General features: G+C 37.8%; 2 protein-coding genes across 2 annotated transcripts; one reads left to right on the top strand and one right to left on the bottom strand.

Annotated features, from left to right (window-relative positions):
- Positions 1-43509: 43509 nt before the first annotated feature.
- On the top strand, positions 43510-46012 carry ARO4 (armadillo repeat only 4). Its single transcript, XM_016346929.3, has one exon. It carries the CDS (start codon positions 43795-43797, stop codon positions 45697-45699), a length of 1905 nt encoding a protein of 634 aa, XP_016202415.1. The 5' UTR covers positions 43510-43794; the 3' UTR covers positions 45700-46012.
- Positions 46013-47358: 1346 nt separating this feature from the next.
- On the bottom strand, positions 47359-50430 carry LOC107643315 (F-box family protein). The gene is made up of 4 exons (XM_016346930.3): positions 49712-50430; positions 48900-49033; positions 48563-48745; positions 47359-47775 (listed from the first exon to the last, which is right to left on the bottom strand). Exons 1-4 carry the CDS (start codon positions 50250-50252, stop codon positions 47611-47613), a joined length of 1023 nt encoding a protein of 340 aa, XP_016202416.1. The 5' UTR covers positions 50253-50430; the 3' UTR covers positions 47359-47610.
- Between the last annotated feature and the right edge of the window lie 5799 nt (positions 50431-56229).

Genomic DNA, 56229 nt, shown 5'->3' on the forward strand with positions numbered 1-56229 from the left:
AAGCGTGTTTGAATGGAAAACAGAAACACTTGTATTAATTCACCGAGACACAGCAGAGCTCCTCACCCCCAACAATGGGGTTTAGAGACTCATGCCGTCAGAGAATACAAAGTTTAGATCTGAAATGTCATGAGATACAAAATAAGTCTCTAAAAGTTGTTTAAATACTAAACTAGTAGCCTAGGTTTACAAAAATTGGATAAACTATGATGGATGATGCAGAGATCCACTTCTGGGGCCCACTTGGTGTGTGCTGGGGCTGAGACTTAAGCAATTCACGTGCAGAGGCCATTTGTGGAGTTGAACGCCAGTTTTTATGCCAGTTTGGGCGTTCAACTCCAGCTTTTGATCCTTTTCTGGCGCTGGACGCCAGAATTGGGCAGAGGACTGGCGTTGAACGCCAGTTTACGTCATCTATTCTTGTGCAAAGTATGGACTATTATATATTTCTGGAAAGCCCTGGATGTCTACTTTCCAACACAATTGGAAGCATGCCATTTCGAGTTCTGTAGCTCCAGAAAATCCACTTTGAGTGCAGGGAGGTCAGAATCCAACAGCATCAGCAGTCCTTTTTCAGCCTGAATCAGATTTTTGCTCAGCTCCTTCAATTTCAGCCAGAAAAATACCTGAAATTACAGAAAAACACACAACTCATAGTAAAGTCCAGAAATATGAATTTTTTCTAAAAACTAATAGAAATAGACTAACAACTAACTAAAACATACTCAAAACTATATGAAATTATCCCCAAAAAGCGTATAAAATATCCGCTCATCACAACACCAAACTTAAACTGTTGCTTGTCCTCAAGCAACTAGACAAATAAAATAGAAGACTAATAGGTTGAGAAGCAATAATATCTCAGAGTTTTTGATTGAAGCTCAGATCCTAATTAGATGAGCGGGACTAGTAGCTTTTTGCTTCTGAACAGTTTTGGCATCTCACTTTATCCATTGAAGCTCAGAGTGATTGGCATCTATAGGAACTCAGAATTCAGATAGTGTTATTGATTCTCTTAGTTTAGTGTGATGATTCTTGAACACAGCTTCTTTATGAGTCTTGGCCGTGGCCCTAAGCACTTTGTTTTCCAGTATTACTACCGGATACATAAATGCCACAGACACATAACTGGGTGAACCTTTTCAGATTGTGACTCAGCTTTGCTAAAGTCCCCAATTAGAGGTGTCCAGAGTTCTTAAGCACACTCTTCTTTTTGTTTTGGACCTTGACTTTAACCGCTCAGTCTCAAGTTTTCACTTGACACCTGCACGCCACAAGCACATGGTTAGGGACAGCTTGGTTTAGCCGCTTAGACCAGGATTTTAGTCCTTTAGGCCCTCCTATCCACTGATGCTCAAAGCCTTGGGATCCTTTTTATTTGCCCTTGCCTTTTGGTTTTAAGAGCTTTTGGCTTTTTCTGCTTGCTTTTTTTTTTTTTGCAAGCTTTGTTCTTTGCTGCTTTTTCTTGCTTCAAGAATCATTTTTATGATTTTCAGATTATCAATAACATGTCTCATGTTCATCATTCTTTCAAGAGCCAACATATTTAACAGTCTTAAACAACAAATTCAAAAGACATATGCACTGTTCAAGCATTCATTCAGAAGACAGAAAGTATTGCCACCACATTTAACCAATTAGAATTTCTTTTATTAAACTCGAAATTTTATTGCTTCTTATTCAAAAGATCTACTATTTTATTCATGTTTAATGATGATGAGAAAAATAAACTATAGCTTAATTGGAGATAAAATCAAATAGATACTAATTACTATTATATGACTTCTAAGGTAAACTTTTATAAGGACACTGTCACAGAGTTAAGGCAGAAATTGGAAATTAACAACCTTTATTCTGGGGGTATGGGGGTTCCTCTGATCCTTGGGAGGCTTGGTATTACAGAAGACTTTTGGCACTTCAGTTCCCTTAAGTCACGTCCCTGCTCCTCTTGTTCTTTAAACATATGGGTCAGCATTTGACTGTGTTCCTTCTGTTGTTTTATTATTTGCTCCATAGCTTCCTGTATCTTGGTGACAGACGTCTCAAGATATTCCCAATATTCCGCTTGAGGAATCTCTGGGAGGAATTCCTGTGCTCTCTTCTTGATATGATCCTCCTGTGCTTGTTGTCTCTCCATTGATGCTTTGGTGATTGACTTTTCAATTAGGATATATTCAGTTATTCCCATCTTGACTCCAGCGTCCTTGCAGAGCAGAGAAATCACGCTTGGATAAGCCAACCTGGCCTCTCTTGAATTTTTATTAGCTATCTTGTAGAGTTCAGTGGAAATCAGCTGATGAACCTCCACTTCCTTCCCCGTCATGATGCAATGAATCATCACTGCTCTTTTAACTTGTGACTTCAGAACGGTTGCTAGTGGGCAACAGAGAACGCCCAATGAAGTCCAGCCATCCTCTGGCAACTGGTTTGAGATCCTCTCTCTTGAGTTGATTTGGGACGCCCTTTGTGTTGGTGGTCCACCTGGCTCCAGGGATACATATGTCCTCTAGGATCTTATCCAGGCCAATGTCTACTCTCATCATCCTCCTGTTGAAGGAGTCTGGATCATCCTTTAGCTGAGGTAGCTTTAATATCTCTCTGATCTTGTCAGGGGTGGTATGAACAATCTTTCCCCTGACCATGGTCCGAAATTCGTAGCAGGCTGTTCCAGATAGTCTTTGCTTGTCAGTCTGCCACATATTAGCATAGAACTCCTGGACCATGTTCCTTCCTACTTTCGTTTCAGGATTAGCTAGGACTTCCCAGTTCCTGATTCGAATTTGCTCCTGGATCTCCGGATATTCGTCTTCTTTCAGATCGAATCTAACTTCCGGGATCACTGATCTCAGACCCATTACTTTAAGATAATGGTCTGAATGTTCTTTAGATAAGAACTTCCCTTGATTCCAAAGTGGTTTTGGAACGCTCTCTTTCTTGCCTCTTGGAGTGGATTGTTTTCCTTTGGGAGCCATGATCTTAGTGATCTCGGATAATCACACCAAACTTAGAGGTTTGCTTGTCCTCAAGCAAAAGAAAAGAAAGGAGAGGGATAGAAGGAGATCGAGGTGCACTTGTTGATGGAGGAGGGGGGAGGCCGAACCCAATTTTAAAGGGGTGGGGGTGGGTTTTCGAAAAATTGGAAGAGATAAGATAAAAAGATTGAGTTGAAAAAGATAAGATAGAAGATAGAGTTTAATTTTGAAAAGATATGATAGATTTTTGAAAAAGATAACTCTGAATTTTGAAAAAGATAATATGGATATTTGAAAAAGATATGGATTAGTTGAAAAGATTTTTGAGTGAAAAAGATAGATTTGTTTTCAGAAAAGATTTTGAAAAGAGTTGGATTGAATTTGGAAAGATGGATTTTTAGAAATTAAGGATTTTAGAAATCAGGGTTCTTGATATGTTTATGTAAAAATCATGCATTGAAGCATAAAATTTGAAATTAAAATGGAAATACGTGTGGGATAACTGGATTTGGCTCCTCCCTGTCTTCCTGGCGTTTGAACGCCCAAACACTGCTTGTTTTGGGCGTTCAGCACCCAAATGCTGATCTCCTGGGCGTTCAGTGCCCAGTTGCTGCCATTACTGGCGTTCAACGCCCAGTAGGTGGCCATTTCTGGCGTTGAACGCCCAGATTGCTACCATTACTGGCGTTCAGCGCCCAGTGGATGCCCATTTTGGGCGCTGAACGCCCAAAATGCCCCTTTACTGGCGTTTTCTTGCCATTGAGCTCTTTTACTCTATTTTGTGTGCCGAGGTCTTCTGTAAATGATTATTTACCTTGTTGTCAATGAACTCTATATAAACAAATAGAAATAACAATAGAAATAGGGCAAAATGCTTAGAGGATTGTTGCCCCATGGCTGGGTTGCCTCCCAGCAAGCGCTTCTTTATTGTCTTTAGCTGGACCTTGCTGAGCTTTTAATCTAGCTTCAGCCTTGAGCATTCTTGCTCGATGTTGCCTTCAAGATAATGCTTGATTCTCTGTCCATTGACAATGAACTTCTTATCAGAATCAATATCTTGAAGCTCCACATAACCATATGGTGATACACTTGTAATCACGTATGGTCCCCTCCACCGGGATTTCAGTTTTCCGGGGAATAGCCTGAGTCTAGAGTTAAATAACAGAACCTTCTGTCTTGGTTCAAAGATTCTAGATGACAGCTTTCTGTCATGCCATTTTTTTATTTTTCTTTATAAAGTTTGGCATTTTCGAAAGCTGTGAATCTGAATTCCTCTAGCTCATTTAGCTGGAGCAATCGTTTTTCTCCTGCTAATTTGGCATCAAAGTTTAGGAATCTGGTTGCCCAGTAGGCCTTATGTTCCAGTTCCACGGGCAGGTGACATGCCTTACCATACACGAGTTGGTATGGAGAGGTCCCTATAGGGATCTTGAATGCTGTTCTGTAAGCCCACAGAGCATCATCCAAGCTCCGTGCCCAATCCTTTCTACGGGTATTTACTGTCCGTTCCAGGATTCTCTTTAATTCTCTGTTAGAGACTTCAGCTTGCCCATTGGTTTGTGGATGATATGGAGTGGCCACCTTGTGGCGAATTCCATACCGAACCATAGCAGAGTAAAGCTGTTTATTGCAGAAGTGAGTGCCCCCATCACTGATTAGCACTCTAGGGACACCAAACCTGCTAAAGATATGTTTCTGGAGGAACTTCAGCACTGTTTTAGTATCATTGGTGGGTGTGGCAATAGCCTCAACCCATTTTGATACATAGTCAACTGCCACCAGAATATAAGTGTTTGAATATGATGGTGGGAAAGGTCCCATGAAGTCAATTCCCCATACGTCAAACAACTCAATCTCTAAGATTCCTTGTTGAGGCATGGCGTAACCATGAGGCAGATTACCAGCTCTTTGGCAACTGTCGCAATTACGTACAAACTCTCGGGAATCTTTATAGAGTGTGGGCTAATAGAAGCCACATTGGAGGACCTTGGTGGCGGTTCGCTCACCTCCGAAATGGCCTCCATATTGTGATCCATGGCAATGCCATAGGATCCTCTGTGCTTCTTCTCTAGGCACACACCTACGGATAATTCCGTCTGCACATCTCTTAAAGAGATAAGGTTCATCCCACAAGTAGTACTTTGCATCAGTAATTAATTTCTTCTTTTGTATCCTGTTGTACTCCTTGGGTATGAACCTTGCAGCTTTATAGTTTGCAATATCGGCAAACCATGGTGCTTCCTGAATGGCGAATAAATGCTCATCAGGAAACGTTTCAGAGATCTCAAGAGAAGGGAGGGGCGTCCCTTCCACTGGCTCTATCCGGGACAGATGATCAGCCACTTGGTTCTCTGTCCCTTTTCTGTCTCTTATTTCTATATCAAACTCTTGCAGAAGCAATACCCATCTGATGAGCCTGGGTTTTGAATCCTGCTTTGTGAGTAGATATTTAAGAGCAGCATGGTCAGTATACACAATCACTTTTGATCCTACTAAGTATGATCTGAACTTGTCAATGGCGTAAACCACTGCAAGCAGTTCTTTTTCTGTGGTTGTGTAATTTTTCTGGGCATCATTTAGAACGCGACTGGCATAATAAATGACATGCAGAAGCTTGTCATGCCTCTGTCCCAATACTGCACCAATGGCATGATCACTGGCATCACACATTAGCTCAAATGGTAATGTCCAGTCTGGTGCAGAAATGACTGGTGCTGTGACCAGCTTAGCTTTCAGCGTTTCAAACGCCTGCAGGCACTTTGTGTCAAACACAAATGGCGTGTCAGCAGCTAGCAGATTGCTTAGAGGTTTTGCGATTTTTGAAAAATCCTTTATAAACCTCCTATAGAATCCTGCATGCCCCAGAAAGCTTCTGATTGCCTTAACATTGGCAGGTGGTGGTAATTTTTCAATTACCTCTATTTTTGCTTGATCCACCTCTATTCAATTGTTTGAGATTTTATGCCCAAGAACAATTCCTTCAGTCACCATGAAGTGACACTTTTCCCAGTTTAAAACTAGGTTGGTTTCTTGGCATCTTTTCAAAACAAGTTTCAGGTGATCAAGACAGGAGCTGAATGACTCTCCATATACTGAGAAGTCATCCATGAAGACTTCCAGAAATTTTTCCACCATATCAGAGAAAATAGAGAGCATGCATCTCTGAAAGGTTGCATGCGCATTACATAGCCCAAATGGCATCCTTCTATAAGCAAACACTCCAGATGGACATGTGAATGCTGTTTTCTCTTGATCCTGGGGATCTACTGCAATCTGGTTATAGCCTGAGTAGCCATCCAAAAAGCAGTAATAATCATGACCTGCTAGTCTTTCTAGCATCTGGTCTATGAATGGTAAAGGAAAATGATCCTTTCTGGTGGCTGTATTGAGCCTTCTATAATCAATACACATGCGCCACCCTATAACTGTTCTTGTAGGAACCAGTTCATTTTTTTCATTATGAATCACTGTCATGCCTCCCTTTTTTGGGACGACTTGAACAGGGCTCACCCAGGGGCTATCAGAAATAGGATAAATAATCCCAGCCTCCAGTAATTTGGTGACCTCTTTCTGCACCACTTCTTTCATGGCTGGATTTAGCCGCCTCTGTGGTTGAACCACTGGTTTGGCATTATCCTCCAATAAGATTTTGTGCATGCATCTAGCTGGGCTTATGCCCTTAAGGTCACCTATGGACCACCCAAGAGCTGTCTTGTGTGTCCTTAGCACTTGAATAAGTGCTTCCTCTTCCTGTGAATTTAAAGCAGAGCTTATGATCACTGGAAAAGTGTCACCTTCTCCCAGAAATGCATATTTCAAGGATGGTGGTAGTGGCTTGAGCTCGGGTTTAGGAGGTTTTTCCTCTTTCAGAAGAAAGTTCAGAGGCTCTTTCATGTCCTCTGAATCCTCCAAATCAGGCTGAACATCTTTAAAGATGTCTTCCAACTCTGATTCGAGACTCTCAGCCATGTTGATCTCTTCTACCAAAGAGTCAATGAGATCAACTTTCATGCAGTCTGTTGATGTGTCTGGATGCTGCATGGCTTTGACAGCGTTCAACTTAAACTCATCATCATTGACTCTCAGGGTTATTTCCCCCTGTTGGACGTCAATGAGGGATCGTCCAGTTGCTAGGAAGGGTCTTCCTAGAATGAGAGTAGCACTCTTGTGCTCCTCCATTTCCAGCAAAACAAAGTCAGTGGGAAAGGCGAATGGCCCAACTCTGACAATCATGTCCTCAATCACGCCTGATGGGTATTTAGTGGAACCATCAGCAAGTTGGAGACATATCCGGGTTGGTTTAACTTCTTCAGTTAAGCCAAGCTTCCTGATAGTGGATGCAGGTATCAGGTTGATGCTTGCCCCAAGATCGCATAAAGCTGTCTTGGTGCAATCACCTTCTAATATGGATGGTATCAGAAAACTCCCAGGGTCTTTAAGCTTTTCAGGAAAGCTTTTCAGAATGACTGCACTGCATTCTTCAGTGAGGAGAACTCTTTCTGTTTCTCTCCACTCCTTTTTATGACTCAAGATCTCTTTCATGAACTTGGCATAAGAAGGTATTTGCTCAAGTGCTTCTGCAAATGGAATCTTTATTTCCAGAGTCCTTAGATAATCTGCAAAGCGAGCAAATTGCTTATCCTGCTCCTCTTTCCGGTGTTTTTGAGGATAAGGTATCTTGGCTTTATATTCCTCAACCTTAGTGGTTAAAGAAGCCTTTTTAGAGGGGTTGTTATCAGCACTTGTGTGTGTCTGATCCCTCACTGGCAATTGAGTGCCAGAGTCAGAAGCTGGAGTGACGTTAGACGCCAGCTCACTGTCTGTTCCTGGCGCCTGAACGCCAGAAATGTACCCATTTTGGGCGTTCAACGCTGGACTCTGCCCCATTTGGGCGTTCAACGCCAGATTCTTGCCCATTTCTGGCATTGAACGCCAATCCTGCCTTGTTTCTGGCGCTGAACGCCAGTTTTGGGCATGGTCTGGGCGTTCAGCGCCAGCCTTCCACCCAATTTCTGGCGTTTTAGTGCCAGAATTATTTTTCCCTGGGCTCTTACTGTTCTCAGGTGAATCTTTGGTGGGTCGCTCATTTCTTGAATTTCTGATGCCTTGAGGTGGGGTATTTAATGTTTTCCCACTTCTTAATTGAACTGCTTGGCATTCTTCTGCTATTTGCCTTGATAGCTGCTGCTTTGTTTGCTTAAACTGTTCGTCCATATGTATATTAGCTATCCTTGTCTCCTGTAGCCTGTCCTTGAATTCAGCTAGCTGCTTTGTTAGAAAATCCAATTGCTGATTGAATTCAGCAGCTTGTTTTACAGTACTGAATTCAGCAGTTACTGTTTTAACCTCTTCATTCATGGAAGGGTTGCTGCTTAGATACAGATGCTGATTCCTGGCAACTGTATCAATGAGCTCTTGAGCCTCTTCAATTGTCTTTCTCATATGGATAGATCCACCAGCTGAGTAATCTAGAGACATCTGAGCTCCTTCTGCAAGCCCATAGTAGAAGATGTCTAACTGAACCCACTCTGAAAACATTTCAGAGGGGCATTTTCGTAGCATCTCTCTGTATCTCTCCCAGGCATCATAAAGAGATTCATTATCTCCTTGTTTAAAGCCTTGGATGTCCAGCCTTAGCTGTGTCATCCTTTTTGGAGGAAAATACTGATTCAGAAATTTTTCTGTCAGCTGTTTCCATGTTCTTATGCTGGCCTTAGGTTGGTTATTTAACCACCTCTTAGCTTGATCTTTTACAGCAAATGGAAACAGTAATAGTCTGTAGACATCCTGATCTATTTCCTTATCATGTACTGTGTCAGCAATTTGTAAAAATTGTGCCAGAAACTCTGTAGGTTCTTCCTGTGGAAGACCGGAATACTGGCAACTTTGCTGCACCATGATAATGAGCTGAGGATTCAACTCAAAGCTACTAACTCCAATGGAGGGTATGCATATGCTACTCCCATATGAAGCAGTAGAGGGGTTAGAATATGACTCCAGAGTCCTCCTCGACTGTTCATTTTCACTTATGTCCATGATAGATATACGGATATAACTTGGACTGATTTATCTTTTTATTTATTTTATTTTATAAGAAGTAAATACTTAAATAAAATAAAATAACTAAAAAGAATTTGAATTTTTAAATTTTTTTTTTTATAAAAAGAAAATAAAAATTAATTAGTTAATAAAAAAGAAATTTTTGAAAAAGAGGGAAGAAATTTTCGAAAATTAGAGAGAGAGAGAGTTAGTTAGGTAGTTTTGAAAAAGTTAAGAAACAAACAAAAAGTTAGTTAGTTAGTTGAAACAAATTTTGAAAAGATAAGAAGTTAGGAAGTTAGAAGAGATATTTTGAAAAGATATTTTTGAATTTAGTGAGGAGAGAGAAAAACAATAAGATAGTACAAGATTTAAAATTTTTAGATCTAATGCTCCTTGTTTTTGAAAATTTTGGAGGGAAAACACCAAGGAACACCAAACTTAAAAATTTTAAGATCAAGACACAAGGAAAACTTCAAGAATACTTTGAAGACTCACAAGAACACAAGAACATGAAGAAAGAACACCAAACTTAAAATTTTTAGAAAACCAAACCAAAATTTTCGAAAACCAAAGGGAAATCAACAAGAAAACACCAAACTTAAAGTTTGGCACAAGATTTAATAGAAAAAATATTATTTATGAAAAAGAAGGTTTTGAAAAGAATATAAAAGACTCTAACCCAATTACCAAGAACACAGATTAACGCTCTAGCCAAATGAGTTATGAAAATTTTCGAAAATTTTAAGAAAGATTATTTTTGAAAACACCAAACTTAAAGTTTGGCACAGGATTTAACAGAAAAATTATTTTTGAAAAAGGTTTTAAAAAAATATGATAGCCAATTACCATGAACATAAACACCACGTTCTAATTAACTGAGCTATAAATTTAAAGTGTTTTAACAAGGGATAAATAATAAAAGACTCTAAACCAAAAAGAGAAAATTTTTCCTAATCTAAGCAACAAAATAAACCGTTAGTTGTCCAAACACGAACAATCCCCGGCAACGGCGCCAAAAACTTGGTGCACGAATTGTGAATCACACTTTTCACAACGCGTACCACTAACCAGCAAGTGCATTGGGTCGTCCAAGTAATACCTCACGTGAGTAAGGGTCGACTCCCACGGAGATTGTTGGTTTGAAGCAATCTATGGTTATCTTGTAAATCTTAGTCAGGAAGTCAATTATGTTTTTCAGTTGAATTGTGAATAACCAAGAAAGCATAAATTAAAGATTACTTGTTGTGCAGTAATGGAGAATATGTTGGGGTTTTGGAGATGCTTTGTCTTCTGAATCTCTGCTTTCCTCTGTCTTCTGATTCACGCACGCATGCCCTCCTATGGCAAGCTGTGTGTTGGTGGATCACCGTTGTCAATGGCTACCTTCCGTCCTCCCAGTGAAAACTACGCTCACGCGCTCTGTCACAGCACGGCTAATCACCGGTTGGTTCTCGATCCGGTTGGAATAGGATTTACTATCCTTTTGCGTCTGTCACTAACGCCCAGCCTTCAAGAGTTTGAAGCTCGTCACAGTCATTCAATCCTTGAATCCTACTCGGAATACCACAGACAAGGTTTAGACTTTCCGGATTCTCATGAATGCTGCCATCAGTTCTAGCTTACACCACGGAGATTCTGATTAAGGAATCTAAGAGATATTCATTCAATCGTATATAGAACGGAGGTGGTTGTCAGGCACACGTTCATGATTTGAGGAAGGTGATGAGTGTCACAGCTCATCACCTCCATCACAGTTAAGCGCGAATGAACATCTTAGATAGGAGCAAGCGTGTTTGAATGGAAAACAGAAACACTTGCATTAATTCATCGAGACACAGCAGAGCTCCTCACCCCCAACAATGGGGTTTAGAGACTCATGCCGTCAGAGAATACAAAGTTTAGATCTGAAATGTCATGAGATACAAAAATTGGATAAACTATGATGGATGATGCAGAGATCCACTTCTGGGGCCCACTTGGTGTGTGCTGGGGCCCACTTGGTGTGTGCTGGGGCTGAGACTTAAGCAATTCACGTGCAGAGGCCATTTGTGGAGTTGAACGCCAGTTTTTATGCCAGTTTGGGCGTTCAACTCCAGCTTTTGATCCTTTTCTGGCGCTGGACGCCAGAATTGGGCAGAGGACTGGCGTTGAACGCCAGTTTACGTCGTCTATTCTTGTGCAAAGTATGGACTATTATATATTGCTGGAAAGCCCTAGATGTCTACTTTCCAACGCAATTGGAAGCATGCCATTTCGAGTTCTGTAGCTCCAGAAAATCTACTTTGAGTGCAGGGAGGTCAGAATCCAACAGCATCAGCAGTCCTTTTTCAGCCTGAATCAGATTTTTGCTCAGCTCCTTCAATTTCAGCCAGAAAAATACCTGAAATTACAGAAAAACACACAACTCATAGTAAAGTCCAGAAATATGAATTTTTTCTAAAAACTAATAGAAATAGACTAACAACTAACTAAAACATACTCAAAACTATATGAAATTATCCCCAAAAAGCGTATAAAATATCCGCTCATCAACCAGCTCAACGTTATAACGGCTGACCGGCCATTCGGAACATGGCGCGTCGACCTCGTCGGCCCTTTTCCCACGGCACCCGAACAACTTCGGTATCTCGTTGTCGCTATAGACTACTAGACCAAATGGATCGAGGCCGAACCCCTGGCCTCTATCACGGCAACCCAATGCCAGAAAGTTTTTCTGGAGACATATAATAACCCGGTTCGAGATTCCCGAGATCGTAATCTCGGACAACGAAACCCATTCATCGACAAAAAATTCAAAGAATTCTTAGAGGGGATGCACATATCCCACCGTTTCAGCTAGGTGGAACATCCCCAGACAAACAGGCAGGTGGAATCCGTGAACAAGATAATAGTCAAGAGACTTAAAAAATGGCTCGACGGGGCTAAAGGTCTGTGGGCCGACGAACTCGGATCAGTCCTCTGGTCATACCGAACCACACCCCAGACCTCCACAGTGGAAACCCCTTTCCGCTTAACATACGGCGTAGAAGCTATTATCCCGGTAGAAGTAGGTGACCCGAGCCCAGAAGAACAATCGGAGGCAATGACGAAGAGGCAGAATGGGACCTCACAAACGAAGTAAGAAGCATAGCCCATATGCGAGAGCTAGCCTTAAAACAAAGAATCAGCCTAAGGTATAACCGTGGCGTAGTTCGACGGAATTCACACCCAAAGACCTCGTCCTACGACGGAATGACATCGGCGCCTCCACACCCGGAGAAGGGAAATTGACCCCCAATTGGGAAGGCCCATAGAGAATCAAGGCGGCAATGGGAAAGGGAGCATACAAGCTCGAACGACTCAACGGCGCCGAGATCCCGAGGACCTGGAATGCCGCCAACCTACGACGATATTACGCGTAGGCCCATACCCTACTTTCAAGTTCATCTTTTACTTATTCATTAGCTTTATCTTCATTTTCCTTATTTTCATTTTCATATAAGTGTTATTTTCGAGTACTCTTTCCCGCTACATCGGAAGGTTTTAACGAGGCCCAACTTAATAAAATTTTATTTAAAACTTGCCTTACTTCTCCCTATACTTCCGTAACGGAAAAAGAACAAATGGCCAACATCGAGGACCGATCACACTCGAGGCCTACAAACGGATATCCATAAACATACGACTAAACGGCCTACCGAACACACCAAGTCATGACGACTCAGGAACGCATACAAACAGCTTGAAAACAAGAAGCCCGAACGGCCAAAATACACTCACACCCAAGTCATCGAAAAACGAGTTAAAAACGGCCACAATGGCCCAAAAGGTACAAATAAACCAAAGTAAAAAAACATCCAGAGTCACAAACACGGCCACACGGCCAGCAAAACATAAAAAAAAAGTCACAAGTTATGAAAGCGGCAAATACAGAAGAACATGAGAAGTCCTACTCAAAGATCCACGATGCGACCATCCTGCACAACCTTGAATGCTCCCATGACGGACACGTCGGCATCGGGGGCAAGAATCTGAGCTTGAGCCCTCATCGTCTCTTCAGCCGCCGTCACTGCCTCCTTCACATCAGCAAGAAGCTTCGTCTTCTCTTTCCTCAACGCTTCTACCTCGGCCTTCGACCCGACAACCTCAGCCTTTAGGGTGTCCACCTCGGCAAGGAGAACAGCAGTCTGAGACTTAGCATCAGAGGCCCTCTTCCGCTCGCCGCCCAACTGAGACAAAAGTGAAGTCTCAACCTCGAAGAGACGGAGGATTTCGGCCCCGGCCTCCTCAGAGGAGGAAACGATACACTGACTTGGCTTGAAAGGCCACGTCGCAATCATCAAAAAACCCCTCAGTACCAGGCATCAGATGCTGGTCGATGAAAGCAGAAGCATCGGAGCGCCGATCCATCATAGAAGGCACATCACCCTCCTCTTCCAGGTTCTCGCTGTTGATCTCCTCGGGCCTCTTCCGCTTCCGAGAAGCCTCTGCAGCCAAAACCACAATTACCTCCTCCTCAGGCGAAATCACTAGACCCGTGGAAATGTGAACATCGACCCTGGCCCCAGCTGAGACCACCTCATGAGAAACAACCCGGGAATCCGCGGCAGGACAGGACGAAGGAGTGGAAGGAGTAGCCGACGACGCCTCCTCATGATCCATAGCAGCCTTCAGTCTTACCAAAGAAGTCAAACCGCCAGCCATCTCAACTGAAAGAAAGAAAGGGAAAAAACATAAGTCCCAAACTCAACAGGTAAAAAAAAACACACCAATAAAAAGTCCGGCAAGCAACCGGGTCCCCATCACATCCCTAGGACTCAGGGGATGCTCCCCAAACAAATACCAAAGGATGCCAGCGACATCTCGATCCTCTAAAGACAGAAACTATTGAGACACTCAAGTCAAAACGGAAGGCCCCGCACCGAAATTCCAATACGTCGAAAATCGGCGCTCCCCTTCCAACATTAGCCAAAAGGGATGATGACCCCTAGCAGGACGAACCTTGAAGTATCCAATTTTAAAGCCATGGAATGAGTCCTCATATAAACCAAAGACACGACGATGAGGCTGGGCCCTAAAAGACATATACCCCTTCTTATGCTTCCCCTCCTTGGTTGATAAGGTGCATAAGAAGAGGAAAAGGAAAACATTCACCGAATTCGGGAGCTCCAGGTACTCGCACACGAGCTCGAAAGTCTGTATCGCTGCCCAACTATTTGGATGTAGCTGAGACGGCACCACGGAACATCGGCTGAATAGCTGCTGCACGAAAGGAGAAAACGGAAGCTGCACGGCGAGCCGGGGGAACATCGCCTCATAAACCCACATCTAATCTGGAACGATCGGCGAGTCGAGATTAGTGTAACTAACCCTCTCGTCGACCCTCGGAAGGGCAAGCTCGTACTGAAGCTCGGCATCGCCCCCTCCGTAAATAGCCCCCTGATCGCGGAGCCGCTGAAGGTCCGACTCTGTCACCCGGAACGGCATCCCCGAAACATCACTGGTCACCCAGGAATAAAGGGAGGGAACGCCACCGGCGGGAACCACCGGAACACCTGTACCCTCAGTCCTCCGCTGAGCCATACCTAAAACAGAGGTGAGCACCACCATCAGCCTAAAACTGCGCAGCAAAAACCAATGGAGAATATCAAAATAGACGCCACAACCTACTGCCAATGACACAGTGGTGCTCATCCCCTCAAAAACCCACTACCCCAAAAAACAAAGACCATCATACAAAAACAGGATACATCCCCAATCCACACTAAACCAAAAAACACCAAAGAGAGGCAAGCAAAAATAAAACAGAAACACAAGAAGCAGGCAATGCAGATTACAAGGATAAAAAGAACATCAACCTGAAAATGCGAGCACAAACTTGAAGAGCAGGAAGCAGAAGCACGACAGTAAAGAAGCAGAAAAAACACCAAAACAAGAGAGAAGAAAGAGAGGTTCACAGAGAAGAAGCAAAAGCAACTAGGAAATGAAACGAACGAGAGAAGAAAGGTAAAAAATCAAAACGGTTTCAAAACGGAAAAAAGACGTAAATAACCCCAAGTACAAACATGATGCGGAGGGGTGAAATTGGAAAGCAACCCAAACGTCCCCTCGCAATAAATGCTCCCTTGGAAAAATAAAACTGACAGCACGCCTCAAAAAATGAAACGGATGCAAGAATACGAAAAGTTTGCGTCAATCAAACGACACGAACTCCAAAGAAGACGAACCTCAGCTGAACCACAAAACTCAGGTCCGACGCGCCGACCACCCACGATAAACTCCGTCAACCAAGAACTCCGCTCCGACAAACAGAAGAAGGCCACCAACGGCCAAAACCATATCCTCCAACGACAGAGACCAACCTCGTTCGCTCTCCCACTGCGGGGACAACTGTTACGAATCTGACCCACGGATCCCACACCCATAACGGTCTCTGAACCCGGTTACCCGAGTCCGACCCGCTTCGCCCTTCTAAAAAGTCTGGAACCGGCTTGCTAAAACTTCTAAGTAACAATCAAATTCAAATACCTCCCTTATCTTAACCAAATAAGATAAGATAATCACCATCACCTATATAAAGGGGATCCCCTGACCCCCTCAGATATGACATTCACTCTACACACCTTATACCTCTCAGATCCATTCTGACTTGAGCGTCGGAGTGTCTTTGCAGGTACGACCCCCCATTGCTCAAGTCAAATAATCCAGCATCCGCGTCGACCCGCAAATTTCCGATCCATCTCTCAACCCGTACCGGAGGCATCCAGTACAACTACCAATATATTATCACTAATTAGCCTTCTCCGAATAAAAGAGTTTTGGTTATCACTTATGATTTTGTTTATCAAGAATTATAATCTGTGCACTAGGATTTTTTATACTTCCTTATAGAACATTGTGCTAAGGTTAATAGATAGAATCTGATTCATAGTTTCTGCATTCAGTACTTTTTGTATTAAGCATGTCTCCGTATGGTTAAAGCTCTTTAGAATGTGTTCACCTTCAAAAATACTCTTAACCACCCGACAAACATATTTTTTAATGGCTTTCTAATATAGAACTAAAAATTTTAGCTATAAATCCATTGTTCCCGAGTGCAACTCCTAGATTAATGAAAAAATATCTTTCTAATTTTCTTTTCTCCAATTGGTTTTGTAAAATTTCACTTAAGATCAGAAGAAAATTTCCTTCTAATGTCCTCCAACATCAATGATGGGTCTCAAGAGTGGTTGATGGTGAATAATTTTTCAAAAAAATTTTAGGCTCAACCACCAATTCACATTTTCATCTTCAAGCTTCCAAATCTTATTCCTCTTATTCCTGACTTGATTCTTTGGGTGGAAGTATCTTGAATTTTGATTTTTCTATTTTAGCCAATTTATTCTTGACTTTTCTCTCTAGAATCTTTTTTCTATCATGCAAGCATTGCTGAGTTCTTCTTCCAACTGTATAATTTTAATTTTATCTGTTTCTGCTAGTTTTTATTTTCAATTTTTTTCCATATTTTTTTGAGTTTCTAGTCCTCGTTGACTGTCTTATCACTATTTTAGATTTATATATTTCTAACTTTTGAAATAATTGAAACATAGGTGAGCTATTGATATTGTCTACCACACCTCTCGAACAATATTACCCACTTCCTCCTCCTCACACAATCTCTCTTGAAACTTGAATCGCATTTTACTTTTTTGAGTTGTTGAATTAGTTTTCAAAAGAGCTGATCTATGATCTAAGCTAATATTTTCAAATGGTAGCCAAAGGATACTCCTCCTATAATTTTAGAGAAAGAATGACTCTATCAATTTTCTCTCTAATTGCTTTCTCCTAACAACTCTTATTCCACCAAGTGAACTTCTCTCATATGTATTCCATATCCAACTGCCTTCTTGTATTGACGAAATCATGAAAAAATTCTACATCGATTGAGCCAACTTCTCTCTAGCTCTCTCCTTCTCATGCCTGCCATAATTACATTAAAATCTCATACAACCAAATATCGATCACCCATCTATCCAATCACTTTTAGTAAGTTAGCATATTACGTTATATGAGTATTATCAATGCTGTAGAGGTGCACTCCTAACACTTCTCAATTGATAATCCTTTTCGAATCATCAATAGTGAAGTGTATGAGAAACTCAGCACTTTGCTTGACTTTCAGCCATACTCCTTCCTTTTAAAATAGTGTTAATCATCTTGCATTGCCATTTGGATTAACACAAAAAATTTTTGAATAGCCACAATTTTTTGTTTGTCTCTCAACAAACGAGATTTGGTGTTTAGTTTTGCATAAAAATAATATCTTAGGATAATGAGAAGTTTTAATCCCTTTAATGTTGTGAATTACTAAAATTTTTTTCAAGTCCCAATAGTTCCACGTGAGCATCTTCACGGGTTTTCGGGTACCTCTTGCAGGATGGCACCCAAAAGTTTTTCAGCATTGCTTTCCTTCTACATCTACCTTTTTCTCTCTTTACTATGTGCTTCTTTTAGCTTCAACAATTTAACTTATGTTCCTCTTTGTCTCTTTCGTTTTTATTAGATATTTTATTTTTTATTTTTTTACTACTCCTTATAACTCCCATCTTATTACTAATCTGAAAAATTTTTCAGGTCTCCCAATTTCAGCATTCTTTTTTCTCTTCCATTGTCTCTTACTTCTGGATCATTACTTGTAAGATTTAATAGGTTTTGGTCATAATAGGTTAGATTGTTTGATTAGGCGTGTGTTAGAAATGTGTTTGTTGGATATGAGTGTAATTATTGTTGGTATTATGTAGAGTTTTGGGTTGATGTATTCATGGATATGTTAGGTTTAGGTGATGATGTATGTTGCTAGTTGTTTGTGAATGTATGTTATAGTTGGGGTGTGTGTATTTATTTGGGGTGGTTAATTTTATTTATTGTGAATTTAGATCCGTTATGTTGTGGTAATTTGAAGTGCAGGTTATTTTAGTAAATGAGAGTTGAGAGAAACTCTTTGTTAATAGAGCACAACTTATCCTAATAGAAACAATCTTAAAATTGGACTATCTCCCTAAAAGAGCTTAATACTTAATTACATACTTATTTTAGGACTAATTTAATTGACTTAATAGATGAGTGAGTAAGGTGAAGAGCACGTTCTTTGATAGAGGTGGAGATAGATGAAATATTAGAGAAGAATCAAAAATATTTACACAATAAAATAAGAATAAAATAAAATTTTAAAAAAGACTAAATTAAAATTTACATATAATTTATATGTAAAAAATTAAATTTAGGAGGACCATTACTCCCTTTTTCTACTACATAGCTCCATCCGTGCTCCTTGAGAACAAGTATGTGTTTAACATAAAGACAAGCATAGTAAAGTAGTAAACTAATTTTCATTTTAAGTTACCTACGACTGTATGAGTCAAACTAACTCAAACTCCTCCTTCTCCAATAGCTTATTAATAACAAAATATTATTTACACATTAAAATTAATCATTAAAATTAAAATTTGTGTATAAATATATGTGTACTTTAACTTATTTTTAATGTGTATTTTATATTCAAATATATATATTCTACTTTGATGACTAATTTTAATGATTGATTTTACTGTACACCTAACATAATTGTATTAATAATTTGATTTAGTTAATACGTATGGATAAATTTATTAAGAGAAAATTACACTCTCCTCTCCTGCGAGATGCTAAAATGACACTTCCCTCCCTTCTATTTTATAAATGTACATTTCCCTCCCTTCTAACTTTTAAAAAACCTCATCTTTAATCCATTTTAAAATTTTTGTGTTAACTAATGTTAACTTTATCTATTTTTTAAGAAAAAATAAATTATTTTTTTAAAAAATACCCATTAGTAAAAATTTTATTTTTTATCATTAAATTTTGCTTACCAAAATATCTTTTAATAAATTATTCTTTTATTGATTAAATTCTATTTTTTTTTTAAAATTTAATAATTATATAATTTTTTTTCTAAAATACCCTTTAATAATTTTTTAATTATTAAATTATAATTTTACCAAAATTTTTGTTAGCAATTTTTTTATATTTTACTATTAATTTTTCGATAGTTATATATATTATTTTAACATTAAATAAAAAGTTTTAGTAAGATTATTTTTCAATATCAATATATATTAATTGTTATATATATTAACAGCGGTAAGATTTTTTTATTTAATGTTACAATAATATATATTGATATAAAAAATTAATAGTAAAATATAAAAATAATTGTTAACAAAAATTTTGGTAAAATCACAATTAATAATTAAAAAATTATTGAAGGGTAGGTATCTTAAAAAAAATAATTTAATTATTAATTTTTTTAAAAGTATTTAATAAAAATATAATTTAATCAATAAAAAAATAATTTATTAAAAAAGTATTTTGGTAAGTAAAATTTAATAATAAAAAATAAAATTTTTGCTAATAGGTATTTTTTTAAAAATAATTTATTTTTTTTTAAAAAATGGATAAAGTTAATATTAGTTAACACAAAAATTTTAAATGGATTAAAGAGGAGGTTTTTTAAAAGTTAGAAGGAATGAGAATGTATATTTATAAAATAGAGGGAAGAAGAATGTCATTTTAGCATCTCACAGAGTAGGGGAGTGGAATTTTCTCATTTATTAATTAAAAATAATTATAAAAATATATAAAATTTATTTATTGAAACAAATAAAAATTATATTAATAATAGTTTTAACGGTTAAACCCTTAATAATTATTCAATCCAACTTCGATCTTATTTATCGTTAATGAAACTCACACAAAATTTCCAACAGTTCTTTCAAAAATGATTTTGGCTCCTAAATGATTATTCATTTTAAAATAAAAATTAATTTTATTATCAATAATTATATCATCTATTTAATCTGATATATTTGATTAAAAAGATTGATTTATGATCTTAACATTTAACAAAATAAAATTCTATTATTATTTTAATAGTTTATTTGAAAAGTAATCATTTAATTTGATTTTTGTCCATTTTTTTAAAGATGAGACTTGAGGCAAAAAAAAAGACAAATTAATTTTTGACCCAATTCTTTTGTAAAATTCTAATAAAGTAAATAAATAAAATTAATTATTAAATTAATTATTTATATAAAATATATGTTAAAATATAATATATTAAAAATAAATTAAATAATATATATATATAATAACTATTTTAATAAATAATTTTTTGTATAGACATAATATTTTTGGTAAATTCACTTTTAAAACATAATAAACTTGTTTTAGTGTCATGTTAAAGTGACGATATAATCGTTAAAATACCATACTTAAGATAAATGGATCACAGGCCAATTTATCTCTATTATCCTAATGCAAAACGATATTATTTAGTCTATAATTAATATTTTTAAATTCTTCAAGAATAAATAGTCAAAAATAAAAATATTAAGAATTTAAGTATCAAAGATACATTTTTACTTTTTTTTTTGTGTGTGTGTGAAAATGGGGCCAAAAGACCCAAAACAGAGAGAAAAGAAAAAGACAAATAATTAACTATTCTTTGCTTGGTTTGTGCTAGTAGGAAGGGTAAATACGAAGGAGAGGCTGAGCAGACTTGGAATTATTAATCATCATGACAACATTTGTGTTTTGTGTAAAAAGAATATAGAATTTGTACATCATTTATTTTTTGCATGTGAGTTCACGTGGCAGGTATGGTGTGCTTGGCTGACATTTTCTGATAGAGCTTGGGCCATCCCGGGAACCACTAAAGAGTTCTATGAGAGCTGGATTGAAGCAACAGGTGGGAAGTCAGAGCAAAGAAAATGGGTGATAGGATTTTGTGCGGTTATTTGGAACATCTGGTTGGAGCGAAATAGCAGAGTCTTCCAGCAGGTAGAGACAAGTGTTGAAGGAATTAAGATCATGTCCTTCTTGAGTTACAAGGAGTGGTGTGGAGTTGATCCGTTTGGTTGTTGATGGCAATGCCGGAGATGACAACGGATACCAGCTTTTCAGTTATGTCTGTGTTTATCTGGTTATCTTAGTTCCTTTGCTCCACTTTACTGTGTTGAGCTTCTTTTGTTCAAAAAAAAAAAGAACTATTGCCTCTCATCCTTATGCCACTCGAACTATCCATGAGCAGGGCATGATTAACGTTACTAGGAGAAACTTTAAATATATAAATACCTAAGGGAAGCTCTTGACCCTTCTTGGCAAATATATCAGCAACAGAGTACTGGTGTGGAATTTAAAGTCCACAAACTAATTGACAAGTGTACCGAATTGTACCAAGTAATATCTCAAGTGAGTGAAGGTCGATCCCACGAAAATTAATGATAAAGCAATAATAATTGAGTGATTGACTTAATCAGACAAACAGAAAAGAGTGTTTGGGTTTCAATTGCATTAAACAGTAAATTCAGAGAATTAATAAAGCAAGCAGTAAACTAGTGAAAAATATATGAGTAAAACAGTTAAGGATTCAGAGATATTTATCTTTCGGATTGACTTTTTTTACCAACTATTTTAATCATGCAAGATTCAATTCATAGCAAACTATATGTGACTAAACCCTAATTCCTTAGACCTTTTTAGTCTCCTCTAACCTTTATCAACTGCCAATTTCTTGGTCACTTAATTTCGATTAGAGAGTTAAGTTCAAAACTAGTTTATGTGCCACAAAACCCTAATTATCCAAATATAAGAGGATTATATGTCACATATACCGTTAAGTCCAGATAATTAGAAATTTAGGAGAAATTATTTTCAAGCTGTTGTTCAAGTGAGACTCTCTAGAGAACCACAATCGAGCATGTTATTCAAGCGAGACGATCCTCTAGAGATAACTCTCCCGAGATTCACAAGAACTCAAATAAAATAAGGGTCATACTTCTATTCCACCCAAATTCATAAGATGAAGAATGAAAACAAATTCTTGAAATTGAAATCAACACATGAATTAAAATAGAAAAGTAATAGTGTCAATCCATACAATAGACAGAGCTCCTAACCTTAACAGTGGAGGTTTAGTTGCTCATGACTCAGAGAGAAAACAAGGATTCTGAAAAACTGTAAATTGCGGAATGAGGTAAGAAAGAAAAGAGAGTCCGAAGGGCTGAGTCTTTTTCCTTTTATATCTAATCCTAATTAATGTAAAATATATTTCCTAAAACTAAATAATATCTTTTCCTATTTGTAAATAAAATAAAAGTTTTAATCAAAATAAAATAAAATCTTCGTTGCTTGCTTTGATGAACGCTGGGACCACTTCTTTAATTTGGGTTGGCACCTAACTTGGAAAATCCCAAGTTAGGCACCACTATTACAGCATGTCTTAGAGGCGTTGATCATCACTGGCTCCTAACTTCAGAATCCACCCTGGCAGCAAGCAATTAGGGTGTAAGTTCTCCTTTGGCGCCTAACTTGGAGAATCCCAAGTTAGGCGCCACCAAGGCCGTACAGTGTGAGAGAAAAATGTATACTATTATACATCGTTAGAAAGCTCTGAAAGTCAGCTTTCCAATGCCACTGAAATCACATCAATTGGACCTCTGTAGCTCAAGTTATGTTTATTAGAGTGCAAGAAGGTCATGGTTGACAGCATCATTCATTTTCTGCTCTTTTTCTACAAAACTCCGTCAAATCCATCCGAATGCTATCCGAAATAAACAGAATTGCACACAACTCAAGGTAGCATTCATGGTGACTAAAAATTATTTAAATCTTGATTAAAATTACAAATTCGAATGCAAATTCACTAGGAAAAGATAGAAAAGATGCTCACGCATCACAACACCAAACTTGAATTGTTGCTTGTCCTCAAGCAACCAAAACTAATATAGGCATAGGATGTGAATTTGCATGAGAAGTGAGTGTTCAATTAAGCTCCTGTCCCTTCTTAAAGTGGGGTTTATACACTACAATCCTAAATAGTTTTGGCATTTCACTATCCTTTGAATAAGAGGAATGTCACTGTTATTTGGAATTAGAATCCCGATAATATTATGAATTCTCTGACTTTTTTACCTTGGGTTAGTCCTTGAACACAGCAAACTTTTTTTTCATTCTCTTTTCTTTGGTGCTTTGCACCTTGAGCCTAGCCGTGACTTTAAATTCTTTGTCTCAAGTTGCACTTGACACAAAAATACCACAAGCACTTAACTGGAGAACTCTCTTTTGTTCTAATTTTTCCTTCAGTTACTCCCAGACAGTGGTACTCAAAGCCTTTGGCATACTCTGTTAAATGCACTTGATCTCGACTCTTAGTGCTCTGTCTCAAGGATTACTTGACACATTACACCACAAGCATATGACTAGGAAAAATAACTCTTTGAGCTTTTAATAATGTTTGACCTCCTTAGTCATTGATGCTCGGAGCCTTGGACCTTGTTTTTATTTTATTTTTTTTGCTGTTTCTTTTACTTCAAGGATTAAGCTTTTGTTTACTTCAGAGAATTCATAATAGTTCTCTAAATTCTTGTTCCTCATGCATCAACATCCTTTTATTCAAATTCAAATATGCACTGTTCATATCATAAATTCAGAATCACAGATAATGCCACCACATTTAAGTAAATAAGACTACTCTTTAATATAAACTCAATTTCTCATGCACTACACCACTTCTTTTCTTTTTTTTTAGATTCAAGATCAGTGAATGGTACACGAGACATCTCTTCAATTAAAAGATAAATAACTGAAATTTTAAAATAATAGAATTAAACTAGAACCTAGGACTCAAAATTACTAAAGATCATGCATACATTCAAGTAAAATAGCAGAAAATAGGAATATAAAATAATAAGAGTGGAAGGAAATATAGAATGAAAGGAACTCAACCGCCTCAGTTATCCTAGTGGTCATCTCATTCCTTAGGCTGTGCTTCTTCGTGAAGATGATCCGCCTCCCTTTGGTGTCATTAAAATAAACAGAGAAGCCACAAGCGAAGCGACAATACCAAACTTAAAACTTTGCTCATCCTCGAGCAAAATAGAAAATAACCAAGAGGAATATGGAATCTAAAATAATGAAAGAAAATTAAATTTAAAAGTTCCTTTTTCTCTTTTTTAAAGGAAGAAAAGGTTTACAGAGGGGGGAACGTGGGAAGGGGGAAGGGGTTGATGTGGGGGATATGTTGTGGGTTAGGAGGAGTGGGGGTGGGGTAGGGTTTTGAATTTGTGTATAGAAGAGGGTTGGGGACAAGGGACAAAGATTGTGGTCAAGGGGCTTAGAGAAGGAATAAATTGGGAAGGTAAAAAGGGTGATTCAAAGATATGGGGGAGATATGTGTGAGGGTGGGAACCAGGGATGATGGGATTCGGTTTAGGCAATCACAGATTGTGTTTTGGAATAAGACAATAAAGGGGAATATGGGTTAGCGCCTAACTTGATGTATGGGAAGTTAGCCGTGAGGTGTCCCGTAATGCATGCTATCTCCTGTGCCTAACTTGATGGAGATGGCACCTAACTTGGAGTGAGAGCTCTCCCCTGGTGCCTAACTTGATGAGTATGGCGCCTAACTTCACGCTGGACTTCTCTCCTGGCGCCTAACTTGAAAAGAGTAGAGTTAGGCGCCAGGCTTCCCGTATCTCCTCTAATTTGTACGCATGGTTGGCGCCTAACTTCAAAAAGTGAAGTTAGGCGCCACCCCTCCCGAAAGCTCTTCCCAAAATTGGCTTAGATGTGGCACCTAACTTCAGAAAGTGAAGTTAGGCGGCACCCAATCCGAACTTAGCTTCTCCAGGGTGTCTAAAACTCTTTCTTAATGCACCTGTTTCTATTCTAATCACTCTGCATGATCAAAATATACGTAAAATAAAGAAAAATAATAGAAATTCAAACAAAACTAGATAAAGAAAAATCAAAGTAAAAAAGCAAACTTAAGGATACAAAAACATTGGGTTGCCTCCCAATAACTGCTTCTTTACCATCACTAGCTTGACGATTAGCTCCTCTAAGGAAGAGGATCATAGGAGCTCAGCTCTTCACCCCTCGCTGTGAACTTTTTTCCTGTGCTCTCATGGATCAACTCTATATGCTCAAGAGACAGGATCTTGTTCACTGTATGAGGCAGGATTGGGGATGCAGTGAATACCACCTTCGTTCCTTTTTATTTCTCCATCCCCTGGGTGCTTTCTTCTTTTTGAGAACCTCTTCCTTGGTGAATAATGCATTCCCGACAACAAACTTAGGTTTGATGTCAGGGAGAATTTTGTTGATTGTGACCAAAGGAGGTTTGAGCTGCAGATCTTGTGGTGTATCATCAGGGGGTTCTTAAAGGTTTGAATCAATAAGCTCAGTCTACATGCACCTCTCTTCTTCACCTGCTGAATGCATATCTTTGAAGACATGAAATACCAGTTGCTCATCATGCACTCTAAGCACTAATTCACCCACTTCTACATTAATTAGAGCTCTCCCAGTCGCTAGGAATGACCTTCCTAGAATTATAGAGGCATTCTCATCCTCCCTCGTGTCAAGAATCACAAAATCTGCTAGGAAGAAGAACTTACCCACTTTGACCAAGATATCCTCCACTGATCCATATGCAGGCTTTAGAGATTTGTCTGCCATCTGTAATGCTATCCTTGTGGGTTGTACCTCTTGGATTTGCAACTTCTTCATCACAGACAAGGGTATTAGATTTATGCTTGCACCCAAATCACATAGGGCTTTCTCAAAGGTGGTGCTCCCAATTGTACATGAAATTTGAAATCTCCCTGAATTTGGCATCTTCCTTGAAAAGTTATTCTGAATTATGGCACTACATTCCTTAGTCAAGACCACTGTCTCATCTCCCTTTAAAGGCTTCGATCTTCTTTCACAACAACTCCTTCATAAATTTAACATAGAGAGGCATTTGCTCCAAAACCTCAGCAAAAGGAATATTGATTTGCAACTTTCTGAATACTTCCAAGAACTTTGAAAACTGCTTGTCCTTAGTCTCCTTTTGAAGTCTCTAAGGATATGGCATCTTAGGCTTGTATTCAAGAGCCTTAGGTAAGGTTGGATGTGTGTCAAGAGTGATTGGGAAAGGATTGTCTGCACACCTAGGTGGGGCGTGTTCAACCTCCTCCTTTTTCTCCTCCGAAACTTCTTTTTCAACTGGCCCCTTAGTAACTTGTGCTTCCATACTTGCCACTTGTCTACTTATCACGGTGATGGCCTTGCACTCCTCTCTTGGATTTGGAATTGTGTTACCAGGAAGGCTATTAGTGGTCCTCTGATCAATTTCATTAACTTTTGTGGTAAATTAACCCATCTGAACCTCCAGGTTCTTGATTGATGCTTTGGTTTTCTGTATAAAGCTTATTACCAGAGATTCTAAATCAGTAGTCTTCTGAGCCTGAAAAGTTGCTTGCTGAGATGACTAAAATTGGTGGTTATTGAAATTATTCAGATGGAAACTGCTCTGAGAATTATTGAAATTCTATTACCTCTGAGGTTGCTCTCTCCACCCAAGATTTGGGTGATTTCTCCATCCCAGATTAAAGGTTTTGGCATGTGGATCATTATTGGGATTTCTAGGAGCATTTCCCATATAGCTGACTTGTTTAGGAGGAAATTGGGCATCATAATTCTCACCTTGATTAAAGCCGCCATTCATGTCATATGGAGCCTCTTGAGGGGCATTCTAAGCATTAACAGCAGAAACTTGCATCTCACTCAAGTGTTGAGTAAGCATATTAATCTATTGAGACATGGCTTTGTTCTGAGCAAGAATAGCATCCAAGGTCTCCACTTCTAAAATGCCTTTCTTCTGAGGAGTCTCAGAGTTCACAAGATTCCTGTTAGAAGAGTAAAGATATTGGTTGTTAGCAACCAATTCAATAAGCTCAGTAGTCTCTTCAGGCATTTTCTTTACTCTTGCAGAGTTGTCTAAACACATTTTGGCCATTTCATAGAGGCTCTCATAAAAGATCTCCAGCTGGGTCCATTTTGAAAACATGTTAGGGGGGCATTGCCTGGTTAGCAGCTTGTACCTCTCCCAGGCTTCATAGAGGGTCACACCATCTTTCTGCCTGAAGGTCTGAACATCCAACCTTAGCTTAGTCAGCTTCTGTGGTGGAAGGAATTTGGACAAAAATTCATTGACTACCTTATCCCAAGTGTTCAGGCTCTCCTTGGGTTGAGAATCTAACCACAGTTTTGCTCTATCCCTCACAGCAAATGGAAAGAGCATGAGCTTGTAAATCTCAGGATTCACTCTATTTGTTTACATAGTGTCACAAATCTACAGGAAGTTAGAGATAAATTGGTTTGGATCTTCCTGCGGGAGTCCATAATACTAACAATTTTGCTGCACCAGAGTGACTAACTGAGGCTTCAACTCAAAGTTGTTTACAACTATAGGAGGCACCACAATACTATTCCCATAGAGATCTGGATTGGGGGCAGTGTATAAGCCAAGCACTCTTCTAGGTTGTTCATTCACATTTGGATTGATCACACTGGCATTAACAGCATGATTAGGATCCATAATGGACTCTGCAGCTTCCTTTTCAAAGGTCTCACTTAGATTTTCACTAGCCTTGTAAGGCCTAGCTTGTTGTAAGTGCCTCTTCAAAGTCCTTTCTGGTTCAGAATCAAAATCTATAAGAGGTTCCTTGTTCCTGTCCCTGCTTATAAACAAACAGAAAACAAGAAAAGTGGGATTTCCTACGTCAGAGTGCAGAGAATTCTCAGTGAAATAATCTGTGTAAAGAAATAAAATAAAACAAATAAATAATTAAAGCAAAAAAAAATTCAAAAATTGTAATAAAAATTAAAATAGAAAATTCAAAATTTATAAAAATAATTAAACAGCAAAATTAAAATAAAAATAACTAGGTAACACCAAACTTAATTTCAGAAATTAAGGAAAAATAGTAGCACTAGTTTTTGAAAATTATAGAGCAAAATTAAATAAAATTAAAGCTAAAATGCCTAATCTAAGCAATCAAATAACTAATAGTTGTCAATCACAGTCAATCCCTAACAACGGCGCAAAAAACTTAGTGCAGAATTTAAATTCCACAAACTAACCGGCAAGTGCATCGGGTTGTAACAAGTAATACCTCAGGTGAGTGAGGGTCGATCCCATGAGGATTGATGGATTAAGCAATAATGATTGAGTTATTAGCTTAGTCAGACAAGCAGAAAAGAGTGTTTGGGTTTTAGTTGCATTAATCAGTAAATTCAGAGAATTAATAAAGCAAGCAGTAAATTGGTATAAAAAATATATGAGTAAAACAGTCAAGGGTTCAGAGATGTTTATCTTCCGGATTGACTTTTCTTACCAACTATTTTAATCATGCAAGATTCAATTCATGGCAAACTATATGTGACTAAACCCTAAACCCTAATACCTTAGACCTTTTTAGTCTCCTCTAACCTTCATCAATTGCCAATTCCTTGGTCACTTAATTTCGATTAGAGAGTTAAGTTCAAAACTAGTTCATGTGCCACAAAAACCCTAATTATCCGAATATAAGAGGATTATATGTCACGTATCCCGTTAAGTCCAGATAATTAGAAATTTAGGAGAAATTATTTTCAAACTGTTGTTCAATTGAGACTCTCTAGAGAACCACAATCGAGCCTCTTGTTCAAGCGAGATGATCCTCTAGAGATAACTCTCCCGAGATTCACAAGAACTCAAATAGAATAAGGGTCATACTTCGGTTTCACCCAGATTCATAAGATGAAAAACGAAAACAAATTCTTGAAATTAAAATCAATATATGAATTAAAATAAAAAAGTAATAATATCAATCTATACAATAGACAGAGCTCCTAACCTTAACAGTAGAGGTTTAGTTGCTCATGGCTCAGAGAGAAAACAAGGATTCTGAAAAACTGTAAATTGCGGAATGAGGTAAGAGAGAAAAGAGAGCCTGAAGGGCTGAATCTTTTTCTTTTATATCTAATCCTAATTAATGTAAAATATATTTTATAAAACTAAATAATATCTTTTTTTATTTGTAAATAAAATAAAAGTTTTAATCAAAATAAAATAAAATCTTCGTTGCTTGCTTTGATGAACGCTGGGACTACTTCTTTAATTTGAGATGGCGCCTAACGTGGAAAATTCCAATTTAGGAATCACTATTGCAGCATGGCTTGGAGGCGTTGATGATCACTGGTGCCTAACTTCAGAATCCTGAAGTTAGGCACCACCCTGGCAGCAAGCAATTGGCATGTAAGTTCTCCTTTAGCGCCTAACTTGGAGAATCCCAGATTAGGTGCCACCAAGGCCGTATAGTCTGAGAAAAAAATGTATATTATTATATATTGTTGGAAAGCTTTGAAAGTTAGCTTTCCAATGCCACTGGAATCACGTCAATTGGACCTCTGTAGCTCAAGTTATATCTGTTTGAGTGCAAAGAGGTCATGGTTGACAACATCATTCACTTTCTGCTCTTTTTCTACAAAATTCTGTTAAATCCATCTGAATGCTACCTAAAATAAACAAAATTGCACACAACTCAAAGTAGCATTCATGGTGACTAAAAAGTATTTAAATCTTAATTAAAATTATAAATTCAAATGCAAATTCACTATGAAAAGATAGAAAAGATGCTCACGCATCAGTTACCTTTCTTAGGGATGTGCAGCCAGGTTACATGTTCCAAGTGACGAACAAAAATCTTAATATCCTTTAAGAGAGATTTGCACGAGCATGAAGAGGGACAACCACTCTTTACAAAACTCAGCGCCATACTAGAATCAAAGTCAATGACTATGCTATTAAAATTATGCGCAACAACAATTTGAAACCTTTAATAATATCCCATAATTTAGCTTGCATTATTGAATAACTTTCCAAATTATTGGAGAAACCCAACATGAACCTGCTCATATGGTTTCTAAAAAATTCACCACATGTCGTGTTATTGTTGTTAGAAAAGAAAGAACCATCAACGTTCAGCTTTATACTATGTTCCGGAGGCGGATTCCAACATATGAAGTTGGTAGATGCAGCACTATAACTCTTGAAAGGTTTTCAAACCTCAAAATACTCTAAAATTCAACGCTCCTAACTTTGATAGATTCAGCAGCAGCAATGGGATTAGTCATGTATCCTTCAAAAATCAATTTGTTGTGAAAAGAACCAAAGGAATAAAATTATTGTACCAAATAAACAAGACCACTCATTGTTTGTAGAGAGATTAATAATGAGCCAGTCACGTTTATTTTATTGGAAGAAGTTATTAGCATTTTCCTGAGCTTGAAAGCGTTGCCAAACAAGACATGAATAAGGGTAATATCTTAGAACGTGAAGGACTATTTCACTATCATGGTTGCATCTGGGACAATTCTAACTAGATGTCATGTGTCTCCTTCATCTTTTTTTATTGCTAAGGATGGCCTCATGAGCTGTTAACCACAAAAAGTTTGGATTCTCTCAGGCCTGTTTCAACTCCAAATAGTTTTGAAAAATTTGTTTGGAGGAGATTCTTCAATGATGGAATTGTGTGCTGACTTGATGCTGAAAGTACCATCCAAAAAGTAGCCGCAAGCAATAGCTCCTTTCTAAGGAGAGGGAGAGACATCACTACAATCTTCATAATCACTAATTTAGGTAGCAGCTCCTGCAATCTCTTCTCATCCCAATCACCTGAAACAGAGAGAAAATTAGTAAGATAAGTCTCCAAATCATGTTGACTAATTACTTGAGTAGCATGTTGATCAAGTTTGTCCAATTTTGGCACCCAATTATAAGTCTCCAAATCATGTGGACTAATTTAGCATGTTGATCAATATTTTTCCAAACATAATTTATTCCTTTCCAAAGATTGGATAGATCATTTCTTCTTGCAATAGTTAGGAGGATATCATTCCCGCAGTTATATTTTGACCTTAGGACTTTGACCCATAAAGAGTCTTTCTTTTCCACCAAGCCCCATCCTATTTTCATCATGAAAGCATGATTTGTGTCCTTAGCATGTCTAACGCGAAAGTCTCCAGAATTTTTGGAATGGCTCTCTTCCAACTAACGAGATGAATTTTTTTGTTTTGATCAATTTCTCCCCAAAGAAAGTTCTTGCAAGAACGATCAATAACATTACTAGTAGTAACAGGTAGAAAAACAATTTGCATAGTGTAATTAGGAAGAAAAGTAAGAATAGATTTCACCAGGATTGCTCTTTCTACAAGAGATAAGGTGTTCACTTTTCAGTTATTGATTTTTGAATTGATCTTACTAATGATGTCATTATAGGTGTCTTTAGAAACTCTTAAATAATAAAGAAGGGGCACTCCAAAATAATTTTTCAAGTCATTCGTTCTAGAGAATTAGAGAGAATTGCTGATTTCCTCTCTAATGTTGTTATCCACATTCTTGAAAAAAATTTTCAGTCTTCTCAGTACTCTCGTTCTGTCCAGAACTCATATAAAATGCATTAAGCACTTTGTTGACAATTTCCACCAATTTCATAGTGGCCTCAATAAACAAAATTAGGTCATCAGCAAAGGAGAGGTGTGAGAGGTTTGGGCCACATCTCTTGAGTTGAATAGGTTTCTAGAAGCCATATTCACACGCTGCACATATAAGCTTAGATAGGTGATATAACAAACCAACTTCTAGCTTGTCATGATCACGCTAGAAACTAAGTGTTACTAACTTGCTTTTCTTAACTTTAACTAGTATTTATTATATGAGCCTGATTCATTGTTAAAATGTAGTTATTTTGCGAGGTAAATTTTTTTTAAAATATTTGGTTTGATAAGCAGAAACATTCATAGATAAAATCGCAGGTAATAATATATAAAACAATTATAAACAACCATACATGTGTACATCTCAAAAGAGTTAACAATACACAGTCATCCAGTCTTTAACAGTGTACAGATATTGATTATGACACCCCTAGAAATAGTCAAATAATATATATATACCAGATAAATCAAGCTCTGATACCATATATACCCGAAGTGGATCTAGGAGGAGGGATAAGGAGAAAGAGTGAAATTAAAATATAAAGGATAGATTGAAATTGAGTACAAAGAGAATCACGCTAATTCTACCCAATTTCTTGACGCAACAAGAAAGGGACTCCTCAACCTAACTTGTTAATGCCATAGTTCTGGAATTGATTCGAATGGACTCCTCAACCTTCTACCCAATTTCCCAATACAACAAGAGAGGGACTCCTTAACCTCAATTGTCTACACTAAGGGTTTCATCAAGAAACCCAAAAGGGGTTTTTAAACCTCTAAATCATTCTCTACTACGACTACCCTAGTTTATGAGGTATTTATAACCTCTTATTAGGTTAAAATATAAAAAACCCTAAGCCCATAAACATAAGGTCTAATCTAGTAATTAAATAAACAAAATCAAAATATATCAAATTAAATTAAAATATTCTAAAAATGTAAACTAATATCTTCTAAATAATACTTGAACTCTTCATATCTCGAACATTTAAAGCACGTATCATTCTCCCCCTCTTCAAAAAAGATTCGTCTTCGAATCTTGTAGGTAAAAAAATAGTATATGAAAAGTACAATAATTAAAAGGAAGATAATTTCTTTTTTTTCTTTTTTTGTATATATTTCTTTTTTTCTCATTTTTTTTTCTTTTCCTTTTTTTTCTTTTCCTTTTTTTTGCACTATATATTTTTTTATTTTTTTAAACAATAAAATCAACAATAATGAAACACAAACAAAAAACAAGAACACAAGAACTTAAAGAAAGACACGACAGACACTGGACTCTTTTTTATGATAAAAGAAGAACAAATATAGATTAATAAGAATTAATCTAATACCTAAACTCTGATACCAAATGATAAAGAAATAAAAGATAAACAAGAAGATAAGGATTCAAACTGAATAAAAAAAGGTACATTAAAATTGAAATAGAAACAAAAAGGATAGAATGAAATTGAGTACAAAGAAAATCACTTTACTTTTTACCCAATTTCTTGACACAACAAGAAACGGACTTCTCAACCTAACTTGTCAACACCATAGTTTGGGAATTGAGTCGAAGGGAGTCCTCAACCTTCTACCCAATTCTCCGATACAACAAGAGAGGGACTCCTCAACCTCAATTGTCCACACTATGGTTTCATCACGAAACCCAAAAGAGGTTTTTAAATCTCTAAATCATTCTCTATACTGCGACTACCCTAGTTTATGAGGTATTTATAACCTCTTATTAGGTTAAAATATAGAAAACCCTAAACCCATAAACATAAGGCCCAATCTAATAATTAAATAAACAAAATCAAAATTAATCAAATTAAATTAAAATATTCTAAAAATGTAAACTAATATCTTCTAAATAATACTTGAACTTTTCATATCTCAAACATTTGAAGCACGTATCATAATCACTGGAAGAGGCTGTTGAGGAATTTGAATCTTGTTTTCCTTCTTGGTCTTCTTCAGCTTGAAGTAGCTGTAAGATTTGCTGTAAATTTTTGGTAAATGATTCTTTGGATTGAGACCCTGCAAGAGCTGCTACAATATGGGCCTTTTGATTGAGAAAGACAGATGTTTCTTTATCCATTGCCTTAACAAATTTAGGATGTTCTTTGAACAATTTTCATACTTCGTCAGGATGAGCCATAGTTGAGTCGAATTGGGACCACCATTTGATGTATGCATTTCTTTGAAGCATTGGTGGTGTTTTAGGATGATCTTGTTTGCCATACCTGTATTGCCATGAGAAAATCCATGCCAATACAAATGTAGAAAAGAACTTCAAGTCAACAGGGATACTGGATTCCTGTTAGTCAAATTTATGTTTGAAAACCTTGAGCCCCTCATCGGCAGGTGGGAGTAAAATTTCAGGTAGTGTGTAACACCCTCACTACCAGAATGTCACGCTTCCGGTTGCGCCACTCTGATAGAAAGAAGTATTACCACGACTTCATATACTTAATAATAAAATAGGAGCCTTTGATTCGAAATCGTATCGCTATTTTTTTTTTTTTTGAAAAACCAAAAAAATACTTTATCTTGAAAACAGACAAGCATATACATATGTACAAAGGTTCTTGCATAAGTAGTTTATGAATATAATATACATATAGAACATACAATTCCTGTCCCTCTTTTAAAATACAATATTGATGGCGAGGGAAAAATAAATAACAATTAAACTAATTTAACAACAAAATAGTATAAGCAAAGTTGTGATTAAACTCTTCGTAAGCCTCTTCGTTCGTCTCCTGAAAAGATAAAGCTGTAGGAGGTGAGAAGCTAACCACACGGTCTCACCACGGAGTTTCAGAATTGTCATAAGAAGATATTTAATAAGAAAATCGTTTTCAAACTCAGTGATTATTGTTGTCTTTTGAATCCTTTGAAAACCGATGATTTAACCATAAAAAATTCAAAACATTTTAAAAAGAAATCAGTTAATTAACCAGAAATCTAAACCCCCTTTTCAGATAAAAGAATCTTAAAAGTTTTCTAACAATATGAATGACCAACATGTTCCAAACATAGGTTCATTAAGTCGATGCTGAACCATCTTGATATTTCATACTTTACTAAACCATAACTCAAACCAATCATGGCCTCCGACTTATCACATAATCAATCACGGCTTCAGGACCAAACAACTCAATCAACATGCAATTCACCACAACCCAACCAATTTCAGTCACTAATACAATCAAGAGCAGTTACGTCAACTCGTCAAGTATAGCAATTAGCAATTAAATAGAATTATTCACATAGACAAACCAATTACAACATACACACCCAAACAATGTCATATATATGCATATGATGAATGCCTGCCCTATGGCTAATGAGCTCATTTGTCGGCTATACAGCCAACCCGACATGTCCTGGTAGCTAACCATTGGACAGTCCCTCTGTATGCGCATCCCCAAGCTTAATAATATTCATGAAAAAAATCCCAAGCTCATCCATGGGGAGAGATAAAGCCCCAAACTCAAATTCATATATATATGCATGCCCATGGGAGAACCCGGTGAGTTAAAGTGTCCGGTCACACCTTACGTACAGAAGGTCAATAATTTGTCTCAATTTTGTAAGTCTCATATATTTTTAATTCATCATCATCATCAATTCATCATATCTCATTTTCACATTCATTCAAAAATCATACTTTAAAATTATTCCTCATCATCCTTCATTCAAATTCAATCATCATCATCCATCCTCCCATTCCGTTCATCACAATCCCAATTCAAAATATAATTCATTCTTTTCTAAATAAATCAAACTTAAAACATATAATCTTTAAAACCAAATCTTTTTAAATAATTACTTCAACAAATCTTCCAATTTTTATAAAATTTTGACCTTATCTCCTCTAAAACTCGGACTCTGCCACCCTTTTCGGGTCCCATCCAAACATTTCTTAAACCCTTCTCAACCATTTTCAAATCTCAATTATTTTCCAAAATTCAACCACTTCTTCAAACCAGCTCAAATATTAAATCATTTATAAAATCAAACTAATTCAATCAAACCGCTTCCAAAATCAATTCTTTTTCATATCTCATATCATTTCTAAAGCTGATTCATTTACATTATCAAATTAACTTCAAAATTAAGAAAAACTACTTTTCATAATAATCAACTAAGTAACTTTTCAAACCAATTTCTCATCAACAACCGCACACTACTCAAGCAATCAATAATTCAGTGCAGCAAACAGCCACATTCACGAGACAAACATAATCACAGAAATATATTTTTTACATCAATATCAATTTATCACAACTCTGTAATATAAACTAAACTTTAAGAAAAACTCCTACCTCAAAAAGTCGAACCAATGTGTTAAAGAAACCCTTTTACCCTTGGCCCGAAAACAACGACATCAACTCCGACTATGTTCTACAGCGGTAACAGCCACAAGGGCACCAGCTAACAACAGTAACTTAACACTGACATAAAATCGTCGTGTAAAACTCAATAATCTATAACAGAACAACGACAAAGAGGGGTTTTCAGAGTAAAAGATTTACTGTACCAAGAAAGAAATCAGGGACGGAGTAGCCGCAGCACCAGCAACGAACTTCGACAGCGTAAATGCTGCTCCCGGCGACCATGCACGGTGGCAACAACCACGGCAGCAGCAGCAGCAGAGCCCCAATCATGTTTTTCTCTGCTCTCCAAGCTATCTCTCTCTCCTCGAGCTCCTCAGCAGCGGCGGCAATAGGGGGATCACCGGCTCCCTTCGGTGATAGCCCATGCCACCGTGACAGCGAAGGAGGCTTCGGCGATAACACACGGTGCCTCCTCCTCCGCGATACTCCCTTTCCCTGCGCGTCTCTCTCTCTTCGCGGTGACTCGTTGACGGATCGGTGGTAACGAGAAGCAACTCGACGGTGTCTTCTCCCTTCGTGCAAGCTTTCTCCCTCAGCGCAACGGCATGGTGACTTGACGACAAGGCGGCGTGACTCTGGACGCGGCTCCTCCCTCTCCTCTTCCCCCTCACTCCCTCGGCACTCCCTCTCTTCTCTCTTTTCCCAGTTTCTGTTTCCCCTTTCTTTTTCTTTCTTTTGCTTGCTGGAGCCGCTGTGTTGGGCGTAAAGGAAGAGGATGGCAGTGGGTGAGGCGGTGAGGCAGTTAGGTGAGGGTTAAATTTAGGGCCAAATTTGGGTTTTGATTTGGGAATTAGGATTTTGTATATGAAATTGGGAATTTTGGATAGTTTAGTAATTTTAATAAAATCAGGGTAATAGAGTAATTGAAAATTACTTTAATCAAACAATAATTATATATAAAAATAGCATTTATTCATCAACTTGCAAATTATTTTTAAATAAGTACTCCAATTCAATAATTAGAGATAATATGATTAATTTTCTTTATTTATAAAAAATTAAAGTATTAAACTCCAAAATCTCAATTATTTAAATAGAATCATATAAAATTTTTAGTATTTAACAATTACTAAATTTATAATTTAAATATGGGAATTATCCAACGATTGTAAAATTAGATAAAAATTTTAATTTAATGATCAAAACTTGATTTAATTAGCTTTAATAATTTTTTTAAATTAATGTCTTTAATGAATAAATAAATTAAAATTGATTCATAATAAGAATTTTAAAAAATTATGGATCTTACATAGTGAGCCGAAATAATTCCACCATTGAGAAAATCAATTTGAAAAATGATAATTAACATTTTTTTTTGAAATAAATGAGCCAAGAGTGCTGGTTTTATTGGTTTTGAAACCAGAAAATTCTTATTCATGTATCCATGTAATCCTAATAAGAATATCCCATTAGGTCAAATAGTTGTGAAAATTCGGTAATACTGTTTGGGTTTTTGTTAAATTGAGTTGGGATAAAAATCTTTAGAATTTGGATTGTTGAGTGGGTTGTATTTGTAGAATTTTTGGGGTCTTTGTAATGTTTTATTGATATCGAATCAGAATCTACGAGTATAAATTTATAGAATTGTCTCGTTTTATTAAAGGCTATTGGTTTAAAGTGAAATCCTGGTGGATAAACTTTTGGAATTATCTTATAAGGTGTTTTTTCCCAAAATTCTGGTTCAATTAAGAGAACAGAGGAGAACTTGTTTTTTGAAATATATATAGTTTAGGTTTTTGAAGGTTGAAGGTTTGGAAGTTGGATTTGATTAAGTGATTATGGTAATTTGGCTTTGGTAATGGCTTTGTCTTTTGAGTCTTGACAAATTGTTTGTTAGTTCGTTGCTTGGGTTAGCAAGTTTGAAATATCAATTTCTTCATCTGAACTGTCACATATGTCTGCCCAGGATTTGTGATGTAGCTTTGTTAGCCCAGCATCTTGTAAGGCTAAAAGGGTTTGAATTGGAAAGGCATAGTCTACTTTGGTCTATTTGGGTTGTTTGTTGTTGAGTTGATGATTCAACGATATCATTTTGCTGGGTAGATGACCCACCAGTTGGTTATTGGGTTAATGAGGTAGGTTATTGGGTAGATGACCCTGTTGGGGTATTTGACCCTGATCTTTTAATTGACTCTAGTAGGCCTAGGCGAATGCCTCTGCCTCTTGAAGAGGCTAAAGATGCCTTTTTAGGCATTTGAATGTAATCCCTGTAAATATTTACGTGTAAGATAATCAGGGAGAGAATTTGATATTCCTTAAATATATTCAATTTCGAAATAAAAAATGCTTAAAATTACTTGTCATCGGGCAAACATGTGTTTGGATGCAAGATTCTTTATATCTTTTTGTAATATTTCTTTGGCAGACTTGCAATCTATCTTGACAAAAAATTTTGGTTTAATAAATTAGATTGAAATTTAGAAATGCATAAAACAATTGCTAAAACTCCTTTCTTTATAGTGGAATAATTTTGTTGGAAAGTATTCCAATGGTTAGATGTAAACGCAATGATGCATTCTTTATTATTTAGCTTTTGTTTTAGGATACCACCATAACCTAAGTCTGAGGCATCAGTTTCAATAATTTTGAAGTCTTGGGAAATAGGAAGGTAAAGGCAAGGGAGTTCCTTGACACAAAGTTTGAGTTGTTTGACAATTTTTGTATGGTTATCTATCCAAATAGAAAATTTTTTTCCTAGACGATCATGAAGAGGTTTAATGAGAGTGCTCAAATTTGGAATGAAATCGGCTACATAATTTAGGCAGTCAAGAAACTTTTGAAGTTGTTGTTTTTCTATAATATGATCAAGAAATTTATCTGCAAATTGGATAGTCCTATCTATAGGTGTAATCATTCCTCGGTAAATCATGTGACCAAGAAAACGGATTTTGATTTGGAATAAATTAATCTTTGGTTTAGAAACTACTAGGCCATTATGCCTGATAGTGTGCATAAAAGTTTTCACATGCTTAAAATGATCATGCAAAGATTGTGAAAATATGAGCACGTTATCTATGTAGACGATGGCAAAGTCGGAAAAAGGATTGAAAATATTATTTATAATTTTTTAGAATTCTGACAGGGCATTCTTCAGGCCAAAAGGCATCACATTCTATTCATATTGTTCGAAAGGTACTGTGAATGCCGTTTTGTATCTATTAGCCTCATTAATCTGGATTTGCCAATACCTAGATTTCATGTCAAATTTTGAGAAAATACTCGCCGAGTTTAGTCTATTTAGTAAATCTTTTTTGTTTGGGATAGGATACCTAATCTATTGGAGAGCTTTGTTTAGAGGCTTATAGTTGATAACTAATTTAGGAGTGCCTCTTTCTATTTTGGCTTGTTTGTTGATAGAGAAAGAAGAACAAGACCATGGACTTTTACCAGGCCTAATAAGTTTTTTGTTCAAGAGATCTGTAATCTCTTTTTGACAGTATTAGAGGAGTTGCTCATACATTTGTATGGGCCTAGCTTTTATTGAAATTTGACTTTCTTTAAAATTCTTTTCATAAGGGAGATCCACAATGTGTTGTTTTCTATTCCAGAATGTGTGAGGCAAGTCGGAGCATATTGTTTCTTGCATTTGTTGAAGAAGGATTTTAATCTTTTGTTGGTTTTCAGGCTTTTGTAACTGGGTTTTCAAGGTCTTAAAAAAGACTTCTTCTTTTAAGAAGTTAATTTGATTGGCTTTGAATTGTAGGAGGTTGAGGGTCTTGTGAATGGAGGTTGAAACAAATTGAAAAGTTGTTAGGATTCCTCCTAAGTAGGTGGTAATACCATCGTATGTCATCATCAACGAGAAAAGAGTTCTAATAAATGGTGTTCCCAGTATAACCTAATTTTTTAAATCTTTTACAAGGAGAAAAGGGGTTTTTATCCGAAGAAAACCATTCTTAATGATAGCATTAGATAGTTTATATTTGATTTGTAAACGCTCGTCGTTAGCTGTACTAAGGCGCTCTGAAAGTTTTTCAAAATATTTTGTTGGGACTAAACCTTCCAAAATACAATTTGAATCTGCATCTGTATTAAAAAGGCATATAGTTTTCAGTACAAAATCATGGATGACAATCTGAATATTGATATAGAATTTCATGACGGTTAATTGACTGACTAACCGTAGAATTTTTGCTATCTTATCTTCTTGATTATCCTTTGAGAGTTGAATAATTTGGTCACTAGTTAAAGTTTGAAAAAGTTTAATTTTGAAGAAGTCGATCATTCTGAGGTTCTTCCTCAGTATTATCTGAATCTTCTTCCAGAATATGAGATAAACCATTCTGGTGTTGTTGTTGTTGTTATTTGATGAGATGGATCTTCTTTTTGAGAGTATTAATCTCATTCTGAAGATCCTGAATAGTTACAGACTTAGAAACTAGTTTTTTTGAGTTTTTTGAAAATAAGTTTGACATCGTACTTGTTTTTGATAACCAAATCTTTGGAATTAATTTTTTGTTTCTAAAGTTTGTTTGAGCTTTTGGAGAAAGTATTTTCTCTCTTCGGGGTTGGAGATAGCGTTTATGACATCGAAAAGAAGATCATGTTCTTTTGTGATGACATTGACCTCAAAATACTCATCAGATGATGATATGTCGTCATCCTGCTGAATATTTGTTTAAATCCTCAGAAAATTCATGTTCTGATTCTTCTTTGGAGCTTTCAATAAGGAGGTTATTAAATTGCTCCTCAATCTGAGGATTAAGGTTGAGATTGTTGATCTTCCGCTTGAGTCTACAGTATTTACTGATATGACCTAGTTTTTTGTAATTAAAACAGATACTTTGATTTTTGTAAGGTTCTTTCCTTTGTTTAGGAGGGGGCTTGTAATGTTTCCTAGGTTTTCATTGCCGTGGATTTGGATCAAACTATCGATTTTTGTAGTAAGGCTGTTTTGTTTTTCTCTTACTACAGGAGGGTAGGCCAAACTGTTCACAAAAAGAACCTAGGTCTTTTCTATTTTGGGTCTTTTCGCGAGCTAGTTGCCTTTGAATTTTGTCGTCTTGACAAATTTTTAAGGCCACTTTTTGGACCTACAAAATTAATTAACCATAACTTAAGGAATTATATGGAATAATTCCATCCAGAGTTAGGCTTATGATTTTATCCCTTTATCTCCCAAGAATTTTGGGAGTCCGGCTAAGAACTTCTCTTTCCAGAACGGTTGTTAGCTATCTTCTCTAGTGAAGACTCTAGTTAAGAAAGTATCTTTATACCATCTAAAGTCGGAAAAATTTTGCATTTAAAGTTGGATAGAAGCTCAGCAGACCAATCTTTCCACAAGGATGGGTTTCATATGAAATGGTTTGCTATAGTAAAGATCAAGGTGCTAACAGCAGCATCTGGGATGATTTTTTCATTATCATTAAGAATAGGTTCACCATTATTATTGATTTTAATGTTCGAAAAGATAGAATCTTTTTGCTCCTCAGTGAGATAATTATCCCACCAACCTTTAAGTTGTCCTGAAAATTCTGACATAATAATATTTGCTATTGCTTCTTTAAAAATTTCATGAGCAGTTTGATAGTCCGTACAAACCATTATCATATGCTGTAACATATGCATAATGTTGTATTCGGTTTTTCCATCTATGTTCCATTCATAGACGTTGTTTGCATTAAAGACGTTAAAGCTTAATTCTCTATCTTCCAGAGCTAGGTCAAGAGCAGTTATTTAGAGATGGTCGTGTAGATCGATGAGGTTTAATAAGACCTTTTCATTTTGTAATGGAGTTGGCCATGATAGGTCTGACTCTGGGGAAATCTAAGTCATCTTCAAAGTCTTACGATGCTTCATGGATAACATTGATGGATATTTTAGCTATCTACCTAGTAACTCTAGTGGATGATTATGTGATTTGAGGAGTCTCAAGGATGGTCATTTGGCTGAGGAAATGGTCAATTTTGTGTATAAATTCAGAAGTTCTTGATTCTTGTTTTAAAATAGAAGATTTGAGGTTTTGTGTAGCTTTTTGACTAATCTTAAAAAGTTTAAATAGTGTACATGGATGAATGGACAAGGGTTTATCTAGTATCAGAGCCTAATGGAGAAGTAGAAATGTTCTTATTAACATTAGACTAACTCTGATTCACATGAATACTGGTATCTTTTATAATTTTAATGACTGTTTATGTTTCTTTTATAAATATCGTAAAGCTAATTCCCAGATCTAGAAGTACATATTGTTTCTTCTTATCATTTATGGGTAGCAGTAAGACCTGATGATTGGACAATAAGACTAATTTGGTTATGTTTCTATAAATGATAAAAATAAAATACTAAAAATCTCTGGTGGCTATGGATCTAAAAAATTAGGTATTTTCAAAAAAAAAGAGAAAGTTAAAATCCAGTTTCAGTGGCTGAGTGCTAGTTTAATATTAATCGGCATAACCATTTTTTTTTAATGGAAATGAGAGGGATCTACCTCCTTATTTTTTACTTTTGGATTTTTTCTAACATAATGTGTCCACTCTTATTTGTGGTTTGTTTTTTGTGATTCTGGGTATTTTTCAACCCCGAGTCTAAACACTTTTGTTTGTATATGATTTTGTTTGGGATTATCTTTTCGGACCTTTTTGAAATAGTAACCTTTTGCCCATTTTGCATGGAGATAGAGGGGGATGCTTCTACATGCATACCAACTTCATTAGGAAGCTCCGTGACATCCTCGTCATTATCACTTAATACATTGAACTTGGAGTCATTATTATCTGAATTATTTCCTTTCATACTTAATGTTTCTTCCCTATTCTTAGCATATCCCATTGTACCCATTATTCTTCCCATTTTTTCTTTGCATAGGGAGTCTAACCATCATCCATGGCTCAAAGTTTGGCGGATCCTGACTCTCTTTTCCTTTGTTGACTCAAATCAACACCTTTCTAATTAGATTGATTAATTTGATTATCGACAACACTTTGATTGTTGTTAATACCGTTTCCATCCACGGCAAGGTTGGATTCATGGTGGTATGCGGTGGCTGTTGGAGCTTCCATGCATAGATCTGATCAGTGGCCATATTTTCTACATGAGAAGTAAATTAAATGGAGACCTTCATATTTGATGTTGAGAACATGACGAAAAACTAAGATTCTGGGTACTAATTGTTTAGATAAGTCAACTTCAACACAAATTCTAGCAAATCTATTACGAGAGTGAATAGAAGTGACCTTGCTGATTTTTAACATGGTTTCAATGGCGGATCTAACCCGTTATAAGATGCGGTGATTATAGAGCTCAATAGAAAAATTTAGAATCCTAATCATGCAGCAATTTTTTTCACAATATTCCTAGAGAAAGGAAAAAGGGTCTCCATCTTTGCACTATAAGATAATGTCCCATTATCATTTACAGTCCACATAACAAGACATGTGAGTAATCTTCATACTGTAAGTGAGATTCGAATCTAAAATCTTTAAATAAAAATGAAAATATTATACCATTTAAACTATAGTATTATAAGTCCTATATTTGAGTGATATATTTTCTATTCTAATTATCATTAAAACACTCCAAATAAATTCAGAAAAGAAACATTGAATAATGCAATGAAATACGGACGAAAATACAGTCAAATACGTTATTTTTTTTTTATTTTCGTTCAGTTTGCTAAATTATATATTTATTTTATTTAAATAAGAAAACCTCTTTTTATATATCAACAAACTTATGAAATTAAATTAATTGCATTCTTCGCAAAAATCCAGGTTAAGAAATGATGTTACTTGGTGTAGTAGTACACAACATCGTTAAAAAGTCTTGAAGTTGGGACAAGAAAATAAAACGTAAACATAAAAACATGCGCATCAGCACAGAGCCGATAGAACAGCACACTACACAGAAAGAAAGAAAGAAGTTCAATTTACAAAAACGCCCAATTCCAATAAACTGATACGCGAGGCGAGACCCGTTTTCCCCCAAACTGGGTCTCTGACTCACCGTAGAGGCGTAGACTCGTTTGACTCTTCCTTCTAACTCTACCACCGCCACCACCATCACCAACCTGACCTCAGTGGCTGCGTCCGTAGGAGATGGCGGCCGTGGCGTCGTCGGAGCAGCAGCAACAGCATCACCAAGAAAAGCGAATCGAGGACGAACTCTCGTACCCGATCATGGTGGCGGAGCGTGTTCGCGCGGCGGCTGACGAGGCTGACTCGTTCAAGACCGAGTGCTCCGACGTCTGGAAGCAGGTCGACCGTCTCCTCCAGATGCTCCGCTCACTCGTCCGCTTCGCCACCTCCGCCGCCTCCTCCCCAGGTGGTCTCCCTCTCTACGAGCGCCCCGTTCGCCGTGTCGCCAGCGAAGCCTCCAAGAACCTCGACCGCGCTCTCTCCCTGGTCCGCAAGTGCAAGCGCCGCTCCATCCTCCGCCGCGTCGTCACCATCGTCTCCGCCGCAGACTTCCGCAAGGTCCTCTCCTACCTCGAAGCTTCCATCGGCGACATGCGCTGGCTGCTCTCCATCCTCGACGCCGACGGCTCCGCGGCGGCCGCAGGCGGAGGTGGCGGCATCGTCCTCTCGCTCCCTCCGATCGCCAGCAACGACCCCATTCTGTCTTGGGTATGGTCTTTCATTGCTAGTGTTCAAATGGGTCAATTGAACGATAGGGTAGAAGCCGCTAATGAACTTGCCTCGCTTGCGAATGATAACGATAGGAACAAGAAGATCATTGTTGAGGAAGGTGGGGTTCCACCTTTGTTGAAGCTCTTGAAAGAGAGTTCTTCTCCGGTTGCGCAAATTGCTGCGGCTAGCGCCTTGTGTAACTTGGCTAATGATTTGGAGAGGGTTAGGGTCATTGTGAGTGAGCTTGGTGTCCCTATTGTTGTGCAGGTTCTTGCTGATTCTCCCATGAAGGTGCAGATACGGGTTGCCCAATTGGTTGCCCGGATGGCCGAGCATGACCCTGTTGCACAGGAGGATTTCGCCCGGGAGAATGCCATTAGGCCTCTTGTTACACTGTTGTCCTTTGATACATTTGTTGATGATCCTATGGGCCAATTGGGCCGTCAGAGCATTCATTCCATTGTTCAGATTAATAGGGAATTCGGGAAGAAGACGGCTATGATGGGTAGGTCTGGTAATCGGCCGTTGACGAATTCTTTCTCAAGTTTTTCACATTCAGAGGGCAGTAGCAGAGGAGGAAATCACAGGAAAGACAGGGAGAATGAGGATCCTGCTGTAAAGCTTCAGCTAAAGGTTAGTTGCGCTGAAGCCTTGTGGATGCTTGCGAGAGGAAGTGTGACCAATAGTAGGAAGATAACCGAAACCAAAGGGATGCTTTGTTTGGCTAAGCTTGTTGAGAAGGAACAGGGGGAGCTGCAGTACAATTGCTTGATGACGATTATGGAGATAACAGCTGCAGCCGAGTCCAATGCTGATCTTCGCCGTGCAGCGTTCAAGACCAACTCTCCTGCTGCTAAAGCTGTGGTGGAACAACTCTTGAGGATAATTAAGGAGGTGGACAACCCGTCCTTGCGAATTCCAGCCATAAAGTCAATTGGTTCATTAGCCAGGACATTTCCTGCTAGAGAGACTAGAGTAATCGGTCCCCTAGTAGCACAGCTGAGTCATAAAAACACAGATGTTGCGGCTGAAGCAGCCATTGCTCTTAACAAGTTTGCTTGTCCAGATAATTTTCTACATGTGGAGCATTCGAAGGCCATAATTGAATTCAATGGAGTCCCGGCACTAATGAGACTGCTAAGGGCCAATGAAATTACACAGTTGCATGGGTTAATTCTCCTATGCTACCTTGCACTACATGCTGGTAACAGCGAATCGTTGGAACAAGCGAGGGTATTGACGGCTCTGGAGGGTGCAGACAGAGCAGTTATAGCACAGCATCCTGAGTTAAGAGAATTAGTGTCCAGAGCATTAATCCACCTCAGTCTGTATCATGCAGGGATGAATTCTCAAAGGATAACATATTTGCCTTGACCACAGTCAGGAGCTAGTTTTCAACCCTGTCTATTTATGGGTTCACTGGTATACTCTTTAGTTAGTTTGCATCTGGTCAACTCTTTGGGTAATAAGAGGGGGTTTTAATTTATAGAAACAAAAGCATACTTAAGAAAAATACATTAGTTTTCAAGTTAGTCTCTTTTTTTCCCCTTTTGTGCAGAGATTGATTTATATTTTGGATAATTTAACTCTTTTTTATCTTTTGCATATGATTTTTCTGTATATTGTCCATCAAATTTGTTTTTCTCCGTTGCCTTTTGATAGTGCAATGTATTAGACTAGGATAAAATTGTTGTGAGGTTTCGATTAGTTTATTGTATGTGGAATGATTCTACTGTCAGAAAGCCTATTCATCACTTAACAGCTTCCTGATCAGTTGTGAGCACATCAATTGTGGTGTGTTAACTGGAATATCCTCTATTCATTCATTATTTGGAACTTTATGGTTACAGAAACAACTTAGTTTCTCACATATTGTTAGAACCAATGAAAATAATAATGCTTTATCAATACTTCTTGTATGTTAAAAGGAACTAGTCGTTGAAATTTTATGCAGCAGGCTTGAATTATTGTGGCTTTATTTTCATCAGATATGCTATTACTGGTTTAGACGCCGTGACTTGATTTATATGTAACTTGTTAATGGTGGCTCTTTTTTCCAAGTTTGCAAACTGCAAAGTGCCTTTTCGTGCTTACTAATACTCTGTCTCTTGCTGTTGTTGTGTGGGAGTGGGACGATATTGAAAAAGAAAAGAGAAAGGTTCCAAATTTGGAAGAACTTGTCTGCAAGTAAAAGGCGTTTTGGTTATATTCCCCATGTAAGAGGGCAAGATGTATTGTATTACCTTCAGATATGTTGATTGAACATGAAACGATTTTTATAAGCAAATTTCCTAACCGCTTATCATTTTATGCAGAGGATCTGAAGCCTGCCTCCTAAAGATTCATTTCTCGACAATAAAATAATAGAACAAATAAGATACAGTATTCACTTAATTCTTTTATCTCTGTAATTTTAGCTAAATGTATGAATATTTTAAGAAAAAAAGTTTAGGAGAGAAAGATTATTGTTAATTTGAAAAGCGGGTATACAAAAATAAGTAAGTGACAATATCAAAGACTATGACACGGTTAGGCAAAGAGTGCCCTTCCCTGGCCAACTTATTATTAGCACATGCATTGGCCTCCCCAATATACAAATTTCATGTGCACATGCCAATCTTCAGCCACCAAATTCCTAATGGCTGAAATTAACTAACTATACATGTCCATTGTCGGTGACAGGAACGCCTAAAACAAAATTTTGAATCACACTTTCAAGTGTCAAATTCTTCAATGCAAAATTACAAGTAGCATTTTCTTCATTTGCATCCTTGCCTAGTGAACAACACGCATAAATTTTCTGCATTCAAATCTCTGGCCATTCCAATCTATGCGACTATGCATCAAATGTATGGAACTTTCACGTAATGGTTAGACTCCTAATTACATACCCAGAAGAGCAGAAGTGTAAATGTTGACTACAACATTATAATGCTTCTATATATGATTCAGGTCAATATGAAACTGCAATCTTCCATGACAGCCTATACATAACACCACCCATCAGAGTATACGCAGACGTGTGAAACTGAATTTTGACAAGTTCAACGTGTGAAAATAAATTATTCCATTTTTAATTTTACATCTTGATATACTGATATAGTATGCTTTGTACGTGCCAGAGCACTAGCTAGGAAGTTATCTATTATACATGGGAAGAACACTTATGTTTGGGATTAGTAAGCATAGCTTGCCGCTTGCTCAGCTACAGCTTTCTTTGTTCTTATGCTTTAGAATGTCTCTGTTGATTTTACACTTAAAGGGGTTGACTGCTGCTGATTTGACTTATTTTGATGGCAGAGCACGCCAGCTGTCAGCGAGATGCATGGCATGATCACGTGAAGCTGCTGAAAGCCGGTGTGAAGCTTCATTCTTGACATGAGAAGCACCTCTTTCACCAGCCCGAGTAGCAAGTTCCAAGTATACCACAGCTTTCATCATGTCTCCCTCCTGTACACATGTAAAACCTTTATCAGGAATACATTTTAATCAAAATATTGTCCACCTTAGACTCAATCAAATCCTCTAGTTTCAATTATCAATTACCATAAGGCTTAAGAATATCTTAGTCCTTGCTGCAATAGTATAAATAAATTCCAAATGGGAATGGAATCAACAACAACAAAGCTATCTCCCTCTAATTTGGGGTTCACTATAATAATAATGTCAACAAATTTCAGAACTGAGGCAAATGATTCTCAAACAGAAATTTGGTGTGGGTGTGGGTGTCCGTGTGTGTCTCCACATATGATACACTTGTAAACTAGCTGAACTAAGGTTAGGACAGAGAGATCAATAAAACAAAGTAATGCATTGATTTCCAGAAAAAGTAAAGGTGATGAAGAAGTCAATATAATATAAAGAAACACCTAGCTGACAATTAACAAGCTTCTAGAACTAGTAAGTATAGAAAAATACCAGATTCAAAATAAAGTGCCTTCCTGCAATGATGTGTGGATTTCATTGAGGAAAGTTAACCCAGACATTTTGCCTGTTTCATTGGATTTGGATCCTCTAAAGTTTGAATTTTACTTTAGAGAGTAAAGTGTGATCTTCTATCCTTGAATAGTTTTTCTTTCATATTTATTTTTGGTCCCACCTATGAAATCAACGGTGAGATATCACACTTTACTCTCTAAAGTGAAATCCAAACTTTAGAGGATCCAAATCCGTTTCATTTACTCTTTAGCTCCACGCTAAAAATGCAAAAGAGTGGTATCAAGAGGTTAGGACTTACCGAGAAGAGAGCCAGTCCATGCTCATACTGAGCTTTACTGTGACCACGATCTGCAGCCCGCTTCATCCATTTTCTTGCCAATTGATTACTGTGTGTCAAGCCATCCCCAAAAGAGTAGCATAAGGAGATATTATACATGGCTCGCACATACCCTCCTTCTGCAGCTTTCAGATACCATCTTGCCTGTTTCAAGGAAAACAAGTTAAAAGCAAAGATCATATAATATATCATGATGACGATGGATCTTAAAAATAGCTGAAACTATAAACTAATTGTAAAACATAGATCCAACTGAAAATGGAAAAATATGCAGATAGGAAAAGGATAGAGCACCCACAGCTTCTTTCATATTGCTCTTGGTCCCACAACTTCGATGCAGAGTGAGTGCAAGTTGGTACTGGGCACGAGCATTCCCACCAACGGAGGCTTTCCGCAACCATTTTATAGCTTCCTCAGTCTTTGGAGGTTCAGCTGTATAGCAAAGGTACAACAACATCAGAAAACTAACCATCAACAAAACTATATTTTGGCAATCTAAAGATAATAATATAACAATAATACACATGCAGGCATAAAGAGTAACCCTCACTCCTAAATACCACGAAACAACAGAAGAATAACTCCTAAGCCTAGATTTCATTTTTCAAGCTAACACTCACAGAATTTATTCCTAGCCACCATCCATCTTGACAAAGAGCCATGAATACCACATAACATAAATTTTTTGGTCAGAAGTCGAAACCACAGGTATAGAGGAAATCCAGTTCAAACCGAAGAGAACCTCTTGGGCAGCAAAACTCTCCATTCCAAGTTTTAACATAGCTGCATATCTGACCAGGGCTTGAACAGTTGAACCAAATAACTTTTGGTCAAGCAAACAAAGGCATCTGTGAGCTGAATTACGTATTCATTGGTTTGTTCCACAGGGAAAGCCTAAAATGACAATGATAATGTACCCAAGTCCAGAAATAATGCAATTCCCAACCTTCCCGCGTTTATTCCCGTGTTCTTTCTGGTGTATTCTAAGCCATTGAATATGAACTAATCTAGTTTGAGCTAAAGTCAACAGACTATGAACAGCACAAATATGCTTTATCCAATATCCACAATTAGAAACTCAACCTTTAAATTAGTTTAGAAAATAAATACCTTGCAAATACGAAATCCCTAAATTGCACTGTGCGGCATGGTTTCCGAGCTCCGCAGATTTCAGGAACAAATCGAGGGCTCTCTGCTTCTCCCCTCTCTCCCAATACATGAGCCCGGCGTCCACCATGGCGAGTGCAGACCCACGCGCCGCCGCCTTCTCGAACGACTCCAGTGCCTTTTCTGCGTTCTGTTTCACCCGTGGGCTTCCGTGCTTGAACTTCTTCCCCCACCGGAGCAGCATCATCGCCTCTCTCAGCGGCCGCAACGCCTCCCACCACGACCGGCACACCACCGACGCCGCCTTCAGGGTTGGGTCATCGAACGACGCTGCTATCTTCGCCATCACGTCGTACGGTAGCGCCGAGAAGCCAGCGCCGACGTCGGAAGGTGCAGCCGGCAAGGGAGGAGGGTGGCTGTGGGAGCAGCGACGAACAAAACGAGTGTGTTTCGCGGCCGAGGAAGAGGACGGGGTGTCGGTTGGGAAGGGGAAAGAGGAGAAGGGTGAGGAAGAGGAGGCGCGTGGCCATGTTCGGTGCTTCATTATGCTCCGGCACGGTGGCGGTGGTGCTAGTGTTAGAGAACGTGTGGCGTGTGGTTTCGTTCAGGAGTGTAAGACACTGAGACGACGTCGCTGTGTTGGGTTTTGGTGAGGCATTTTCATTTCTTTATTTTCATTTTCAATTTCAATTTTGCCTTCGCATCAAAGTCAGCTATGACATGACTTGTAAAATTGATTAATTCATGATCATTTAATAATTTTTTTGTTATTAATTTTCTTACATGTGAATTTCTACTTTTGTTTATTTACGACGAATACAATGTGTTTCTAATAAAACAGAGGAAAAAATGTTTTTTTAATGATTTGTTATTATAATTAATAAATAAAATAATTTATTATTTAATTTTAATCTTACGAAACTCATTATATTTATTTATTTTTATTAAAATAATTTTTAAAAGAGTTAAACCTCAAAGTGGTCCATGAAATTCACAAAATGCACCGATTTAATCCCTGATTTTCCAATTGCACCAAATAAGTCCTCCAGATTGGAAAAAATGCATCAACGTGGTCCCCCTCATATTTTCTGGTCATGTTCGTTGTTGGTGGGAGTGACGTGGCGAATGAGTGCCACGCTGGAGTGTCTACCGGTTGGCTGATGTGGCAAATGAAAGTTTTTATGACCCAATTTGGTCCCTAACCCCTTTTTAAACCCTAACTCACAAGTAGCGCAGCACTTCTTCGTCAGCTACCTTCTTCTTCCTTGGTCATTCTCGTACCCATTGCTTTGCTGGTTGGATGATGGTTGGACGTGCAGATGAAAGAGAGGGAAGTTCTATGCGATCAACCACAAGGAGGCCAAGTCAGAGTAGAGGCACGCGAGTACCAGAGCGGTGTGGGTGTGGGAAACATCCTGTGCTCCGATGGTCTGGAACGGAGACCCACCCAAATAAGCCCTTCTTTGGATGCCCGAATTACAACGTGAGTGTTTTCTGAAGATTTGTTGTTGACTATTTTGATGGTAACTGTTAAATTTCATGTTCACAGAGTAGTGGAAGAAGATGGTGTGGGTTCTTTCAATCGGTAGACATTGAAGAAGATGATAAAGAAAATTTGGAAGACACTGCGGCATACAACAATGAAGAAGTGAGCGTCAGTCTTACTTTGAGGATTGGCAATTTGGAGGCTGAGTTAAGGACCCAGAAATATATGATACAAATGTTAGGGTTGCTGTTTTTCTCTGTTAGTTGTTGTTTTAGTCGTGATGGTAAAAATGTAAGAACTGTGTTTGAAAGCATCTGTTAATGAATGTATGGGAATTGTTTAGCTTATTGGTGTGTTATTTGTAGATAGATTTTACAAAAATAGAATACAAACTGAATGAAGAGAAGAGGTAAATTGATAATAGTAGTTGTAGATTATAAACAAGACATTGTCAATGTAACACAGTATCAATTGACCACATAAGGATAAACAAACTGAAACAGCTACCTGCGAGCATAAACTCTATTATAGTATTTACTACCAGAAAATTAAAATAAACCAAACAGTCTAGCTAAAAGCCATTCCTTTAGAGAAATAACAAAAAAACCCAAAAAATCAACCAATGCCCAAATCCCATATATATTCTTAAACAAGCTGATAGAACATCCAAAATCAAGGATTTTTCTTCCTCGGTGCCTTGACCTGTGGTGTTGGAACAAACTTCATGAACCTTTCCAACCTTGAAGATGTGGCTGCACTTGCTCCTTGCATGGGATCGACAGAAGTAGTTACTGGTTGTTGTGGCGTCCTCCGTTTGGTTAGTAATTTAGGTGGCCTTGTTGTTGGTGGTGGTGGTGCCTGCGTAAAGTGTAATAATTTGTATGAGTTAGTGTGAATAGGGGAGTTAAACATAGGAAGTAAACCACAAATATTTTGGGACCTTTTATACCTCATCTTATGTTTCACCATAGCTTGGTTGGGATAATTCAACCTCTTCAGCTTGCGGTGCAAACACTGGTGGTGGAATGTCAGCTGCTGGTGGTCCCGGAGTGACGGTGTTGCTTGCTTCAGCTGCATGTGTACTCCCAATAGGAGTAGCTTTGGCCTTGGAAGCTGCCACAATAGCTGCTGCAGCTGCAAGAGCAGCAGCAAGCTCATCAGCTCTCTTTTGTTTGCAACCCATCTTGGTGTGGCCCTTTACACCACAATACGTGCATGTGAATGGCTTGAGCTGTCTCTTTAGGGTAACAGTATGCTTAGCTTTCTTGTTTATACTAATACCCTCATCAGCGTCCTTTCTTCTTTTGGTTGTGAGCTTTCCTGGTTTCCGTTTGATGTTTGGAGCCTGGGGCTGACTATATGCTGATTTTTTCCACATGGATTGGCCCGGAAGAGGATTGATGTAATGTTCGTAGGTCTTCCTGTATGAATCTATTGTGACCAAGGGGTGACAGAAATCCTCTGGTCTCCTGTTCACCCGTGCAAGAGCAGCACAGGCATAAACACAGGGAATGCGTATAGCACAAAAGGCAGTTCAAGTCCAGACCATGCCATTTAATAGTTCAAGTAAAAACAGCTTAAACTGAATATGATGATAATGTAAATGAAAATAAATATAATAAAAATAAATATAATTTTAGTGTAACAAAATTTACCTGTTAACATCCAGAACTGGCAGGTGCAAAGTCTTTTTTCTAGATCGACAACCATGTTTGTTGGTTGTCCATGGACCTCAAACTTTTTATAGGCTTCATCCCCAGTCCATATGGGAACCCAATTCTTTGACTCTTTCCTTACCTTTTCTAACCGGCTCTGAATAACTGGAGGAAATTTTTCCACGTGGTTGTTCAACTTTATTTTGTTCTTTGCAATGGACCTCATAACGAACATCCTTACCTCTTTAAGCATTGTGAAGATTGGCTTGTGATGAGCGGATAATTTATACGCTTTTTGGCATTGTTTTTAGTATGTTTTTAGTAGAATCTAGTTACTTGTAGGGATGTTTTCATTAGTTTTTATGTTAAATTCACATTTCTGAACTTTACTATGAGTTTGTGTATTTTTCTGTGATTTCAGGTATTTTCTGGCTGAAATTGAGGGACTTGAGCAAAAATCAGATTCAGAGGTTGAAGAAGGACTACTGATGCTGTTGGATTCTGACCTCCCTACACTCAAAGTGGATTTTCTGGAGCTACAGAACTCAAACTGGCGCGCTTTTAATTGCGTTGGAAAGTAGACATCTAGGGCTTTCCAGCAATATATAATAGTCCATACTTTGGCCGAGTTTAGACGACGTAAAAAGGCGTTGAACGCCAGTTCTACGCTGCTGTCTGGAGTTAAATGCCAGAAACACGTCACAAGCCAGAGTTGAACGCCAGAAATACGTTACAAACTGGCGTTCAACTCCAAGATTGACCTCTACACGTGTAACATTCAAGCTTAGCCCAAGCACACACCAAGTGGGTGCCGGAAGTGGATTTATGCATCAATTACTTACTTCTGTAAACCCTAGTAACTAGTTTAGTATAAATAGGACTTTTTACTATTGTATTAGACATCTTTGATCAGTTTTATGCTATCTTAAACTTTCATGGGGGCTGGCATTCGGCCATGCCTGGACCATTATCACTTATGTATTTTCATACGGTAGAGTTTCTGCACTCCATAGATTAAGGTGTGGAGCTCTGCTGTTCCTCAAAGATTAATGCAAAGTACTACTGTTTTTCTATTCAATTCAACTTATTCTGCTTCTAAGATATTCATTCGCACTTCAATCTGAATGTGATGAACGTGACAATCATCATCATTCCCTATGAACGCGTGCCTGACAACCACTTCCGTTCTACCTTAGATTGAATGAGTATCTCTTGGATCTCTTAATCAGAATCTTCGTGGTATAAGCTAGATTGATGGCGGCATTCATGAGAGTCCGAAAAGTCTAAACCTTGTCTGTGGTATTCCGAGTAGGACTCTGGGATTGAATGACTGTGACGAACTTCAAACTCGCGAGTGCTGGGCGTAGTGACAGACGCAAAAGGAGGGTGAATCCTATTCCAGTATGATCGAGAACCTCAGATGATTAGCCGTGCTGTGACAGAGCATTTGGACCATTTTCACAAGAGGATAGGATGCAGCCATTGGCAAGGGTGATGCCTCCAGACGATTAGCCATGCAGTGACAGCGCATCGGACCATTTTCCAGAGAGGATTAAAAGTAGCCATTGACAACGGTGATGTCCTTACATAAAGCCAGCCGTAGAAAAGAGTAAGACTGATTGGATGAAGACAACGGGAAAGCAGAGATTCAGAGGAACGAAAGTATCTCTATACGCTTATCTGAAATTCTCACCAATGAATTACATAAGTGTTTCTATCCTTATTTTCTATCTATTTATTATTTATGTTCGAAAACTCCATAACTATTTTATATCCACCTGACTGAGATTTACAAGGTGACCATAGCTTGCTTCATACCAACAATCTCCGTGGGATCGACCCTTACTCACGTAAGGTTTATTACTTGGACGACCCAGTGCACTTGCTGGTTAGTTGTATCAAAGTTGTGAATGAAAAACGATTTATTAAGACGTGCGTACAGAGTTTCTGGCACTGTTGCCTGAGATCACAATTTCGTGCACCAGCTTGCTCCTAGCCTCTTTGATCCTTGCGTTGAAGACCTCACATGCGTTGTTGCATATATTATCCAGCTTTGGCCTGTGGCTAAATTGAGACTTCGTCCATGAATGCCTAGGCCACTTGTTAAGGTATGTCCATGCTTCCTCATTTACTCTTTTGATCTTGTTCATGTTGCCAATAAAATCTTGGAAGGTGGTTGATCTTGCAGCATCCCAAAGGAGTCTCCGTAGCTCAAGATCCTTAGAACTATTTGTTGAAATTTTGCCACAGGTGCCATACACAGAAACGATGGTGGACCTGTGGCATGACCTCCTCCACAGCCGCTATCAACCCCTGCAATTGATAGAAAGATATAGCAGACACCAAACACCAAAAATAACCAAAGTTCATCAATAACCAGCCTACCTACATAACCAATCACCCTACATAATCAAACTACCTAATTAATGAAACTACTTAAATGATCAAGGTAACTAAATATTTAGACTACCTAAATAACCAAACAATATACATAACCAAACCATCTATCCTAACAAGTGAAATCAGCAAGTTCCAATTATCCATACCAATTAAGACATAGAAGCAAACAGTTTATACAATAACCAGACATACATTTTGCTTACAAAATAAACTGTCTAACCTTCTGCATATCAGAAATGAAACACCACCCGTTAGCCTTATAGTCTCCTAAATCATCATGGAGTAAATCCAAAAACCATTTCCAATTCTCTTTGTTTTCAATGTTGACTATAGCCCAAGCAACCACATAAATATGGTGATTAGTATCTTATGCAACAGCTGATAATATCTGTCCACCAATCTGCGTCTTTAGAAATGCACTATCGAGGCCGATTAAAGGTCGACACCCGGCTTTAAACCCGTTCTTGCAACCACTCAGGCAGATGTACATTTTATCAAACATGACTTGGCGGTCAGGCATTGGAGTAACCCCAATCCTTACAGTGGATCCCGGATTGGCTTTTAGCAGTGTTTCAGCATAATCCCTTAACAAGACATACTATGCATTTTCATCTCCGTAGACAACATTTTTCGCATCAGCCAAGGCTCTTGCAATTGAATTTCTATGCAATATGAGATCACACTTTGACCTAAAGTATGTTGCAGCCTCACATTGCTTGAAATTAGGGTACTTCCTAACCTTTTTTACCAACTTACTTGCCAGCCAAGCTCTGTTTGCAGCCTTATTAGAATTCTCTCTCGGACATGTATGATCGTCATAAAAAGTCTTGATTTGCCAGCAAGAGTCCTCATGATCCCTTGAGGCGTAAACCACCCATGAGCACTCTTCTACCTGGCACACTGCCCTACACCTCACATTGTCATTCTTTACAAACTTAATCCTCCTACCCTCCTGAATGGTAAACTCTCGCACAGCATCC

Source organism: Arachis ipaensis, chromosome B5 (assembly GCF_059453495.1).
Source record: "Arachis ipaensis isolate K30076 ecotype BB chromosome B5, ASM5945349v1, whole genome shotgun sequence".
Lineage (NCBI taxonomy): Eukaryota > Viridiplantae > Streptophyta > Magnoliopsida > Fabales > Fabaceae > Arachis > Arachis ipaensis.

Bases quoted from the DNA above. Each gene is read 5' to 3' on its own strand.
- ARO4 (XM_016346929.3), top strand. From the start codon at position 43,795: ATGGCGGCCGTGGCGTCGTCGGAGCAGCAGCAACAGCATCACCAAGAA.
- LOC107643315 (XM_016346930.3), bottom strand. From the start codon at position 50,252: ATGAAGCACCGAACATGGCCACGCGCCTCCTCTTCCTCACCCTTCTCC. The intron at 48,746-48,899 runs GTGGGTGCTCTA...TCCTTGAAACAG, and splicing joins AGAGCAATATGAAAGAAGCT to GCAAGATGGTATCTGAAAGC. The intron at 47,776-48,562 runs GTAAGTCCTAAC...ACATGTGTACAG, and splicing joins ATGGACTGGCTCTCTTCTCG to GAGGGAGACATGATGAAAGC.